Here is a 72,089-nt window from a genome sequence, read left to right on the forward strand (position 1 = left end):
TGTATCTCTTTACCTCTCTACTAAATTACTAATGGCAAAATCTCATCCCCTTCCCTCTCTTTACCATTTCAGAATTAATTTATATTATACGTTTATGGACTCTGTTACTTTCCTGTCGTGCTGTAATACCAGTTTTGTAGTCTGTACTTTATTTTAATTTCCCTGGCTAAATATGTAAAATGGCCCAAACAGACCAGTGTTCTACCCCAGATAACAAACTGAAATAAATAAATAAAATACAATACGGGTAGATATCTAAACGTATATAATGTCATTTTCATTAGTGATACATGATACCACAAAATATTAAACATTACAGACCAGAACTGAGGACAGTCATCAACAGCCTCCCAAAACACACAGACCACATGAATCTGGCTGACTCTGCCAGTGTATTAAAAAAGGAAAATAAACAGTCCCCAAAACACACTGCCTCCCTAGTATCTGGTTAAACCCTGACAGCTTATAACATATTAAAAAAAAAGTCAACGCCACAGCCCTTAAAAATTTCACACATAGAGTAGGTTGATCCTACCAGGTGAAAAAAAAAGTATCTGGTTGGCCCTGCCTATCAACAGCCCTAAAAAAACACACAGACAGACCACATGAATCATCTGGACAGACTTGGTTCCTTCCATTGACAGTTCATTGACCTTGCCCTGCTGCCAGTCAGTGTATTACAAAAAAAGAAAATCAACAGTCCCCCCCCCCCACACACACACACACTGCCTCCCTAGTATCTGGTTAAACCCTGCCAGCTTAAAGAAAAAAGTTAACACCATGGCCATTAAGTTTCACAGAGTAGTATTATGCCAGGAATTGGAAAAAATAAAGTATCTGGTTGGCATGGCCCTCTCAACATCCCCCCAAAAATAGACAAATCTAATATCACACACACACCATAGCCTGTCTCTCCTTTCACCATCTTCTCACTAGAGTTGCCACCCCTATGTTTTTTTTCCGGACTATCCAGAAATCAAACTGATTCTCCGGTAGTCCGGAAAACACTGTGCAAACTCCAGTATTCTGTTTCAAAAAGGAAACAAGACTATCAGAGTTTGTAAATCGGCTGATTTACTATGCTTTTTTTACAGAAAAGCATAGTAAATCAGCCGAAAGCAGGCAGCAGGAACAAAAAAGAAGGGCGTTCCCCGCCGAGTGATGTTATCGCAACATCACAAAATGGGCGGAATGTGGGCGGGAGAGGGAGTGAGGTGAGCGGGGTTACTGGTGACGTGAGGGGTGTGACTTTACTCCGGTTTTAGCCACGAAGGAAGGTAGCAACCCTACCTCTCCAACTAAAGTGCGGGAAGAGAATGCGAGAGTAAAAGGGCTAAGTAGCAGCCCACGTCATGATTATGCAGTCCCGTCAACCGCCGCAGCCCACAATCCTATGATACACACATGAGTGAGTCCACTTACGTGTGCAATTTAAACTTCTGATGTGTGCAAATGTAATACACACATCAGAAGTTTAAATTCCGCATGTAAGTGGACTCGCTCTGTCTGGCGCTTTTGCAGCAGAGGTCCCGGTATGCCATACCTGTGCATACTGTCTCAAAAAAAGCTTGCCTATTAAAGATGAAATAATTAATTTAGTGCAATGAATAAAGTAAAACAAGTAAAGACAACATAGGTAAGTACAAGACTAGCTGTCACTGTGGGCCTTTTTAATTGTTGCCAATTTCCCTTAATGATGAGAATCAAACCCTGTATCTTGTATCTGTGAGGAAAACAGGTCTACTTCAGAAGACTGATAAACTAAAAGAATGAATCCCAAAAGACTGTAAATTCAAAATACCGAACACATTTTAATGCAGGGGCAAGCCCCCTTGAACCTCTGTGGGGGACTGCACCTCCTACACCCCCTGCTAAGTATATATACCAACTCCAAGATCGCACAACAGTGGGGAAGGGGCAAATTCCATCATTCAGTATTTTGAATTTTCAGTCTTTTTGGATTCAGTCTTTTGGGTTTTCAGTCTTCTGAAGTAGACCCAAAGAAAACACCTTAATCATTATATCAAATCCCTATAAATGGTCCAAGAGCTTTTATTCAACCCACAAGTCATACAAAAGTCAGAAACATTGCTGCAAACAACATTTTGGGGGTGGGGATTTATATGCTTGCAGGAGACCTCCATCTCATATATCACTTCCCTTTGTCTTTTCTGTCATCAAGAACAGCTGTTCTTATTTGAATGCTATTTGAATACAAGTGTTTTATATTACATGGATGTATATAGTAGTATGAACAGTTTTAAAAAAAAAAAAAAAAAAAAAAAGGTTTAAAATCCCATAAGAGATCTAATAAAGTAGCTATATTTAAAAGGAAACAAAGGAGGAGATGTAGCATTACTTATCTTGTTAAAGAACAGCTGTTCTAACCTATCCGAGTGGCAAGTAATACTGTATTATTGCAGCATACACCTTCAAATTCAAGAGAGCAAGATCAGTGACAAATGGGCCCTATGCATGGTATGCCAATGTCCCATTACGTGATTGTGTCTCCCTAGTTACCATAAACATATTTTAAACTTGTCAGTGTAGATTCTGTTTCCTTCTTCATTTTTAAAATTATCACAGATATTTGGATTTTGTTTAAAATGTTTATTTTAAATTTTTCATAAAAAAACACTGATAGCCATTTTTTTTAAACAAACCACTCTAACATTGAGAATAGACTTAGCATGTGCAATAGTAACGTTCTCTTTCCATGAAACTCACATTTAGTGAAAATGCACTTGGCAGCCTGTCATGCTACAAGACATGTCTTGTAATTCATACTAATTAATAATGATACCTATTTGTTAACCAGGTAGGTCAAGTGGACAGGCAGCCCTTTTCAGGAAGGATGTCTGGTTAAGTGGCTTGTTCAAGGTCAACAGTAGACAAACAAGGACTGAGACAATCAAACTAGGCACCATACAATTCCATCTCACAACCCTGACCTCTACACCAACTGCCAGAGCTACAGCAGTTGCCCAAAATAGCCTATATGTGAAATGTGTAGGAATTCAAAAGACAAACATGTAATGCATTTGCTAACAGCTTGAAACTGCCTATTGGACCCAAGTGTCCCTTTTCAGGAGCAACCCAGGAGTACTGTTTGATGAAGTAAATTGGTAGAGTCAAACAGAAGACAAAGGAAGGCTGAGAGAATCAAACCCCAGTACAACAGAAAGCAGTTCCTTAACAGTTCATAGCCTTACTCAATTATACCAACTGCCTGCAAAAAATAAGCTAAATGAAATTCATAGTTAAAATAAAGGAAGCTTGGCAGTTTATGTGGAGCATTAAGACTCTTGCTCCCATATATAAGGTACAGAGTTTTAGGCACTTAAGTAGACAGTCCCTTAAGTGGATTTTATATATATATATACACACACACACACACACACATTGATGGTGTGGGGTGTAGCCCCCCCACCTAGTTCAGTTTTACCAAATTATGGAAAACAAAACCAGACAACAGAAAACCAAATTAAGTGGGGGCTATGTCCCCTACACCCCACCCCCTAACTGTATATGAAACAAATGAACTTTCAGTGAAATGAACTTTAGGTGACTTGGTCTCAGTGAAGTAGGTTTCAGTGAAATGGTCTTTCAGTGAAGTGATACGAATCCATACATACGTATATATATATATATATATATATATATATATATCTTTTTTTAATATATAAATATATATATATATATATATATATATATATACATATATATATATATATATATATATATATATATATATATATATACACACACACACACACACACACACACACACACACACACACACACACACACTGGTCCAGCCCTTCATGAATTTGCTCCATCTTTGCTTGTTGGTGTTTAAGCAAGCAGCATATTCTAGTTTTTCCTAAAACAATGCATGCTCCAGTCCTTGATCAAAACAATGGTTACTCAAGTAATTTGCTGAGCTGTTCCATTCACTTTCTAATTAGGTGTGCATGTTCCCAAATGGAGTCAGTCTTATGAGTCAATGAGGGCTGGGAGAGCAACCTAGCAAATCTTTTAAAGCAGAATTGCATAATTTAAAAAAACTTATTGAGTGGATGTGGCTTGGCCCTTCAGCCAGCAGCAGACCCTAAGCAGCTGCCCTAGGTCACCTGATCATTCCATTTATAAATGTAGCCATGTGGACCTCTAGATTAGAACATAAATAATGTGTTTTAAATAACTAAATACCTCTTATAACCTCTTCAACTTTTATCTCCTTTTGGGTCCATAAAGGTGAATTAAAGTCTGCACTCCAAGTAATCATCTCTTTAAAATTCAGCCAAAGTCCCACACAGTCCCACAACTGTTTTATTTTACTTAGACTAACACATGCATAAACATTTATTATTGTCCATGTCATTGATAAGTAACATCCAATATTACTACCCAGCCTAGATCTATCACATGTAATAGTTTAATTTCTCTGTTCAAAAATGAAAGTCGCTAGGCCTGAATAGAGATCTGTACCACAAAGCCAATATTCTGTGCTACGTAAATATGATAGTACGGTCTGTCAAAAAATCCTTCAAACATCTGTAATCAACAAATATCAAAATTTTTCAGCCATTGGGCTATGTCCTATTTTCTAAAAGAGTTAATCCAGCCATTTGCATTATATGTTCAAATGATCATGTTTGGGGACTATCCCTCCATTTAAACTGCCTTCTCCTTGTTGGTCACTCCGCTTTTCTAAACACTGTTGGTTGAGAGACTATTCCTCTTTATTATTATCACTTCCTCTTCAGAATGCACATCTCTGTTTAGCTTTGACACAGATTTCATAACAGATTTCTCAACATGACCTTCCTCCACTTCAGGCAAAGAGGTATCATGCTGAAAAACAATCTTCCTTTGAAGGGCCTAAATTTTAAGTTTCACTTGCACTTATACTTTCTATTATATCATTCGTAGGAGAATCAACCTCAAAATGTTCAGTGCTACCACATCATGTACAGTTTTTTGCAAGTCTCAACTTCCAACATAAAAAGCAATATTGAAGTTCCCCAGCATATCGAGCAATGCATCTACTGTTATTCACATAAACTCAATTGTTAACAAGTTATAATGTCCATTAGCTGCTAGTAAATCTGCAATGCCTTCCCAACCCCTAGTCCACAATCCCACTGCATCCTTAATTTTTAATAGAAGTTTCTAAACATCACTGTACTGATTTAATTCCTTTCTCACATTGTTTTACAAAAAAGAGTCTCTGAACTAAATTTGTATTTTCCTTCTCTTCTTGTTAGATATATTATAAAAATAGAAAACTTCCACAGTTGAAGACAACCGACCCAAAAAAGTAATGAAACTGTCTTTAATGGATGTAACAAGGATGTAAAAACCACAGCAATCAAATTGACTAGCGCTTTTCGGTTAATACCAGGCTTTATCAAGATGTATACTAAAAAAACACAATGCTTTATATAGTCATTTACTGGTCACATGACCTGTAATTAATTGTAGCTACCAGTTCAATCAATTGCCTTTAAAGACGCCTTGACATAGCATTTTATATAAACCTTAAAACCTTGTGTTAAAAACCAATGTTTATAAACCAATATTTGTAACACATATGATGTTTTAAAAACCTGCCTATGCATAAAATTGAAAAATACATTACCATACTAGTGAAATGTTGTAAAAAAATTTTTGTTATTTCATATTCAAGTAAAACATCTTAAAAATCAACATATTCAAAATAAAACATGCTGAACACCCTGCAGTGAAAATGCAAAGTTAATAGAATTTGTAACAATCAAAATAAAAAATCTGTGAATAAATACATGAACGAAATATACACTGCAGTACAATATAATATTATTCACTATGTGTGAAAAAAAAAAAAAAAAAAATTTGGCTACTGCCCAGGCATTTATAAGCCTAGCCAATTTTTAATTTTAATTTAATCCAATACTGTGTGAATAAAAATATACTAATGAAAACCGGGAATAATCCTAACCTGGACTGGGCCAAGGAAAGCTCTTTAGAATCTGTCCCCCAATTTTATATATTCAAGTCTGAGGCTCAACTATAGTGTGTGAATTTATACATCCTACAGAGCCACAAGATTTCGCCTCTGAACAGGTTCTAGTTGTAATTTTTAATACCAATAAATGTTTTTACTATGGAGGAGAGACTTACAATTATTAAAATGATAATATTCCCCAAGATTTTATACTTAATACAATCAATAATACTTCCACCTACAAAAATAATTATCAAGAAACTGAACACACTAATGTTAAATTTCTTATGGGCACCTAATAGACCTAGGATTGCATTAAAGAAACATACTAATAGCTGGTCTCAAGGGAGTATTTCTTTTCCAGACTTTAATTTATATACTATCTCTTCTATTGTAAAAGTTATTACTTTATTAATAGATCAGTCATATGTCACAAAATGGAAAGATTATTGGGAGCTATATAAATCTCCTTAACACATAAAAATATGATTGTAAATAACTCCATGTTATGGTTACTAAAGGAATTTTGTACTTCACCTATTACACCTAAACATATGGTTTGTTACCCATTAAATATTATTATTAGTTATCGTAACTTTATATTCATGCACCCTAAGTATAGGGAATGGAATTTATTGTATTTCCTATAATGTATACTCAGGGTATGCTTTTGTCATCTACTTCTGAAGGAACTCATTTAGCTATAGATAATGATCTAAAGTACTGGTATCAGTTGATACTGAAATAAAGTTAAAAATCTAGATTTCTTAAAACAAGAATTTGATCTAAGAGAAACTTGCTGGTTAGAGGTTCAGACCTTTAGACAACATCTCATTAATAAAATAGATTTAATGTCTATAACAGTTAAAGAATCTATTCCAACACTGATTGATTACTTGATATTAAATTTACAACATAAAGTTTCTGATAAAGGTAAACTTTCATACATACATAAAATTATCAGACAAGAAACTTTTACAGTGTAGATTCATACTGGAATTATTTCACTTCTATTAATGGGGACCCACCAAATCAACAAGATAAACAATATATATTGGAATCTGCTTATAGAACTACTCTTCCATTGTCTGGAGACTTTATACATGGAAATTTTTACATAGATCTTTTATACACCTTTGATGATGAATAAAATAAATAATAAAGATAATCTATGTAAGAGATGTAATGTAGAAATTAATGCTGACTGGGCTCATATGTTTTATGACTGTATAAATTTGAAAGAATACTGGAAGTCAATTAATGAATTTTTACAGGCTCTTTTACAGATAATTTCATTATTTCTAAATCTCTTATATTATTCAACACACCTGTACCTCAAAGTGTTAAAAAGGTTAAGCTTCCCTTGTTATGGTCTATTCTAGCAGTGGCTAGGAAAATAATAACTAGAAATTGGATTTCAGATACACCTCCTTCGTTCAATGAATTTAAAAATGTTATGAATATAGTGTGCCATATGGAAATAAACACAATTAGGACTAGAACAAATAGAAAAACATCTTATTTTATTGTATGGGATAATTTACAAAATTTGTTAAAAAAATTTTAATTTCAATAGCATGGTATTTTAGTTTAATTAATTGATCTGATTGTAGTGGATGTCTTTGTAAATACTTTAGTTGTTTTGTTGAATATTATAATAATACCTATTTTTAATTACTTGTATAAAATTGTTATGATATTTCTCTTATATGTTAAAACAATAAACCTGTTTTGAAAAAAAAAAGAACAGCTGTTCTAACCTATCCGAGTGGCAAGTAACACTGTATTATTGCAGCATACACCTTCAAATTCAAGAGAGCAAGATCAGTGACAAATGGGCCCTATGCATGGTATGCCAATGTCCCATTACGTGATTGTCTCTCCCTAGTTACCATAAACATATTTTAAACTTGTCAGCATAGATTCTGTTTCATTCTTCATTTTTAAAATTATCACAGACATTTGGATTTTGTTTAAAATGTTTATTTTAAATTTTTCATAAAAAAACACTGATAGCCATTTTTTTAAACAAACCACTCTGACATTGAGAATAGACTTAGCATGTGCAATAGTAACGTTCTCTTTCCATGAAACTCACATTTAGTGAAAATGCACTTGGCAGCCTGTCATGCTACAAGACATTCTTGAATTCACTAATTAAAATATACTATTTTTAACCAGTAAGTAAAAAAAAAAAAAAAAAAAAAAAAAAAAAAAAAAAAAAAAAAAAAAAAAAAAAAAAAAAAAAAAAAAAAAAAAAAAAAAAAAAAAAAAAAAAAAAAAAAAAAAAAAAAAAAAAAAAAAAAAAAAAAAAAAAAAAAAATTTTTTTTTTTTTTTTTTTTTTTTTTTTTTTTTTTTTTTTTTTTTTTTTTTTTTTTTTTTTTTTTTTTTTTTTTTTTTTTTTTTTTTTTTTTTTTTTTTTTTTTTTTTTTTTTTTTTTTTTTAAAGACGCCTTGACATAGCATTTATATAAACCTTAAAACCTTGTGTTAAAACCAATGTTTATAAACCAATATTTGTAACACATATGATGTTTTAAAAACCTGCCTATGCATAAAATTGAAAAATACATTACCATACTAGTGAAATGTTGTAAAAAAATTTTTGTTATTTCATATTCAAGTAAAACATCTTAAAAATCAACATATTCAAAATAAAACATGCTGAACATAATCGCCGCTCGCAGTGAAAATGCAAAGTTAATAGAATTTGTAACAATCAAAATAAAAAATCTGTGAATAAATACATGAACGAAATATACACTGCAGTACAATATAATATTATTCACTATGTGTGTGATTAAAACATTATTATTATAATCTTGCCCTTCTCATTTTTAGTACACTACTAATGCTAACATTGTCATTAAGTCCTGGGGGTCTTGTGGCATTTAACTTCAATTGCCACAACAATTCTTTGTATTCATAGGTTCATAGGTTCATACTAGGCTATCTGCCCTAGGGCATTTATAAGCCTAGCCAGAATGTGTTTGGCTTTCGCCACCCATTTTAAATTTATTTTGCTATGTCCTTTTTGAGGTTAGTATACTGTGCCTCTGTCTAACAGTGACACAGAAGTGATACCTGGGTAAACCTAAGATCTCCCATCCACTCATTAAGATTCCTGTTGAAGAGAGTCAATGAGGGACTCTGCCTAACCTGACTGGGATTTTATTCCAGAGAGAAGGAGCCTCTGTTATGAATCTGTCCCTCCAGCATGTCCTATTTATTTCAGTGCTGAGGTTCAAGTCTCTCGAGCCGTAGCTCGATGGGATTTGGATTTTCTAAGGTGCAGCATGTCCATTAATTCTGGGTTGGACATGGCTTTATACATCAGGCACAGATCGCCTCTAACAGGCGGTATGCCACTGAGTAGAGCTGGAGTTTCTTTAACCGGCAGCATATGGCATCTGTTTGAACCCTTTGATCCTCTTGGTGAGGTACTTTGGGGTCTTTCCAGTTGCTGCAGGTGTCTGGTAAGGTACATCCCAAAAGGGGCATTGTACTCATTACGGGCCGGATGAGGGATGAGTAAAGAGGCACCATGACCTCCCCTGATCTAGATGTGAATCCCTTCATGATTAGGTGGGCTATATAAAATGTTTTTCTAACCACTTTGGCCACGTGGTTGTCAAATGAGAGATTACATCAACTTGGGTCCCCAGGTCCCTAATTACTTCTTCTGTACTTAATGGATTACCACCTATGTGGTAATTTGTGGGAATTTGTTTTTGCCAAAGGGGATGACTATACACTTTGGCATTTAGCTTGAGGCCATGGCTCTGGCACCAGTTGTCTGTTTCTATGAGGCCCTTTTGGAGGATGCTTGTGTCGGCTGGAGAGTTGATTATGGTGCCCAGTTTGCAGTCATCTGCAAACTTGGTCAGCCACAGTCCTTCCGTGTTGGTCTGTACCTCCGAGAAATATATACCGAACAAGAGAGGTCCCAGGACTGAGCCTTGTGGGACACCACTTGTAACTGGTTTGGAGTCTGACATGGCTCCAGCAATTCTAACCATGTGGGTTCTGTCCTTGAGCCAGTTTGCAATTCATCTAGTGACATAGGGGTTTATATTTAAGCTGGTGAGCTTATCTATAATGCCCGAAAGTGGTATTGTATCCAGGCTTTTGCGAGGTCCAGGTAGGCTGTGTGGACCACCTTCCCTCCAATGGCCTTGGTGACTGTTTCAAAGAAATCAACCAGGTTTAAGAGGCAGGATCTGCCCTTAACAAAGCCAAACTGGGTAGGATCCAGTGTCTGTAGGTCCCCAATATCTTTATTTATGAGGTCCATGATGATCCTTTCCATAGCTTTGCAGACCAAGCTAGTCAGGCTTATGGGGCGATAGTTTCCAGGATCTGTTGAGGCACCACCTTTATGGAGAGGGACCACTGTTGCTTTTCCCCCACTCTTTGGGCACATATCCTGTAGTAAGGCTGAGATTGAACAGTAGTTTTATGTTTGGGTTTAGCTCTTCTTGGAGTTCATGTAGGACGCAGCCCGGGACACCGTCTGGTCCCATTGATGCTGTGTTTTTTGCTTTGGAGAGGGCGGCTCTTACCTGAGCATCTGAGATGTCAGGGGGGCAGCACTCTGCTGGGATTGATATTTGCCCTTTTGGTGGGGAGGGGGTGGGAGTTTGCGCTGAACCTGTCAGCTAGGATGTTGGCAATGTCTGTGGGTTCAGTGTATTTTTCGCCATTTTGGACTAATTCTGAGCATATCTGGGAATTACCACCCAGGTTCCTAACAAAACTAAAGCCTTGTGATTATCCTTAGTGTCCTGTGCAATTTTTCTCTCGAAGCTGGCCTTAGACAATTTTATGAGTGCCCATAGTTTTTTGCTAATACTGATCAGTGATGCCTTCCCTTTTTGGGATTTTGCTCTATCATTTAGTAGCTTCTTCCTTCTATTGTATAGTTTGTCTATGGCTGGGGTCCACCAGACAGGACGTCTGCCTTTGGAGGATTGGGTCTTGGTTTTATTTGGGATCGCATGATCCATGCATTCCTGAAGGTGTTCATAGAATGCGCTATAAAGGATTCTGTGGTCTGGGCTGTATTTTCCACAGGCCCGGGCTTTGAAGGATTCCACCTCAGTTTTGAGGAGTGTGAAATTTGCTTTAGAGAAGTTTTTCACTCTGGTTTTCTGGGCAGGGGTGGGGTCAGGATGTGAATATCCAGTGAGATTAGTTTATGGTCTGATCTTACCAGTGAGGGATACACTTCTGGTCTGGAGCATAGAGTCCCCATGTTGGTGATGATCAGGTCCAGTATGTTTTCCCTCTTGTGGAGTGGTAACAAGTTGTTCCATAGCATTTGAGTTTATAAATTCTAGGAACCTTTGGGCTAGGTGTTGGAGCTAGAGTAATGTTCCCAGTCTATGTTTGGGTAGTTGAAGTCGCCCAATATAATGGTGTTTGGAGAGACATTCATATTTTCCAGTGTTCTCAGAAAGGCTGAGTGGGGTTACTGGGTTTGGGAGGGTGGTCTGTAGCAGGCTATACACTGGAAGGCAGTTTTACCCACTGTTAGTTGCACATGGATAGTCTCTGATGCTTCGTGCTTTACCACCAACCTGGAGGTGTGGGTATCTTTGATGAATATCGATACTCCCCTCCTTGTGGTTCGTCCAAGTTTTGCGGCCGGAAAGCATGGTATGAGGTATAACCTGGTAGTGCTGGGGTGCTCGGAGCCCTGAACCAGGTTTCTGTTACTGCACAGATATCGATGTTCTCCATGCTAAGGAGAGTTTCGAAAGTGCATGCATCTTGAGGTTTAGACTTCATGCTGAGTAGCATTACTCTTAGTTTCTTATCCATTGTGATACCTATGGAGGTGGGGTTGTCTTTTGAGCCTTGCCTAAAAAAGGCACTATGGGGGTAGCAAGAGCCTTTGCCAATATCTGAAAGCCAGGGGTGACAGGTGCAAGCCGTCCCTAGCGAAGCATCGTGGCTTGTCGAGCATATCATCCCAAGCTGACAGGCAGATGTTTCCCAATCGACCCCTCTCGGGTTCTGTGTAACCTGTTCTAAGACAATAAATTTCAACTGCATATTGGGACATTTCAAACAATGCTTGTAAAAGGCATTTTTGTCTTTCTCCTTTGAAACATTGTACAGATGTTCGTAAATTCTTTTCCTCAAAGATCTCTCGGTCTTACCAATGTAGAAACTGAGACATTGGGTATATGTTCCAAGATACACTACGCCTTTGGTCCCACAGTTGTAATATCCCATTGATTTAAATCTATATTTTCTTGAAACAATGTGCAAGCTACTGTCATTAATAATATATGGACATTGCTTGCATGCACCGCACTTATATGTACCTAATCTAGAGCTGGATTGTGTATGACTCATGCAGAATTGCCTCTCAAATAACCCCTTAAGGTTAACATTTATCCTATTCACAAATTTAGGTTTTTCGGATACTAGTTTGTTTATATCTTCCTGCAGTGTTAGCACTGGCCAGTACCTTGACACTATCTTTTCAACTTGTAAAGTTTTTGGTAAAAGTTTGAATAAACACATTGTGTGTATCAAATTGAACATCTTGTTCTACATATCTGTCCATCTCTACACCTATACCCAACAGAGGAAAATATTTGTGTTACAAATATTGGTTTATAAACATTGTTTTTTAACACAAGGTTTTAAGGTTTATATAAAATGCTATGTCAAGACGTCTTTAAGAGCACAATTAATTGAACTGGTAGCTACAATTAATTACAGGTCATGTGACCAGTAAATGACTATATAAAGCATTGTGTTTTTTTTAGTATACATCTTGATAAAGCCTGGTATTAACCAGGTGAAAGCGCTTGATTCAATTTTGATTGCTGTATGGTTTTACATCCTTGTTATGTCCATTAAAGACAGTTTCATTACTTTTTTGGGTCTGTTGTCTTCAACTGTGGAAGTTTTGTATTACTTGGACTTTGTAGTAACTTTGACTTTGTTTTTGGTCTTTGGCCATGGCTGAAGGCGCTGACCAAGTTGATTTCAGAAATACACCAAATATACTGCGTGATGAACCTGGCGATGCTCCAGTGACCAGAGGGGAGTTTAGACAAGTGATATGTTTATTAATGCAACTAAGTAGTATTTTAATGTCGGACACTACTGATTCAATTACCCTGTTACCAGGGAACCAACAACAAGGGCTAAGGAGAAAACCCATGTCACCATTAACATCGAAGCTGAATGGTGCTCCACAAGTAGAACTTCCTGGCGAGATTTCATTGGCCAATGCCGATCTACAGGAACAGCCCACGAAACAGCAAACTAGTCGTGCGAATGGAGTTAATGGAGTTGCGAGAGATTTTACCTTCAACGTTTGAACTAAACAACAATTTTCTTTCAAACAAGGTACTTCTTCTGCATATAGTAATGACAATAACAGTGCTGAACATAATTTTTCCAGCTTAAGTGACAAGCTGTATGCGTACAAATCTACATAGCTTGAGATTGACTATTTGGCAGAATGCGTGCGAGTGCAACGCATTCCCAAGGGTCTGCATCGTTTTAAATTTCCGAACAATGCTCTACCTGGCTCTAATCTACATAATGAATTAATCGATTTGTTTAACAGAACAGGACTGGAAATGCTTAAATTAATGATTAAGGACTATGAAGTAAAAGCGGATGTGCTTTTAAATGAACTTAATGTGTTAAATGATTCTATTGTTAAGGACAAAAGTTTTTCCAGTATTAAAAGAAATTATGACAACGTTTTTCATGAAGCAGATCAACATTGTTGTAAAATAGTTAACCGGAAGATAAGGAAATTGGAGCGGGACCTTTTAGAATATAGAGATGGTTTGGCTTATCCTACTCCAGGTAAAGGCAGGTGGAACAACCAGCAGGTTTTTGACAGGGTTACTGATAACATTGATAATGTCGCCTCACCAACAGAGGATATACCTAGAAGAAGTGAGCGCCTAGCACAAAAAATGAACAAGAATTCACACCAGGTTTTTTATTACCCCCAGGGCAGATCGGGGGTCAGGGGAACAACGTATCAACAACAGGGTTGGGGCAAACCTCGCAGATAGACACAATGGACAAGTCAAGCTTTAGGGATGCTGGGGAAATAATACCAGATTCCACTGTAAGTAATTGTTTAGTTATGAAGAAGGACAACTTTTTCATATATAATTTTACTGATATTGTACTAACATCTGAATATTTTGAGCTTTTTACCAGAGGCTTCCAATTTGTTCCTTTGCGTTCATTAGATTTAACTAAGACATTATTAGATTTAAAGCTTTTTATTAGACGTTTAAACTTGACTATCCAATTTAAAGGACAAACATATTTAAATGAAGGTTTCACAAGATCTAGCACATTAAACCCTCCTACCCACCCAGCTCTTAAGATATTTGAAGAACTAGTCAAAATGGATTTAAGAAAACAATATTCTAGTAACATGTCTTTTCAGCCTACTAATTTAGACTTTGAGTTATATCAGCTGATTAATTTTCTCAAGAAAGAAGATGTCTGAGTTATGAAACCGGACAAGGGGGGAGGGGTGGTTCTGATGTACAATTGGGCCTATGACACACACATGCATAATATGTTGCAAGATACTGAACAGTATGGGGTGGTCTCAATCAATGAGACTAACATAGCTTATTCTAAAATTAAATACTTATTATATGACCACCTGATGCAAGGAGCTATTAATGAGAAGTTATTTAATTTTTTGCATGTTAATAAACCCATTACGCCGGTGATTTTTGGGATCCCTAAAGTTCACAAAGGCTTGGATCCCCTAAAATTTAGGCCGATTGTTGCAGGTACAGGTAGTATTGTGGAACCACTTGGTAAATTTATCGACCAAACTGTTAATTTTATCTCTGGAACATATCTATAAAGACTCTTGGGAGTTTCTTAAAGGTATTGAAACGAATTTTTACAGTTCAACTAACCTTATGATTACCATTGACATTGTGGAGTTGTTTCCTAGCATCCCCCATACTATTGGGTTAGAATGGTTCAATGAGGTCTTGTGTTCACTTTCTGGATTTAGCCCGAACACCATTAGACTGTTAGTTGAATTCATGGAAATTATCCTTGAAAACAATTTCATTTATTTTAATGGACAATTGTTCAGGCAAAAGAAAGGGGTGGCCATGGGTGCTCCTTGTGCCTCGTCTTACACCAACATTGTACTCCATTATTGGGAGAACAAATTTATATTTTCAACCCCCTGGTCAAAATTTATTACCCATTACAAGCGCTACTTGGACGATATATGTGTGTTATGGAAGGGAAGTCTTAATGATTTTATGGACTTCATGACTCACATTAATTCTTCTAAACATTTTTTAGCCTTCACACATAATGCTAGTGTGGATGCCCTGAATTATTTGGATGTTTCCCTGTTTAAAAATCAAAACAGTGGTACCTTTCAATCAAAAATTCATAGAAAAGTCACTTTTTCTAACTCCTACCTCCATTTTGATAGTGGGCACCCCTTTCATCAGAAAAAGGGTATATTAAAGGGGCAGTTCATCAGGGCTTCCAGGATGTGCAGCACAGAAGAACTATTTATGGAAGAAGTGTATTTTCTAAAAAAAAATTATTTTTTTCAAAGGGGTTATCCAATTCATCTGGTTAACAATTTAGCGCAGGAGGTTATAACCAACAGAGAAAACAAATATTTTCCTCTGTTGGGTATAGGTGTAGAGATGGACAGATATGTAGAACAAGATGTTCAATTTGATACACACAATGTGTTTATTCAAACTTTTACCAAAGACTCTTTACAAGTTGAAAAGATAGTGTCAAGGTACTGGCCAGTGCTAACACTGCAGGAAGATATAAACAAACTAGTATCTGAAAAACCTAAATTTGTGAATAGGAGAAATGTTAACCTTAAGGGGTTATTTAAGAGGCAATTTTACATGAGTCACACACAATCCAGCTCTAGATTAGGCACATATAAGTGCGGTGCACGCAAGCAATGTCCATATATTATTAATGACAGTAGCTTGCACATTGCTTCAAGAAAATATAAATTTAAATCAATGGGATTTTACAACTGTGGGACCAAAGGCGTAGTGTATCTTGGAACATGTACCCAATGTCTCAGTTTCTACATTGGTAAGACCGAGAGATCTTTGAGGAAAAGAATTTACGAACATCTGTACGATGTTTCAAAGGAGAAAGACACAAATCCCTTTTACAAGCATTCTTTGAAATGTCCCAATATGCAGTTGAAATTTATTGTCTTAGAACAGGTCACACAGAACCCGAGAGGGGGCGTTTGGGAAATATCGCTGGAATACAAAGAATTGTTGTGGCAATTGAAGTTAAACGCCACAAGACCCCCAGGACTTAATGACAATGTTAGCATTAGTAGTGTACTAAAAATGAGAAGGGCAAGATTATAATAATAATGTTTTAATCACACACATAGTGAATAATATTATATTGTACTGTGTATATTTCGTTCATGTATTTATTCACAGATTTTTTATTTTGATTGTTACAAATTCTATTAACTTTGCATTTTCACTGCACGGCAGGTGCAGGTGTTCAGCATGTTTTAATTTGAATATGTTGATTTTTAAGATGTTTTACTTGAATATGAAATTACTAAAATTTTTTAAAAACATTTCACTAGTATGGTAATGTATTTTTCAATTTTATGCATAGGCAGGTTTTTAAAACATCATATGTGTTACAAATATTGGTTTATAAACATTGGTTTTTAACACAAGGTTTTAAGGTTTATATAAAATGCTATGTCAAGACGTCTTTAAGAGCAGAATTGATTGAACTGGTAGCTACAATTAATTACAGGTCATGTGACCAGTAAATGACTATATAAAGCATTGTGCTTTTTTAGTATACATCTTGATAAAGCCTGGTATTAACCAGGCAAAAGCTCTTGATCCAATTTTGATTGCTGTATGGTTTTACATCCTTGTTATGTCCATTAAAGACAGTTTCATTACTTTTTTGGGTCGGTTGTCTTCAACTGTGGAAGTTTTTTATTACTTGGACTTTGTAGTAACTTTGATTATAAAAATAGAACTTTGACCAAAGAAGAGTACTTAATCACTTTTCAAACATAATTAATGTGACCTGGAGAGCAGATTCAGATTTGAAATTTAAATTGTGATGCCCCAACACTGGCCCAGTAATCAAGGAGCCTCAGTCCTCACCACTGGCAACATTGGGGGATGTATACACTGGGAGGATGACAAGTACTCACACAGTATAGTACAATTTCCCTTTATGAGCACACAGAGATCACAGTAAGTCTGGGGCTGGTTTCTTCCTCTTTCTCCAGATCCCCAATAAGACTCCCCCACTGACACAGCTATAGGGATGAGATCTCAGCTAAGTCACCAAACAAAGATGCCCAGTGCCCTCTCTGTCCAACCAGAGCTTTGTGTTCCTGCCCAAGTAGCTGACACACAAACACTTTAAGATTTGATTTATATACAAACACACACAAACACACACACACACACACACACACACACACACACACACACACACACACACACACACACACACACACTCACTCCTGGGAAAGGCTGGAACAGGTTTACTAGCTATGCCCCCATCTGCCCAGACTATAAGGTAGTTTCTACTGCCACCAGCCACTACTTATCAGCTACTTTAAGGCCATTAACAAAGGGTGTCTAATCCTACTGTGTAATGTTACTATTAATCCAAATGGTAGTCTGACCAAGAGCAAGGCTCTTTAGGAATGGCCTGTACCATGTCACCAAATAGATATGCAAGTATTCTAAGAGCTTAAATATCTGAAAACAGACCAGCCACAATTAAAAGGTTTAAATATATTTAATAATAAATAATAAAAGAAGATAATACTCAGTAAGTAATCAATTACATCAGAGTTCAAAATCACAGGAAATATCTAAAACAACATTGCAGGACAGTCTCAACTAAATAAACATCTAAGCAACACTTTACCATGTTCCTGTCTGAATCTAAAAAAGTTACTATGCCCTAAAAACTTACTTACAGCAAGGCAAGTACAGAATTGAGTGGATGTTCTTGTTAGATCAAAGACAAAATACAAATTGCCCAGTCTCACTCTGAGGGAGTTCTTAAATTAATATCAAATATTACTGCTGGGTTAGCTTGGAGGATATCACTTTTTGTCACCTGAATTCAGTTCCCAAGCTAAACACCTTTTGTCAGAAACTAACAGAATTTTAGCACCTCCCTGTAAAAAATAAATGTCTCTCAGATGTTTGCAGATCCTGGCTGTAGTAAAACAATAAAACACTTCTACATCTTAAACCTAGTAATTACTTTTCTTTCAAGACAATACAAAAAACTTTTAGCTCTAGACATTGCATTTGCTACTGCACTGAAACTGAGAGATAACATCTATTTTATTACATGGTTATGAAATAATTTAATTTCAACTATTTTCTCTGAGTTTTTTCAAGTTGACCTCCTGTATTCCAGTTTCTATTAAACATATAATATATATATATATATATATATATATATATATATATATATATATATGACTTTACTATATTGTAATAACTTTCTCCTTTTTTGCTAAAGTGCCTATTGTATATTGTACTTTCTTTATTGTCTCTAGATATTTCTGTTAAATTTTATGTAAAACCAACACTGTACCTGTCAAGGTTGTGCTTATTTTATTGGAGCTTTTCTCCCCGGGCCTCCGCTGAAAATGGGCTCACACCCAGACTGACTATCACGGCCAACAAATGTAAAATAATAAATAAATATAAATCTAAACAGTCACAATAGTGCAAGTACATTCCTATTCTATTACAATAGGGCATGCTGTGCTTATGTTTTTGCTGAGTACTTTACAATAGAATTATTTGCAAAATTCCAGATAGCTGGGCTGCAGTATTTCCCTTTCTCACATAAGTCATCAATGGATTTCTCAGCAAAATATACCAAAAGCTCACACCTATAGTATATAAGTTCCAAGTGGAGCAATAACTTCTATCCAAAAATAACATATGTACATGGTGGCCCTCTCTACTGCAAAACAAAAATAAAGTCAAAATAATAGGGAAACAAAGGCCCAAAGATTGGGGAAGTGTTTCAATAGTGCTCTTATAAAATTGCAAAGTTGCTAGAATAATAGGTATTGCATTAGCATGCATTTCTGAAAGATACGAAGTCTGTAACTCAAACATGTAACTTCACTCCTCAATGATTTTCCAGAAAAACACACATTGTATGAAAAACAGACCAAAATATAAGGCAAAAATATAGGTAGTCTATAAAATCTGAACAGTAGAGAGGTATGCTCAGACTCTATATCAGTGCATCAGTTCTGGACAATTTCAGCAAAATATCTGTTTCCAGTGTCCCTTAACTTTAGCACTTTCTGTTGCCAAGAAGAGAGAAAAAATGCCTCTGCTGGTATTTCTTTATTCTTCTATACTTTTCCCAATATTATCAAGCACAGAAGTTAGAGGTATCACAGAATCAACATCTTCAATTTTTTCAGCAATCTCTGGGTACAATTTTTTTCTATTATCTATATCTGTGGTTGAAAATTAATAATCATAACTTGCTGAATACTTAATTCACTTGATTGTAATATTGTTATCATAAAATCAGCTATCTGTTCCACATATCCATCTCTTTCAGATCTACCATCTCTCCTTATTGTCACCATGACTCATCACAATGCAACCTACAGAGTAGAAGTTCCTGCAAATTCCCCCCCAGTTAGTATAAATGCCACCTTGGGTCTCTTTTGAGAAATGGTCATGGCCCAGTACAACTAACTTGGTCAACAAAGTGTAAAAATTAAAATAAAATAAAAATAAAATCCCTGTTAGGCACCTAAGACAGCTTCCACATAGATGCTTAGGATGTTGCAGGGACAGCAAGCTGAGGAGTTCTTGTTGTCAGCGTGCATGGTGGGTTATGTCCAGAGTCAGATGTACTGTTAGATTGGAACAGGCGTGTAGAATAGTTAAGAGTTAGGTAAGATATAGTCTCTAATAGCATGCAAACTTAATGCAATTGAAACATATGCTGCCGATATTATGCACAATGTATAAAATTATAGCTGTATTGTAGCATAAGGTGATAGTTTGCACCCTAGGATGCTTCAAACGTGATGCTGTGTAAATAACTTTGGTCATAGCCTTACAATAGGATGTGCCAGAAATTATGTGGTTGCATGGGTGCACTTCAGATTATCGAGTTACCAAAACCTCGAAACCCATATAGTCTAGACCATATGATCGAGTTTTTGGCAACTCGAAAATCTAAAGTGAGTAAAACTAAAACTCAGAAAACATTAAAATAATGTTTCTGCAGGGGGGCAAGCCCCTCCTGCACCCCCACACCATCTCCTACTTACATATACGATCTCCAAGATTGCACTATAGTGAGGACATGGGAAACCTCCCATTCTGTGCTTTTGCATACAGCACAGAATGGGAGATTTCCCTTTTCTTTGCTGTAGTGCGATCTCAGAGTTGATATATTTAAGTAGGGGATGTGGGGGTGCAGGGGAGCTTGCCCCTCTGCACAAATGTTATTTTAATGTTTTCTGTGTTTTGTCTTTACTCACTTTAGATTTTCGAGTTTCCAAAACCTCGATCATATGGTCTCGACCATATGGGTTTCGAGTTTTTGGTAATTCGATCATTTAAAGTGAATCCGGTTGCATATATTACTATGAATATTAAATGTTGCATTCTTTAGAAAAAAAATATCTTTGTATTAGAGAGTTCCATTTGACAAGCACTTACTTGATTAAAATTATGTATAAAAAAGATGTCGATGTCCTTGAAGTTCAGAGAAGTTGGTCTGTCACTGCAAGGGGGAGGTATGCATATCAACTGTCCAGATTTTTGAAGAATGTCTAGATTTTTGCCTCATATTTTTGGTCTGTTCCTTATAAGATTTGTGGTTTTCTGGCAATTTGTTGAGGATTGAACTCATTAAATAATGCCATACATCTGAGCTTCAGACTTCATATCCTTCAGTAAATGCGTGCTAATGCAAAACTTGTCAATCTAGCAACATTCTAAGTTTATAAGAGCAATATTTAAAAGTTGTCCCTGATTTTGGGCCTTTGTTCACCCACTATTTCTAGCATTGTCCAGACTTCTTATGCTTAGAGGTTGAAAGGTATGGGTGGGAGGTGTTGTATCTGGAATGAAGGTTATCAGTGGGGGACAGAGAAAGAGAAAATATAACATTAAAGAGCTTTAGACTGGATGTATTTTTCTATTGAAGAATACAGCCAGAAAGAAGCTACAAAGGTATTTTGGGGATAATCCTACTGTAGTATGAGAGACTGCAGAGTTGTCTGTTATTTTTGTTCACATTCCAAAGAAGGGTTTGCACTGGAAATTTCACTTTGCATGTTTTATTAAATGTATGCTATTTTATTTTCAAAATGTCTATACTGCCTTGTTTTAATTCTGCACTATGCACAATCCAGTTGCTAGGCTTTGCAATAAAACATTCAAAACCAGTAACTCAGAAATTATTGAGCCAAGACTCCAGCAGTATTCATTATTATTTATATTGTGTTTTAGTAAATTATTTGGCGTTTTACTAGTTACTGAATTTTTAACTGGACAAACTCTAGGTTTATACTAAATCAAATAATTTTTCTTTATTATGTCTAAAAGGATTGGAGAAGCTACTACAAAAGGAAGATGAAAGAGTTAAAGACAAAGCATATGAGATAATGGATGCTGCCAGAAGACAGATAAAGCTGAACAGCAGTAAGCGTTCATGGATAGGCATGTGGAGCTATATAATAGATAGGAAGGGTAATGCAGTGAGATAGGACACATCCTTTTATTGTAACAGATGATAGAATGATAGATTGTCAAAATGAGGGAGGGGTAGCATTCATGTGAGGAAGCCTCATGTGAAAGGCTCAAAAGTGCTCTGTAGTCTGCATGTCACAAAATAATAAAAGTGTCTAACTCCACTAGTTACAGCTTGATGTTAACCTTGTCAGATGTCAAGTGTACTTATTCAGAGGGATAAACAGAGGCTGAGTAGAGGTTCAGAAGGACAAGTGAGTCTGATGCAATGCATGTTTGCTACAAATGAGCAACTGTGCTGATTATGTTTTCTGTGTTAATTTAATTCTCAATGCATGTAATGTCCGGTCCTAGCACCATACAGCGAAGGCTTCAATATCTGTAATGCTCTGGTTATTGAGACAGGACTACATCAATAATAGTTTTCAGCTTAAGTCTAACAGAAACCAGAATACACTGTAGGAACAATTCTTACCTTCTGTTTGAAGAGCTGGATTAATCCATTATGAAGTTGCTGTATATAACTCTTTGAAACAGACACTGGTCATGCAGTGGACTAGCAAAACCAGAGTTCAGTGAGGCAGATAGTTAAAGCAATTAAAAATATATTCACACAGAGTCACTTCACTCTCATGTTATTAAAAGTAACTGTTAGCCATGATAAATAGCCACTGTAATGAAAGGTAATTAAATGTCTTGTGGTCTGAGTAGTGGTGTTCACTGAGAAGACTGAATTTATGCTGATGTTTTTCATTGATTTTACTGTTGGTAGCAATATAGCAAATGTTTCTGGAATTAATATGTAAACAAAATACTGAAAATTATTAATCTGTATTTTTTTTGCTAAGCTGTTACTGTTGTAAAATTGAATTTGTTATGGGAAAACTAGGTGATACTTTATTTCCCCAAAGTGCAATGTCGTACCAACCTTTCCTTATCAAGAGAGGCATCCCCTTTAAGGCTAAAAAATCAATATAGTCTTGCATCCCCTGTTAAAATGAGAGATAGTAATGCTTTTAGCAATGCAATAATAACAGATGGTGTCTGCCTAAACTGAAACTTTACTTTTGTTATCTTCTTTTCCTCCCTTGCCTCTGTAAACTATTGCATCTGTTTTTATACCTACTGTTTTCTTTTCCCAAAGTCTGACACACCCAAAATATTCATAAACATTGCTTGTTGCCAAAGGATCAGGTACATGTTCCTTAAATTATTTTATCTGCACTGTTTCTTTAGAAATTACTGTTCTAATTCACACAAATTAATGTGCACCTTCTCTTTTCAAAGTATCAACATCTTACTGTATATAACAAGAGTCATTGTTTATTGCATTAATAATATAGTGTAAAAATATCCTAGTAAAATGTTTGTGGGAAATAAGCTACACATTGGAAGTTTCCTTATGGATAAGCAACCACAGTACACTGCACCATCCTCACAAATTTTATAGAAAAACAGCACCTGACCTAAGCATTAACATCTGGTACTGCAACAGAATTTTGTAAAACCTTTAACCCACAAGCAGGGAAATGTGCACATTAGAGATTATGGGCTGGATTCATTAACAGCTACAGGATGAAGTGCAATTTGGTATTCATTAAATGGTTCTACACAATGTGTAGACCTGCCACACAAAGGTAAATGGCAGAATATGCTAATGGCAGCATAAAGACTTGAAGTACGTATTAATTGAACAATCCAATATGGTGGAGCTATTCAGGAAGTGATAAAGCAATCATGTACAAACAGATGCAGGCTTTTGCCATGTACACCAAAACCTTATGGAATTCAGGCATGATTACACTTAGAAAAAAAAGCATGTTAGGGGTAGTCGCTACTATTATTGTGCTGTATGTGCAACAGGCTTTAAATCAGGGGGATGCTGCTGCCAGACGTTGGGCAAGATGGAGAAGGGTGTTTAGACCCAGGTTTGACTTATCATGGACTGCATGACACTGAAATTGCTGTGAGATACATGTTGGGCAGGGAAACACCAGAGGAATTATGCAACCTCTGCCACTTACACCTCAGGCCTCTGAGAAATCGTGGTGAATAAATCCCAGTAGAAACAAAGGTATGTGTAGCATTATGTATACAAGTTACTGGCATTGTCCAGAGACCCACAGGAGAGACATTAGGGATGCCACAGGCATCAAACTCAAGAATATTACATATTTTTTTTAAATAAAATGCTACTACATGCAAGAGATCACATCTGCTTTCCACACACATACCATGGAGAACAATAACCATAAAGGAATTCTATGCAGTCGCACACTTCCCTGAAGTGTTGGGGAACATAGATTTCATGCACATAAAAATAAAACCATCACATGGGAAAAGGGAAGGAGGTACATCAGCAGAAAAGGTCTCCACTCTATAAACTGTCAGGCTGTCCATATTGCCCAAGGAATCATCTACAGTATCTGTGCAGGTAACCCAGGCAGTTTCCATGACTCATCCATATTGCAACCGTGCAAGCTGCACACCATGTTTGCTACAGGTGACATTTCTCAAGGGTATCTAGTAGGGGATACAGGTTATACATATACTTTTGAGCCCTGGCTCATGACATCCATGAGAAACCCACACAATTCTACTGAACAAGGTTACAATGAGGCCTACACTCACACAAGGGACATCAAAGAAAATGTATTTGGATTGCTTAAATCAAGGTTCCAGTGTCTAGACACATCAGGAGATGCACTGCAGTACAACCCAGGCGTCTCTGCAGAAATGCTTGCAGTCTTTGGCATGTTACGCAATATATTTCTCAGGAAACAGCTTCACCAAGGACAGCAAGCAGCAAGGACACAGTTTTAAGGACCACAGGCAAGGCAAGCAGCAGCAAATACAGATGAAGAGCCTGAGGGAGAACCACCAACTGCAGATGGTGCTGGTAGATGGAGGCGTGCGCAGCATGCCCTGGCTCTGGGTAAGAGCAAAGGATAGCACACACAATCACTACCTAGGTCAAAGCCTAAGATCCCATGCACATGCAAATAAAAAAACTGATGCCTCTCAAAGTCCATAACGTTTACCTAACCATGTAATGGCTCTGTTCTGATAGCATCAGACAAGGACAACCCCCAAGAAAGCAATTGTTACTGGCAGTAATGGCAAGATAATTGTCGAACCTGCAAAGAAAAAATAATTATATAACTGATTACCCTCATATGGAAATATATGTATGCCCCTAAGCAGAGCACGTCTGAGATGTACAGTCATGTCAGTAATATCTCCTATCTAAGATTTTTACAATATACGGCTACATATTAGCACGATATCAAGTGTCAAGCATTTCAATTGCCCACAGTCTATACCCTAATTTGCATAACTATACCAACAATGAAGACTGAAGTAGATAATGCTTCCACTGCTTTACTTACAATACTAAATGAAATATAGTGAGGTTCAACAATTATGTAAGCCACGGGTTCCCAAACTGTGTACCACGGCACCCTAGGGAGCCGCGGCTTCCTCACAGGGGAGCTGCGAAGCTTAGCAACTGATTTGTCAGGTAAGTGAGTGCCAATATTAGTGTGTGTGTGTCTGTTTGCGTGTGTGAGTGAATGCATTCATGAAAGCAAAATATTCTGTGTGTGTGTGTGTGTGTGTGTGTGTGTGTGTGTGTGTGTGTGTGTGTGTGTGTGTGTGTGAGACTGGGAGAGTGAGAGCGATGTGTGAGTGAATGTAGGAATGAATGAAGAAGTTGCTGTGTGTTTGTATGTATGTGTGAGATAAGGAGAGTGAGAGCAAAGTGTGAATGAATGCAAGTATGAATGAGAAAGTGACTGTGTGTGTGTATGTGTGAGATTGGAAGAGTGAGAGGGATGTATGAATGAATGTGTAAGTGGGTGTGTGGCATGTGGGTGTGACAGAAAGTGAGAGCGATATGTGAATGAATGCAGGTATGAATGAGGAAGTGACTGTGTGTGTGTATGTGTGTGTGTGTGTGTGTGTGTGTGTGTGTGTGTGTGTGTGTGTGTGTGTGTGTGTGTGTGTGTGTGAGATTGAATGCCCAGATTTTTGCCTCATATTTTTGGTGTGTTCCTCCTAAAATCTGCACTTTTCTGGCAAATAGTTGAGGATTGAAGTCATTAAATAATGACAAATCTGGACAAAACCTAAAATGATGAAAGGACAAATAAGGACAGATTTTAAATATTGCTCTTACAAACTTAGAAAGTTGATAGAATAATAGGTTTTGCATTAAATCTAAACAAAGCCTAAAATGATGGGGGGACAAATTGGGACAGATTTTAAATATTGCTCTTACAAACTTAGAAAGTTGATAGGATAATAGGTTTTGCATTAGCATGAATTATCTGAAGGATGTGGAGTCTTAAACTCAAACGTTTGTCATTATTTAATGACTTCAATCCTCAACTATTTGCCAGAAAAGTATAGATTGTAGGAGGAACACACCAAAAATATGAGGCAAAAATCTGGACATTCTGCAAAAATCTGTACAGTTGAGAGGTCTGAATCACACACACACACACACACACACACACACACACACACACACACACACACACACACACACACACACACACACACACACACACACACACACACACAGTCACTTCATACCTGCATTCATTCACACATCGCTTTCACTCTACCGACCTCACACCCACATGCCACATACCCACTTATGCATTCATTCATACATCCCTCTCACTCTTCCTATCCCACATATACACACACGGCAATCACTTCCTCATTCATACCTGCATTCATTCACACATAAGTTCTTAGGTTAGTACTAAGCTAACTGCTCTTGTCAGTCATTTTAAGCCTAGCCAGTTATCCCTTATGAGACTCAAATCCTACACCTTGTGTTTGCAAGGCAAACAACTTAAACATTAGGCCACCCTCCCAACCCTTTGCTCTCACTCTCCCGATCTCAAACATACACACATGCAGCCACTTCCTCATTCATTCACACACACACACACATACACACACACAGCCACTTCTTCATTCATTCCTGCATTCACTCACACTCACCTTGAACTAATAAGCTTAACTGCAAAATAAACTGCGAACTGTTCACGGTTTATTTTGCAGCTAAGCTTATTAGTTCACAGCACCCCTGTGAGGAAGCCAAGGCTCCCCAGGGTGCCACAGCACACACTTTGGGAACCCCTAAAATATGTACTTCATGCGCACTGCGGGGGGGTGACTTGGGAAAACCTGGATTCAGCAAGGGAGCCAAGAACTGAAAAAGTTTGGGAACCACTGATGTAAGCGATCATTTAGAAATGAGTAGGAACAAGAAATCAAAACCTTTCTTCTGCAATGCACACTGATAAATGCAACCTCGTTAGTAAGCGAGCATTAGCTATCCACTGTATGCATAAGAAAAATATGCAACCTTAAGTCACAAAGACATGTGCAAAGGTCAGGGAACAGTCATAATTATCATTTGCACAGGTTGGTGGGGGGTAGGAGGGCAAGGCTGACACCAAAAAAGTGAGTGTGTGTGAGTAAGAAACACATCTTTATTAGAGTATTGTGTTCAGGGCCAGTAACAATGACTATATAGGAGTCAGACGTACTGCTCAGATAGTTAACATATCTGTGAGATGGTATGGGCAAGTGATTTTTTTCTTTGTATGCATGTCTGTATGAACACAGTCAAGCTCTTTGCTAGCACTGTGTCCTGGCATCTTGGAAAGGTGTAAGCCATGCATGGTAGACTAGTCAGTTCAGCATTGTCACCCCCGGCCATGAGAATCACCACTGCCAGGAGAGGCACTGCTACTTCTATGGCACTGGCAAGACATTGGAGTGCTACCCGAATGTAAATGATGTCTGCTGGATGAGCTCTCCTCATGAATATGTCCAGGACCATGAATCCATAGCCTACCAAGCCTGGGCATGGATACAGCAATCACTGATGGAGCAGTGGAAGTAGTGCCACTATGGGAGCAAGATCTTGTGCTGTACCATCTGCTAATACCAGAAGCTGTAGTAGCTGCTTAGCTATATGGACGCCCACCCTCCCCCAACAGATGTTCCATCACAGACACTCCTCGATCCAGTGTGTCATTTATCCTGTCCAAGGACTTGGTTACATGATTCAGGGAGTCACACATATCATAATGCATGATGTTTACTTCTTGCACTATCTTTTCTGAATCCCTGATGGAATGTGCCTGCACCTCACTACAACCCTACACATACACCTTGTGGCTTCTAATGACACACTAATATGAGGAAGATGGTGGACGGTAAGACTTCTCTGAGCACCTCTACCAGCCCTGCTGTATGGCACCTCACCCTCACAATGAATAGAGGGGAGACATTACAAGCTGTGAAACTGGAGTAACCACATAACCTTGATCAACTGTGCCACACTTAAGCTGTCCAATATCAGAAGTCTTCATGTCATAGGTATGCGTAAGTATACTGACATTGTCCAAAATATGGGCAGGGGTTGTGGGATCCACAACCTCAATATCAGACTGACCCTCTGCACCCTCAGATGATGTCTCTTCCTCCCCATCATCATCATCATCATCAGTAGTTAGAGTACTCTGACATCAGGCAGAAGGAGCTCCACAATGCCACTCTCAAGATCTTCTATGATAACAAGCAATAAACACCCCAAACAGAGAAAAAGAGACTAAAACCGATCACTTATTTTTCCTATATGAAAGGTTTGTTAAATCTATTAGATGTTAAATTGATATAAATGTTACTCTTATTTAGACCTAAATCTACCTTATATACAGTAATAACAATAACCAAATTGTGCTTACCATGTGCAGGTGGGCTTTCAGTCTGTAATCCAGATGTCCCTATATGTGAGGAAGGGAAAGAAAAGAAGGCTGACAAGTATTACACTGCAAATAAAACAAGAAAAAGAGAGCTACCCCCTTCACATGTACAGATTAAGAAAGATTGCATACAAAAATGTAGTGAACAGTTGAATTCCCCCTGCCCAAACACCCTCCTCTATGTGTCTAGTACTGTGTTGTCTAACACTTATCACTGTCTCTCTCATTCTTTATATATATATATATATATATATATATATATATATATATATATATATACACACACACACACACACACACACACACACACACACACACACACACACACAGCAAACATCTAAGATATGACACTGACACTTGCATTTCGTAAAATGAAAGTTCTGTTTGAGACACTCTGGGTGTGTCTTCCATATCAGCACCAATATCAGGGATTATGTGTGAACCCTCTGTCAAGCTATCTGGATCTCTGACAGTGGACAGGAACACCTCAGTTTCAATTAGTGGTAGTTTGACCACCTCCCATAGCCACCTGTTCCTGCAGAGATTATCATATCCCTTGCCTGATGTCATATCTGGGAGTAACTTCTCCCATGCCTTCTGACAGCAGTGATGTCATCAACCACCTGTTGCCATATCCTGTCTTGGCAGATGGGTCATTTCTACCTCTCCCTAAGAGAAAAGCTCCATACCAGTGTAAGACCTGGATAATTACTTCATTTTCTGCATCAGCATATGGTGGCTTACAGGATACAGATTTCTTCTTGCATGCCATATTCCTGTATGGGATGAAACAGAAAATAGACACATAATTAAGTATATAATATGCAGACAGGATAGCTCTGACCTCAGTCATGTATAAATATATGCATGCATCAGGCACACAAAAATTTAAAAGGTAATGTCCCCTATGACTACATTAGGACAGACCTGCCCCAATAAAATCTTTGAAATGAAATATTAACAACTGACTACAACAGTTCTGTAATGCAGAGGGTGTAACTGTGTAATACATCACAGCATTAACAATAACAATTCACAATGTAGCAGTTGAAATGTAAGACAACTATTATAAGTGCCATTTCTACTGCTATGGAGGACAATCAGGTAGAAATCACAAACTTAACACATTTTTCTTTGTGGTAACACATGTAAAAATGACAGACCTTGCTGCAAAGTTACAATACCTCTCTGAATTGCTGACTAAAACCCAAACTGCCTTCTGAACAACTGAAAACTGGATGCGCCAAAACCACCTCTCTCTCAATGCAAATAAATCAATGATTCTACTATTCCCTCCCATAAAGTCCCTCTCCTACGATAAAAACAACTTCAAAGTCTATAGTCAAACCAACTCACCTATAGAAGTGGTCCCCTCTGCCAAACTACTTGGCATTACTGTAGATGAACACCTCAAGTTTGATATTCATATTCAACAAAATATTAAGAAAACCCACCAAAAGCTAGGTATGCTGTATAGGAATAATCACTTTTTCTCCAACTCTACCAGGCAAACTCTGGCCTCAACTTATCTTCTTCCTTCCTTATTATACAGACCCCCTCTCCTAACCAATCTGTCCTCTCCTATCACCTCTATACTAGAAAACTGCTACAACAAAAATCTCTAAATTTGCCTCTAAATCTAAAAATACCACTCATCACTGCCTAACCCTACAATCCCTGAATTGGCTTGAACTCCCAAACTACCTAGACTATCTCCAACTCACTACTGCATATATAGACTCATATTTCACCCAACAAAATGTCCCGCTCTAACTAACATCCTTCCCCCTTATACACCCAACAGAGCTCTCAGATCTGAAAATCAGAACTTAATTACTATCCATAAACCTAAACGTCCTGCTGGCCAACTTCTCTTATCTTTCTCACTAGGCAAAAAATGGAATTCCCTTCCCTCCACACCAAGAACCATACCAAACTCAGAAAACTTCAAAACCCAACTATTCACACACCTGTCCACTAAATGGAAATGTACCTGCCTTTATCCAACCTAATCAAAGTGAGTTCTCTCTCTGGTTCCCAAGCTCTACAACTCTCATAGTTATCTTCCTATGAGCCTATCTAAACTCTCAATAATTTTTATAGCTTCTCTCTAAGCTCTCAACAACTCCTACAGCTACCCTCACACAGCTCAACCTTGTAAATATTGTAAATAGCATTCTACTGTTGATGTATGTAAAGCGTATTTACATTTTCTTAAAAGGTTTGTATGTAAACTGTTTCCACACCTAACACATATCTGTTTTCCTCAAATGAAACTGTATGATCCCTACCTTCAAGCTTAATGAATTTGTTAACTATGCATGATATTGAATGCATTTATGAGCAACTATTCTACATAATATTATCTTTAATAGTAACTATCAGTTATATCTAAATTGTATAATGCATCTTGGAGCTTTTCTCCCGGGCCTCCACTGAAAATGGGTCAATTCGGCCTAGTGGACTTCCCCGGTAATCAAACTGCAAATTAAATAAATAAATAATACACTCATCTGCAATAACCATGCAAATAATTAAATACGGTCTATGAAATATAGGTCAGGCAGCATTCTGTAGCATACTTTTTGTAATGCAGACATAACTGATTTTCCCGGGCTATGCCAAAAGTAAAGGAATAATGGAAAACCATTATTTGGGGCAGGCATTGCAATTCACCATTTAGTGTTACAATAAAAGCATTATGTAAGAAATAAAAACATAACTTGAAAATAAACTGATATACTAGTAAGCCAACTGTATTTATGTGACTTTCTCTTAAACAAAGTATACTAATCAATATTTAATCCTTAAGGAACTTACACAAGGCAAACATATAATCTCCTTCATATTGTACAGACTATACTGTGTGTCATGATCGTTTATACTGAATGTCCTCAAAATGTTATCCATTTTATATACTATGCAAATTTTACTATAATTTATTTTCACTGCATAATGACATAGCACTCTGTATATTTCTATCACTAAGAAATGCTATTTATATTGGTATGGTTTCTTATTACTGTAAACCTTATCCTGTTGTATAATAATTTTTATTTAGTTGTTTGCTGTAGTAATTTTTAATTTGTTACTGGAGCTTTTCCCTCAGGGCCTCTACTGAAAATGGGCTATTCTGACAAAGTGGACTTTCCCAATCACAAATGCCAATTAATAAATAAACAAAAAAATGTAGAAAGTAGATATGTTTCCAAAGGTCGTATGTATTTAGCAGCATGAAGCTCTCTGGATCGAAACAGTCTGTCCATTATGATATAAGGGCATTAGCTACATGATTACCTTTATATAGTGCACAGTCAGCCCTGTGAGCTGTGTCAGTATGAAAATGAGGTATTAAATCTTTAGCATTCCTTTAGCATTCCTGAATACCACAATATGCACTAAGGTGTAGAGTAGGTAAACATGGTTTAAGCAGTTACACAATTACATACAAATATCCTAGTACTGCAAATATGAGTACTGGAAAGTGTTACCTGCTAATGGCTTGCACATGTCTGTTATTAGTCTGACAGCAGGAACAATCAGGGTTTCACAGTCTCCCCTCTTTAATGTACACATAATGAGGGTGTGTCAGGGAAAAGAGACTTACCAAAAAGATTGAAAGTACATTGACTGAGTTAGGAGAGCAATATTCCTAATATTCAAATGCTGGTTTTTAATAACCACAGTTACTGTTCCTTATTAAGAACTGTATATATTCAAAGGAGTACATTAAGCATTGATACAGATAACTTATGCAATAAAAATGAAATAGAATTGCTCTTGAGAAGGCATAGTTAAGGGAATGAGGCACCATACATGAAGAGATGAATACATCTGCAGTGTTTGCAGCCTTTGATTAACATTGTTTGAGTACATGGTATCCTGACTGTTGATGACATCACAATCATCTAAACATTAAATGTCAAATAACAAAGGTCAACTTTTAGAACTTGTTTCAGTTGTACTTTCAATGTGACTTGATGCAGTGTCACATTTTTAGTGCATCTAAACACTTTTGCTCCTAGCAAATATATGTCTTTGAATGTGGCAGATATAGGAAATACACTTCAGTGATTGTTTTTAATATCCTGTTTTGATAGTTCAACTTCATGCAGGCTCCTGTTGCAAAATAACAAAGTTGATTAATTATTAGAAATGTACATTTAAATTACTTGTTTCAAAAGCTTTTTCCCTTCATCATTTCACACTGTTTTGCCTTGCACTCCATTGGCTTGCAGTGGTCAGTAGTGCTGCAGTTTACTACCTGAGTTAAAAGCTGGCAATTTTTTTTGCACTGCCATCAATAGTGCAATTAAGACTAGCATTCTTGTGCTTTCATCAGTAATCTGGACTGTGGCGATTGGAGAGAGATGGGCGAAGGTTGCCGGCCTGGTCAAATAGAATTTGATATATAATTCTGGCATTTGTAAATAAATGTAAAAATACAGGCATGTTTTCTTGAGTGTAAAGGAATACTGTGAAATGTGGAACTGCAAAATATGTGACAACATTGCACTCTACTGGCCCAGTGAAGCATGTTGTGACCTTTTCATGTTATAATTCGGCTCCAGTGAGTCTGGATTAAGGTTTCATGCCCATTGTTTAAAGGCTAAGGTTTATGACTAGAATTTACATGTAGAAGGTGCTTTATTGCTCTGGTTTCTGCTAGAGTGTATATGTGAAATGCTTTGCATTGTTGTAAGTTTCTGAGCAGGTGTTAGATTGCTAAATAATGCTGTTTTTTTGCCTGGGAAAAGCTAAGTGTCAACATGATGTAATTTGGGAGGGATCCAGCAGACATGTTTGTTAGTAATGTTTAAATACTGTTTCTCACAAGAGACTTGGAGCATTTTGATCTTGATATCCAACTTATCAGCACTCTGCTTTATGCTTACATGTAAGTTTTAGCACTATGATTTCTTGTAGGAATAGTTAAAGGTATTAAAGATTAATTAGGTATTTTTCTTTGAAATCACAACTGTCCTACTGTATTACTTTAAGTTTCTGTGTGATCTCTGAACTTTTAGATATCTCTGTGGTTTAGTAGTTTTGTCTTGTGTTTTAATTATTTATTATTAAATATTTTCAAAACCTTCTATCTGTGGCTGGTTTATGTAGAGATCAATTATGCTTTAGATTACATTATATATTTATAGAGTTTATTATCTAAGCCCTTCCAATAAGCCTAGGCTGAATAGTCATATTACCTTTGGATAATAATATTGCACAGTAATAATTGGACACCCTTTTAAGGGCATTTTAGTAGTAGATATTATTAGCTGGGTGGTGGCAGGGATTACTACCATATGGTCTGGGTAAAGGGGCACAGCTGGAGAATCTGTGCCAGCCATTCCCAGGAGTGTCTGTGAAGTTGTATAAATACTTATCTCAAAGTGTGTGTGTGTGCTGTGTCAGCTACCTGGGAAGGGACACAAAGCGCTGGTTGGACAGTGAGGGTACTGGAGGTTCGAGCTTGCCCAGCTAGGCTGAGACTGGACCCTATAGCTATGCCAGTGGGAAGTCTTATTGGGGACCTGGTGAGCAAGGGAGCAACTAGCCCCAGACTGACTGTGATCTCTGTGTGCACTTATGGGAAATTGTACTTTACTGTGTGTATTAGTTATCCTTTCCTCTTCTCGAAGACAACCTCCCTGGTGATAGTGGTGAGGATTGAGGCTCTTTGATTGCTGGACTAGGGCACGGTTGCCACATGTGGTTTCCAATGGTGGTATCTACTTCACATACTAATTGGCTTGTAGTGGTGTGGATAGAGTGAATTCCTGTAGCTTATGTACAGTGATCTCTAAAAGTGTTTTGTACTCTAAAACAGCCATGCAGTGTATACTCAGAATTCAGATCACAATTGTTTTATTTCTTTTGCTAGCGTAGTGTTAGTCAGGGTGAGCAGGCACCATGTCAGTGGAAGAGTATGGAAAGCTGACAAGGAGCCAGCTAGCGGAGATGTGCCAGGCTAGGGGACTGGTGCATGGAAACCTGACTAAGGCAGACCTGATTGCAGCCTTGGTTACAGCTGCATCCGAAAACAGCAGCCTGGAGGACAATCAGACTGACAGTGGAGATACAATATCCTCAGAGAATGGACAGCTCATCCTTTCTGTAGTGGACTTAAAAATCCAGCTGGAGCTAAAGAGACTTGAGTTGAAGGCCAGGCATATGGAACTAGAAGCAGCCGAGAAAATGAGGAGTCTACAAGCTGAAGAAAATGAACGGCAGAGGAGGCATGAGAGGGAAATGCTGACTCTTCATCAGAGTCATGGAGGTAATGTGGAAGGGAGTAACTGGACCCCAGAAGCACAAAAGTTCAGTAAATTTTGTCCACAGTTTAAAGAAGGGGATAATTTTGATAGCTTCATTCATATATTTGAGCTGGTATGTAAACAGTACGAAGTTGAACAAAGGCTCTGGGTACGGTACCTGACCCCCTTACTCCACGGTAAAGCTGTAACTTCTTTAGCAAAAATTCATGACACTGACTGTTTTGATTATACTGCTGTAAAAAGACACTTGGAATGTTTTAAGCTAACACCTGAAATGTATAGGAAAAAGTTTTGTGAGCATAGATGCAAGGCAGATGAAAATGTATGTGAATATGTTATTGAAGTGAGCACTTATTTTCATAGTTGGGTGAGTGGATGTCAGGTCACCACTTTTGAAGGGCTGGCAGACCTTTTGGTAAGGAAACAAGCCCTTAGCACTCTGCCTGAGGACATGAGGTTCTGGTTAGCTGATAGACAGTGTGCTACTTCAGAGGAGTTGGGGAAGAAGGGAGAGCTATATCTAGCAAGCAGGGCAGCCCTGCACAGGAAAGGGAGCCTCAGTACTGCTCATGGGACTAAAGGAACCCATAGTGGGCAGCACAGACTGCCCCAACAGAATCCACCAGTAGCAGGGAAATCGACTAGTCCAGGTATATGTCCAGGAGATAGGGTTAAATGTTTTGAATGCAACCAGTGGGGCCATGTGGCATACAGGTGTCCATGGAGGCAAGGTGGGGAACAAAAGGTGAAAGAGCCAGTAAGTGGGAAAGACAAAATGCCAATAGTAAGTTGTCTTGAGACAACAGGGGTATGGAACTACTATCCTGCAGATGTCCTGAGAGGGAAGGATTTGGATGAGGCAGTACCATGTACTTATGCAGTTAAAAGCAGTCAGGCTAGGAGACAAGCATGTGAGTCTGGTAGCCTAGGGGAGACCCAGACAGACTGCATACTTGCAGCAAGGACTGCTGAGGTGGTTACTTCAGGGAGTGAGCTATGCTGTAGCAGTGAGACTGAATGTGAGCCACAGCTGTTTGCAGGTACTGATGTTCCCTTGGACAGGGTAACTGCAAAGGTAGAGGTGAGTAGTAGCACCCAGGCTGACAGTGAGGCACCGCTGTCAGAGGATGCCAGACTTCCTGTGGAAGGGGAGCTGGGAAGGGTTACAAGGAGAGAGCTGAGACAGGCTCAGCTCTCAGACCCTGCATTGCAAGGCCAGAGGCAAGCAGCCAGGGAGGCACCTGATTCTCAAGGGAAGGGAGAATCTGTATACTGGAACAAAGGGTTACTGTGCAGAGAGTGGACCCCTGAGGGAGGGCTAGAAGGTGAGAGAGTACAACAGTTGATAGTGCATAGAGCTTACCATCTGGCGCTTCTAGCCATACTCCACGATATTCCCTTTGCATGTCATATGGGCATAAAACATACAAAGAGGTGTATTATGCAAAACTTCTATTGGCCTGGATTTTCCAGAGATGTAACAGGGTACTGCAGGACCTGTGAACAGTGCCAAAAGTTAGGCAAGGCAGGAGACAAAGTGAGAGCTCCTTTGATGCCTTTGCCTGTGATTAAGGAGCCATTTCAGGGAATAGCTATGAATATTGTGGGTCCTCTAAGTACCCCAAGTTCCACAAGGAAAAAGTATATCCTAGTGATTGTAGATTATGCTACACGATACCCTGAGGCAGTGGCTTTGTCCTCCATTGAGGCAGAAAAGGTGGCAAATGCTTTGCCAGAGAATTTCAGCAGGTTAGGTTTCCCGAAGGAAATACTGTCTGACAGAGGTGCCAATTTTATGTCAGACCTGCTGGCTTGTCTGTGGAAGTCCTGTGGGGTGAAGCACATGAAGACCATTCCCTACCATCCCCAGACTAATGGTCTTGTTGAGAGGTTAAACTCTACAATCAAGTCTATGCTACAGGCATTTGCAGATCAGTTTAAGAGGGAGTGGGACAAATATTTGCCCCATCTGTTGTTTGCTTACAGACAGTTTCCCCAGGAATCCACAGGTTTTTCACCCTTTGAGTTGCTGTATGGGCATAGGGTGAGGGGACCTCTAGATTTAATTCAAGATGAGTGGGAAGATGAGTGTGAGTCTCACACGGAGTCTGTTGTGGCACATGTCCTGAACCACAGGACAAGGCTCAGGGAACTCATGGGCCTGGCCCAGGAGAACCTGGCAGAAGCCCAACAACAGAAAAAGGTGTGGTATGACAGGAATGCTCAAGCTAGAGAGAATTCTGTAGGGCAGCAGGTGATGGTTCTCATTCCTGTCAGACACAACAAGTTGCAGGCAGCTTGGGAGGGACCCTACAAGGTGTTAAGAAAGGTAAGTGATGTTAACTACATGGTGGAAGTGCTAGGCAGATGGCAGGGGCACAATTTGTACCATGTTAACATGATGAAACCATACCATGATAGGAAGGCCCTTGTGCTGAGCAGTTGCAGTGGATTGCAGGAGGAGTCTGAGAGAGAACTTGTGACTGATCTTCTCAGTGAAGCTTGGGCTGACACCTTGGTGGAAAGGGTAACAATGTCCCAGCAGCTATCTCCTACCCAAGTTCAAGAAATCTGAGCAGTGTTGCAGGAGTTTGGGGGCATGTTCACCAGGAAACAGGAGAGCACCCACCTGGTGCAGCACCAGGTAGATACAGGACCTCAAAGGCCTATCAGGCAGGCCACTTACAGGGTGTCTGAGAGAGTCAAAAAGACTCTGAGGGAGGAGGTACAGGAGATGTTGGAACTAGGGGAGATTCAAGAGTCCAACAGTTCCTGGGTCTCACCAGTGGTATTGGTGCCAAAGAAGGATGGCAGCAACATGTTCTGTGTGGATTACAGGAAATTAAATATTCACAGAGTCATATGCTTACCCCATGCCTAGGGCAGATGAGGCCCTAGAGCAGCTGGGTGGGGCTAAGTATCTTACAGCCATTGATCTTACCAATGATTACTGGCAGGTGCTCTTGACTCCTAGTGCTAGAGAGAAGTCAGCCTTTGTGACTCCTTTTGCCTTGTATGAGATCACAAATATGCCCTTTGGGATGAAGAATGCTGCAGCAACTTTCCAGAGGCTGGTGGATAATATCCTAGCAGGAGGGTTTGCCTTTGTTTACATGGATGATATTGCTATCTACAGCCATTCCTGGCAAGAGCACATTCAGCATGTCACGGAGGTGCTGGGCAGACTACAGAGGGAAGGGTTGACCATTAAGCTGAGCAAATGTCAGGTGGGTATGGCAGAGGTCTCCTACCTAGGACATAGAGTGGGGAGTGGTAAGATAAGGCCAGAACCTGCCAAAGTGGAAGCCATTCAGGAATGGCCTGCACCTGTTACCAAAAAGCAGGTGAGGGCGTGCTTGGGGACAGCAGGGTACTACAGAATTTTCGTTCCCAATTATGGTACCATAGCTGCTCCCCTCACAGACCTGACAAGGAAGAACAGGCCAGATAAGGTAGTGTGGACCCCAGCATGTGAGCAGGCATTTCAGAAGCTTAAGAAAGCTTTGGGAGGACCCCCTGTGTTAGCCAGTCCAGACTATAGCAAAGAATTTGTTGTGTAGGTGGATGCTTCAAACTATGGGGTGGGGGCTGTACTTAGCCAGATTTCTTCAGAGGGAGAAGAGCACCCAGTGGTTTATCTCAGTCATAGGCTCCAACCCAGGGAGGAATGCTATGCAGCAGTAGAAAAGGAATGTCTAGCCATAGTGTGGGCACTACAAAAACTTCAGCCTTATGTGTATGGAAGAAAATTCACTGTGATGACAGATCACAACCCTCCAACCCAGGGAGGAATGCTATACAGCAGTAGAAAAGGAATGTCTAGCCATAGTGTGGGCACTACAAAAACTTCAGCCTTATGTGTATGGAAGAAAATTCACTGTGATGACAGATCACAACCCTCTAACATGGTTAATCAGAGCCAGTCAGCAAAATGCCAAGTTGCTAAGATGGAGCCTGAGGTTGCAAGCATATGATATGTCAGTGCAGCACCGCAGTGGGAGTAGCAATGCCAATGCAGATGGGTTTTCAAGACAAGGAATGGGGTGAGGTACACCCAGATAGACCTGACACTCTCAAGCGATGTTTCTCAAGGGGCACTTGAAAAAACGTGCTTGAGTTTCCCAGAGGGGAAGAGATGTGACGATTGGGGAGAGATGGATGAAGGCTGCCAGCCTAGTCAAATATAAATTGATATATAATTCTGGCATTTATAAATAAATGTAAAAATACAGGCATGTTTTCTTGAGTGTAAAAGAATAGTGTGAAATGTGGAGCTGCAAAATATGTGACAACATTGCACTCTACTGGCCCAGTAAAGCATGCTGTGACCCTTTCATGTTAGAAGTCAGCTCCAGTGAGTCTGGATGAAGGTTTCATGTCCATTGTTTTAAGGCTAAAGTTTATGACCAGAATTTACATATGGAAGGTGCTTTATTGATCTGGTTTCTGCTAGAGTGTATATATGAAATGCCTTGTATTGTAAGTTTCTGAGCAGGTGTTGGATTGATAAATAATGCATTTTTTTGCCTGGGAAAACCTAAGTGTCAACATGATGTAATTTGGGAGGGACCCAGTAGACATGTTTGTTAGTAATGTTTAAATACTATTTCTCACAAGAGACTTGGAGCATTTTGATCTTGATATCCAACTTATCAGCACTCTGCCTTATGCTCACATGTAAGTTTTAGCACTACTTCTTGTAGGAATAGTTAAAGCTAGTAAAGATTAATTAGGTATTTTTCTTTGAAATCAGACCTGTCCTACTGTATTATTATAAGTTTCTGTGTGATCTCTGAACTCTTAGATATCTCAGTGGTGTAGTAGTTTTGTCTTGTGTTTTAATTATTTATTATGAAATATTTTAAAACCTTCTACCTGTGGCTGGTTTATGTAGAGATAAATTATGCTTTAGAGTACATTATATATTTATAGAGTTTACTGTCTAAGCCCTTCCAATAAGCCTAGACTGAATAGTAACATTACCATTGGATAATAATAGTGCACAGTAATAATTGGGCACCCTTTTAAGGGCCTTTTAGTAGCTGATATTATTAGCTGGGCAGTTGCAGGGATTCCTACCATATGGTCTGGGTAAAGGGGTACAGCTGGAGAATATGTATCAGCCTTTCCCAGGAGTGTCTGTGAAGTTGAATAAATACTTATCTCAGAGTGTGTATGTGTGTCGTGTCAGCTACTTGGGCAGGGACATATATCACTGGTTGGACAGAGAGGATACTGGAGGTTTTAGTTTGCCCAGCTAGGCTGAGACTTGGACCCTATAGCTGTGCCAGTGGGGAGTCTTATTGGGGACCTGGTGAGCAAGAGAGCAACCAGCCCCAGACTGACTGTGATCTCTGTGTGCACTTAAGGGAAATTGTACTTTACTGTGTGTATTAGTTATCCGTTCCTCTTCTCGAAGAAGACCTCCCTGGTGTTAGTGGTGAGGATTGAGGCTCCTTGATTTCTGGGCCAGGGCACTGCCGTCACATGGACATTACTGAGTAAAGAAATGAAAGCTGTCACATGCACATAGCATTATGTGTAAATGTATTGAGCTTAGAGAAACAGTACAGATGATGCAGGGTTCAAAACCAGTTCTCAGATCATTTTACTAAGGGAGATCATAATAAATCTGGATACTCATTTTGGTGTATGAATGTGTTGATGTGGGAAACTCAAGTAAGGTCAGTATTAACAAAAACTGATAGACAAGTCACTTGAAATGATGTCAATATTAATTGTGTGTGCTGTTCGAAAAATGAAAGCATTTCTACTGTCCCTTGTAACCTTCTCCATTCACATGGTATTAGCTTAAGTCTTGATATTATGAGGCATACATGATAGCATTGATGCAGCAAGGACATGTGAGAAGGTTGAATGTATCAGTGTAATCCAGTAGTATCTGTGCTCATTGCTACACATATGCTGTGATTCATCTCATGTTCCTTCAAATTATCCCAAAAAAGTTTAGTGAATGCTTCTGATAAATACTGCTTTTTACATTTGCCCTCTCCTTTGGTAGCATGAAATTCACTTTTTTAGCTTAAGAAAAACAGTAAAAAAATGTTGCTTTGGCTTCATTATGTAACACATACCAGCCTGGCAGCATTATGCAGCTATCTCCACTCTGGTTAAATAGCGTAGCTAGGGCAGGGTAAAAGGGGCAATCACCTTAGGTACTGTCTTGCTGAGGGTGCACTTCACAAAAGTAAAACTAAATATATATATATATATATATATATATATATATATATATATATATATATATATATATATAAGTGTGTGTGTGTGTGTGTGTGTGTGTATTTTTTTAATTAAATATTTTTCTTTTCCATTTAAGGGAACAGCAATGTATATGTGCTAAATGGATGTCTGAGACTCTCCTGTGAGCCTCCTGCTCCACCATATCTCATCTTGCTTAGGCACTGCCCCCAAAAGACCTGTGACTGGCTGAGCATGTACAGGGGTAGTGCTACTGCAAGAAAATGGCAGTCTGTTTACTTAAATCTTTGGCACCCACAGCAAGTTGAGGGATAACATGTTTTAGGTTTCAACATCACTCGCTGTGGGTATATTTGGTGTGTGGGGATAAATAAAATCTCTGAGGTAAGTAGGGTAAGTGTTTTCTTCTGGTGCTTGTGCATACTTGCACAAACTACTGAAGGGATCATTGGGGAAATGTTTCAATTTTGTGCTTCTGCATACTGGAACATATTACTGAAGGGGTCATGGGGGAATGTTTCATTTTGGAGTCAGTAACATACTTGTGTAAACATGAACAAACTACCGAAGGGGTCATTACTGGGGGGAATGTGTCATTTTCAAGCCTTTGACATGTTTGTGCATGCATGGCTAGACTTCTGAAGGGGTCATTATTTGAAGGAAATGTGTTTCATTTGGTGCTTGTGAGTACATCCTTGGCCAGACTCCTGAATGGGTCATTAGTTGAATAAATATGTTTCATTTTAATGCCATTTGAGTGCTTGCATGGATTTAAACAGTCTACTGAAGGGGTTGCTTGGGGAAATGTTTCTTTTAGATGCTTGTGGATACTTGGATAGACTGCTGAAGGTTTCACTTGTGGAAATGTTTCATTTTGGTGATTGTGCATAGATGGACAGACTACTGAATGGGTCACAAGGAAAACCATTTAATTTTGGTGTCATTTAATTGCTTGTGTATAAATGGACAGACAGACTACTAAAGGGTTTGCTTGGAGAAATACTTCATCTTGATGCTTGTGCATACTTGGACATTGTATTAAAGGGGTCACTTGGGAAAATGTTTCATTTTGGAGTCAGTCAAATGCTTGCACAGACATAAACAAACTACTGAAGGGATGCAGGATATTTCCAGAAAGAAAGCAACAATGCAACCTGCATTATTTGATAGGAAGCAGTGCAGCAAAGCCAAGTATAATTTTAATGTACATTATTATTGATTTTAAAACAAGGATATAGTAAGTCCTTCCACTATGACTCATGGAAGGTTAAACCCCTTGATGACCAGAGTCACTGAAATTTCAATGTTTATATGAGGGAGCAGGCTCCTCTGCCTCCCCATGTGGGTGTGACCCACCCACACCCTTCAAATTTATACTACTAGACTCTTCTTGGTCATTGAAAAAAGGTAGCATATGCCTCTGTCTCTCATGAAAGCAGTGTCAGTGCCATATCTTTCAATGTTTTAGCACAAGAAACCTACAAAAAGCCTAAAATAATGGAGTCAAAGGCTCCAAAATAGGGACAGGTTTTAAACATTGCTTAGTTGTTAGAATACCAGGGTTTGTATTTGTGTGCATTTTCTGAAGGAAATGAAAGCTGAAACACAGATGTATGTTATTATTTAATGAGTTCAGTCCTCACTGATATGCCAGAAAACCTCAAGTTTTATAAGGTGAAAATCTGGACATTTGAGAGGCATGGTCAGGGGCCATGTTGTTTAATACTCTGAAATTCTGTTTGCTGCCTAGATGAACTAAGAAGAAAAATCAATCAAATGTGGCTTTGTCCAATCAAAAATGAGGCCTCACTGTACTCTGTTTTCTTAGCAGGCTTCTTGAAGTCTCCATTAGAGTACCTTGAAATAATCATAACTGTAAATTTGCAGAATAACAAATTGTGCTGTCCAAAGTATTATACTATATGTCTGTTCCAAAACTGGTGTAAAGCTTTAGAAACCTTTCTTCGTTTGGTGTTTAAGCCATTGAAGAATATCATCAAATAGGACAGGTATATATAAAGCAGCATACAAATAGTTATTGGACTTGATATTTAGTATTATTGCTGGGTTTTTAAAAAATGTGTTTTTATAATTAAAATGATGCTAACTTTACCTTTGACATTTTGTTTATTGAGGACTAACATGCAAATATATACATATATGTATACACACACACACACACACACACACACACACACACACACACACACACACATATGTATTTATATACATCTATCATGGTTTGTTTTGTGCTATAACAAAAGGATTATATGTGCACGCATGTGTCCTTGTGGGCCATTTTAAGCCTAGCCATATTTCTCATTCCAAAGGTGGAATGAAACCCTGTATTTTATGCATATGAGGAAAAACCCTTTGACCTACATTGTCAGGAGCAACTTAATCCAAGAGGCTATTCTTTTTTTTCAGTTTTTGTTTTTATTCTGTTGCTTACATGCTTACACTTTGCATTTATCCTTATCTGTTATGTTTGGAGGTCATTTTTAAACTGAAATAAGTCACTCGGAAGTACAGACTATTCTGTCTAGTACAGAACACCCCTGTTGCTAAACAGTAAATACACTCAGTGTAAGTGTCTGGTATCTTAATATTATGCTACTGTGGTATGCTGTGAGCAGACAGTAAACCACACACTGATGTGTAGATGACCCATTGTTCCCTGAGCTAATAGTAACTTACAGGGAGTTATCAATATGATGTAAACTTCAGTTACAAATAGTGTAATGCACAACTAAACTTTTTTGTGCAGTATGCATACATATATGAAATCTATTGAGGGGTCAGGATATATATTTTAGCGATTTTTATTTATTAACTGGGAAAGTCTGACCTGGAATGAAGCCAATTTTCGGCAGAGGCCTGGGGAGAAACACTCCAGACACATGTCTTTGTGATGTGGGAGGAAACTGGAGAACCCGGAAGAAACCCACATGAACACAGGGAGGACATGCAGACTCCACATAGAGAGCACCCCAGCTGAGAATCAAACTGAAGAACTTCTTATTGTGAGGTAACAATGCTACCACTGCACCACTGTGCCATCTTGTGTCTATGAGCTAGTCATGGTCAATTTATATTTTTCTGTGTTGCAGTCCTTCTTTACTAAGCTATTGATAATATTTTTGTTATGCTGCTGTTGGCATTTGGACTGTACCCACAAAGAGATGTGGATTATGCTGAATTCTGTCATATTTTTAATATCAGTGTGATTTCTTTAAATTGCTAAAACTGTGCTGTGTTTGGTTATGCATCACATGACAATTAAATGATAAACTCTGAAAATCCATTACATTTTCAATAAAACTTCCTGTTTGGACATGCTTTTCAGCCTCTTGATCTCTTATGTTTTTGTGAGAAGTTGTTGCGAGGGCATTTTTCCCACCCCACTTAAAAAAAATGGTGTGTGTGTGTTGGGGGGGGGGTACAAAATGAGGGTCTCAGTCTTTGCTCCAAGTGACCTATCTACTCCTCTTCTGTGGATGATACTCAGTGAAGAAAATGCACCTGTCAGGCAAATTTCTCTGTGGCACAAAGTGTAACTGCAGTGAGATTATAGAAAAAGAATAGCTGACATGTTTCAAATCCATTTAGCTAATACTATTATAGAGGGTGGTCTGAATACATATTTAATCACATTTTGTGATACCATTGTGTTAGGTAAAAGCAACTCTTGCAATTGTTGCTAACAACACGTGAACTTGTCCACTTTCACATTATTTGTCTTTAACTACAAGTCTGATAATGTGTTCCACAAAATACATTTCTAAAGCTTGACTAAGATAGGAGAAGGATGAACATGCCACTTGAATGCACTTCTTGCTGTGGTCATTACTGTATATACCCATTGACTGCATTTAATTTACATTCAGCTTTTTTCTCCATAATGTATTTTTTCTAATGCCTTTTCATTTGTTCTCTGGTCGGCAGCTCCACAAATATGGTTCACTGCCTAAAGAAAAAAGTGACACATTTAGTTTACGCTGCCTTATGTCAAGCAAATATGCCTGATATTAGTGCACAGCCCAAAGCACCATGAATAGCAAGTACTGCAGAGAATGCACCTGACAGATGTCCAAATCTGTGGCACAAGGTGCAAATGAAGTTAACTGAGTGAAATAAGGCATATGTTGTATTGTTTGGATCTTGTTTAGAAGAAAACTTGCAATTATTCACAGTTTTGTTTTTCATTATAATTTGCATTTGGTCTCCTCTAGGCAGAATGCATGGTTGGGGTATCGTGGTAACTGTCACCAACTCTTTCGATTCAGTGCCACACTCCTGCCTTCTTCAACACTCATGCCTGACTGTGACAGATCTTCTCTCACACAATCCATCCACCTCTTTGCTGGACATCCTCACTTCCTCTTACCTTCTTCTTGTCTGTCCCAAATCTTCCTCACCAGATTGTCTTCTGCTTTTCTACACATGTCCAAACCACTGTAATCTGTTCTCTTTGATCTTTTCTGCAATTGGAGCTACCTTGGCTTCTGCTCTTATGTCCTCATTTCTTTGTCTGTCCCACAGTGTACATCCTATCACCCTTCTCAGGTGCTTCATTTCCATCACCTCAAGCTTCTTCAACTGTTCTGCCTTTACTGCCCTGGCTTCTGTACCATACAGTAGTACTGGTCACACCACTGTCTTGTACACATTACTTTTTAGCTTCTTTGGCATTCTTCTGTCATAGACTACACCAGACACACTGTGCCAGTTGGCTGCAGCCCCTCTGATTCTAGCTTTGACCTCTTCATTCAGACTTCCATTCTCCTGAACCACCCCTCTCAGATACTTGCAGGTGTTTACCTGTTTCACTATCTTCCCTTCTATCTCTATTCTCAGCTTCTTCAGATTTCCCCAATTTGCTGTCATTACCGCTGTCTTATTTGTGCTTAGTTTCATCCCATGTGATCCAGTTTTGCATTCCATTCTCCTATCCTTTGCTGAAGTTCTAGCTCAGTCTGCCTGTAATGCCACATTGTCTACATACAGCAACTTTGTTGATCTGCCCCCTCTGACCTATTTGCTAATGTAGTCCATCACCAGTATGAACAGCAGTGGGCTCAGAGCTAAACCCTGATGTGCACCCACTCCCACTGGCTTAACACTCTTCATACTTGAGTCAACGGGTCCTTGTACATAGACTGCACTAATTCTAACAATGTTTCTGGGACTTCAAACCACCACAGTACTACCCAGATCAGCTTTCTTGGGACCTTGTCATATGCTTTCCCAAGTCTAGGAATGCCCAGTTGTATTGTCTCCTCATCTCAAGCTTCTTCTCAAGTATCTGCATATCCGATATTATCAATCACCCTCTCCAGAACTTTCATGCAATATAACAGGAGTTTGATGTCTCTGTACTGCCTACAGTTGTGGATGTCCCCTTTGTTCTTGTACACTGGTACAAGTATGCTTATTCTCCAGTCATCTGGGATACACCTTTCTCTCCACACTGCTATGAGTACCCTCAGGAGCCATTTGTCCCCTACCTCACTCAGCATCTTTATCATATCTGCTGTGACCTCATCTGAGCCTGCTACTTTCCCTGACTTCATTTTCCTTAGTGCTGTTCTTACTTTTTCTAGGGTGGGCTTCTCTTCCTCTCTCATCATAGGCTGTTTCTGGGGTAGTACAGCTTCTGTGGGGTTTTCTTCAGAAGCTGCTGTAAATACTCCTTCCATCTGCCTTTGATGCCTTGTGGACTGGTGTGCATGTTGTTGCTGGCATCCCTTATGAAGGGTGTCTGACTATCTGCTTTATCTTTCTGTCTTTGCCTTGCAACCTGATATTGTTTCTTTGTGCCACTTATTGAGTCATTTTCCAGAAGTTGGTAGAATGCCTCCGATGCCCTATTCTTTGCTGTTGCAATGTTTTTCTTAGCTTCTTTGTTAGCCAACCAGTAATCCTTACTAGCCTGGTCAGTTTTTTTTCTATCTCCCACTTCTTCCTGCACTCCTTCTTTCTTTTGATGACTTCCTGGACTTCTATATTCCACTACCAGTTTTCCTTATGTACTTTATTTCCATACCTGGCTTGGCCACATATCTGTTCTGTAGTTCTAACAAATGCTGTTTTAGACGCTGCCATTCTTGTTCAACTCCACCTATTTCCTCCTCTTTTTGGGGTGCTAGAGCCCTGAGTAATTCCTTGAACTGTTGTACTTTCTCTCCAGTCAACGTCCAGGTGTTCAGCCTGGTCTCTGTTGACTTTAAAGCCTTCTCTGACCACTGCTTGCAGCTGATTGTGGCAACTAGTGGTTTATGCTATGACTGTTTCACTGGGGATGACTTTGCAATCATGGATTCTACCCCAGTGACTTTTCCTTACTAGGAAATATATGTTGGCTACTCTTGTATGTGATCTTGTGACTGTCTCTCTTTCTGAACCATGTGTTGGTTACTATCAAGCCGTTTGCCAAACAGAAGTCTAGGATGGCTTTTCCATCTTTATTCCTGTTGTCCCACCCATCTGGACCTAGGCAGTCATCATATCCTGTTCTGTCTGTCCCAATATGTACATTGAAGTCACCCATTATCAACACCAGTTCATGTTGGCCTGCTTTATCTAGTAGGTCCTGCAACTGCTGTCTGAATGCACTCACATGACAATGATGATATTTAATATAAAATTCACTTGCTTATGTATGATGGGCACAATTATTTCTTATAATCATTATGTTTCATCACATATAATAACTATGCGTTTAGGACTGTTATGTCTTATGAAGTATGTACTTAACATACCCCAACCTGTATTACCCAGCTCATTCAACTGCACCCATCTGAAATACATTTACAAACAGAAATACTTTTACATAGAAATGCATTCCCAGGACTAATTAAAGTCACACACACACACATACAGAGCCCTTGGAAGTATATCTCCATTCATTCTAAAATTAGTATTTCTCTATTTCCCATGCTTAAAAGGTAGTTCTCCTGTAGCAATGTCAATTAATAAGCTTAGGTTCAGTTTTTGCATACTTTTTCCTATGGGCTCAATTCTCAGTTGGTACAACAAAATGTTAGCATTGTGTAGCACCCAACATCACAATATGTCACAATTCATCCTCTTTCTCCTTCCTAACAATGCAAAGATTAAAAGCCACATCTTTAAGCATTCCATTGCTGACCGCTGGAACCTGTGTCAGTAAGCTGAGCATCACACAAGGCAAAGTTCAATACCATGTTTCAAACCTTTACTGCTGTGTGATGTAAATAATGCCAATGTGTTTGCCAAGGAACCCATCTGCTTTCAAGTGTGCACATGCAGCAGGCAAGGCTGTGCAACTTTGAGCATGATCAGTTACCTGTGACATCTGAACTGGGTGCCAGTTCAGACATATTTTGTTAGCAGGACTTTTGCAAACATGAGTGTTGAGGGAAAGAATGGGCTAAATTTAGATTACAAATGTGGTATGTTGAGGAGTGCAGGACATTTGTTGCTTTCCACATCAAGTACTACAGCTGTAGGCAGTTGTAGAGGGATTAAACCAGGTTTGAGTATAAGGCTGTGGCTTGAAATAGTTTAGCCAAGGCTGTCTTCAGTCCAACTGGCCTTCCTTGCACTAGGCAATGATGTCATCACCACTATAGTGACCATAAGAGCCGTAAGAGGGACTGCCTAAGACAATGGGAAGCTGAACTAAGGACTGTGAGCAGCCCCGCGGTTCTGCAAGTATACTGACCCTTAACCTATCTATGATTTGGCATTAATGATTTAGCCAGCCAACTTGGGTACTCTGTATGGTTTCATATATATGTCTTTTCTTTTTGTATTGTACAGCTGCACAGAAAATAGTTGCAAACCATGAGGCATACCAGGAGAGATTAACTCACCTCAGAGAGACATGGTGGTAGGTGTGACTCAGGTCCAAATTCAAGACAGAAAGTGTTTTTCATTCCCTCAATCTCTAGCATCTTGAGCAGGCATACCTCAACCTTGAATCAAGCAAGTGTACCTCCTCCAATCACTTTTGCTGCTTGCATTAGGTAATGAGAACACCAGATTAAATGCACAGGAGGGGGTGCAATACCCAGAATCAGCAATTACTTATTTATTATTGGTAATTATTTATAAAATATTAACAACAATAAAATGTCAGGAACAATTCAGTTATGGCAATTACAATTATTACATTTGAATGCATATATCCTTGCCATCATAGGGAAATAAAAGCTGTTCTTTGTTATATTATAGCAGTGAGTTTTATTTATTTTATGAGACATTAATACCTTACCATCACATATGGATGTGACAAAGGTGTACAATAGTAAATTATCATAATTATGTATTGCCAAAGTCTACTGAAAAAAATAAATTAATATAACAAGCCATGTATCTTAATTATCTCTTTCATTTTGACCCCCCCCCAAGATGAGCTCTCTTTTTATTTATTTATTTTGTTTGGTGTTTTATAATTTATTAACATTCTGCTGTTTGCATACCTTGCTGCTAAAAAAATAAATTGCCAACAGCACAGGGAGGTAGACCAAACACTGCAGCTTGGCAAGCCTTACCTCCAATGTTGTCAGCATAGACAGTCAGCACTTCAGGTTCAGTACCTGTCATTGTTGCCCCTGGCAGAAGCTGACAGTGCTGGTGGAGGATATCATGGAAAGCGGTATCACTGCATGCAATAGAAGGGCTGAAAAAGTCCTGCATCAGATTATAAAGACAATGCCACATCTAGAACTTACCCAGAAAGCTGCTACAGGAGACAATGATGACAGTTCTGAGGTGGAGGACTAGATTATCACTGTTCTCAAGCTGGGTGTGGGTGCATCTGCAATGTCCCGTGCCTACCCCAATCATGGTGTCCTCCAACCTTTTTGTCTCCATCACCATCCCTGCCTGTCTTGTATGTCCTATATATCTGCAAATGCTCCTAACCTATCTTACCTACCTGACCCTCTCATTCCTAAGTACCTTTCCTAACATTCTTCTCTCTCTCCAAAAAAAAAAAATACAAAATGGGTACCTGTCTCACAAAAAAGTCTATACCTCTCCACTTCATCTATGTATCATCTTGACACACTTGATTTGGTCCAATTGGCCATACACAATTATTTCATTATTGTCTTCCATCACTGGTGCGGTGACTATCCTAAGTCATGAAACTGTGTGTACAACTGTACATTTATGGTGTGTTAAAGTGTTAGCTATGGTTGTCTCCCACGAATGTCCTGCACATTCCTGTATTCTTTTCCCGGTGTCCTACCTTCTGCTTGCCAACCCCATTTTACCACTGTCCTAGCCACCCCTTTTCACACATTTAACGTAGTCAAAAAATAGATTCATCTACAACATACATGGTCAGAAATGGCCCTTGGAAAACCCTTCACTTTATGTCCTCAGCATTTGCGCAGAGGTTGGTATAGTACAACAATGCCAAGTGATGTTGAGCAATGTTAAAATTCTTGTTGAAAAGCTGATGATTTCAGTGTAACACACAGTAATTGGGTTACTTTCAAGCAAATGTGCTTAAATAAGTTGTGCTATGGGAATACAGAATAAAAGTAAACTAGACAATACTGTTAAACAGTTAATGTAACAGTTCTTAGGCTGCTGGATGTAATAAAGAATGAGTTCTTATGTGGTGTATTGAAATAATAATCTTGTTTATAGACTGTTTTTGCATAGTGTCATGGATTTACAGCTGTAGGTCAATTTATTATATCATGACATCTCATATTCCTATCATATTTAACTTCAAACATCTGTATTTCTCTCCATTATAACGTTTCAGTAATATGACATTTGCATAGTGCAGTAGGACATAATTTGCATTGTATTGTACAGAGAATGACATAATACTGATGATTAAATAAGTAAGACTAAAACGCCCTACAGATGTTCCTACATGTCCCACACAACATATCGTGTTGTTATTCCTCTCTTCTCTCTATGTTAACCACTCCTGCTTCAGTAAGTTGTCAATGTTCTTCAATTGTGCTGTTTAAATGATGTGAAGCAGTAATTTATTTGTGGCATTATGACATGATGCTCACATGTATAGAAATATTTATGATTTCATTGAAGGGTTCTAATCCAGCCATTAGCTAACTGTTACTGACAGGTTTCAGTACACTATTTTATGAGCATCTTCTGGTTGCGTATTGTTATGAGCAAAAATTATCCTTCTTCTGTCACAAGCTACTTTTTCCCTGCCTCCATCTCACCTTCTCAATGTATCTTCTCCCTTCTGCGTTATTCTGTCATGCTTCATGCCACTGTGCTTAACTATGTTTATTCAGTTTAATGTACTTTAAAAAAGTTGGAGATTTGTATGCACAAATTACAGTGGTCAATAGGGTAATGAAGATGAATAAATGCATTCATGTTTGCTGAAATCTGTTGTCAAATGTGAACTATCAGAAGTATACTTCCTATGTGATGTGCTTAGAAAATACTCAGGTATATTTTTTTTTCTTGCAATGCTCTAAAGGTTTGAATCCAGATGGATAAAACAATGTTTCAGGGTGTTTTGTCTTCCTCCTGTAAATGTAGGTTACACTGTACCTTAGCACATCATTATTTTGCTGCTTCGTTAATGTATCTGCTCCTCATTGTGAAGCTTGTCTTATAGTAGCCTTTGTGAGAAAGTCAAAACACAGCAACATAGAATACTGTTAATCCCCATTCTAAGTTCAACACTTCAAGATATGTTTACATGGGATCACTATGAAATATCAAAATTCCACAATCCTGAGACTCAAAATCCTGAGGACCAGAATCTCAAGATTGTGGAATCTCTAACATTAAAAAAAAAAAAAGTAAAACATCCAACAAACTATTCTAACCTGTATGCAGCTCCTCTGCACCCCCACACCCCCTGCAACTTAAATTACCAACTCCGAGATTGCACTACAGTGGAGTGAATGGCAAAGTTCCTGTTCCACACTGTACTGCAATTCCCATTCACTACTTTCAAGATTCCGCAATCTTGAGATTCTGGTCCTCGGTATTTAGAGTCTCGGGATTGTGGAATTTCAATATTTCATAGTGATCCCATTTACACATGTGCTATTATTTGGCCATGAGCAGTGCAATTCAGCTTGGCAGTGTTGCACTCAAAGTAACATAAAAAAAAGAAAACCAAACAATTATTGTTTTATGTTGCACATTTGTATATCTGTATTAATTTTGTCAACAGATTATCTTAATTTCAAAATGATGGTCATTTAATGTATGTCTGCTCTACAATGTTTACACTTCGAACTGTGTTACAAGTTTGGCTAACCTATTCTCATATAATCCATCACTGTTATTCTGCAATTGCCTATGCATGACTTTTATGTTTATCTTGTCAATTGACATAGTGCAAGTATGAAACAATACAAGTGTGTAATCATGGTGGCATGAAGTGGCAGGAAGGTTTGATAATCCACTGATTTACAACAGTGAATTTCTATGATATCTCACGTGAAACGTCAGTGTCCCTCACAGTAACACAATTTACATGGATGACAGTTTCTAAATGTTAGTAGAGACTTATGTAATTACATAAGACAATGATGTCACATTGTCCTGTGCACACATATGTATTTGTTGCACAAGCCATGATGCACAGTACCATCTGTTCCAAACAGTGGATTTTCAAGAAATGCAAATGATCTCTTTTGCATCATTAAAGTCAATATCTTCCTGTAGTACTTGCAAATAATACTGTGCTCTCTAGATCGTGTAATTAGGTAGGTAGGAGGTGTGATGCTCAACATGGGAAACGTTTATGTGTGTGTGTTTGTAGCATTTGGTGCTATATCCACTTCCCCAGAAGAGAATACATTAACTCTTCACACAGCTCCCTTATCCCACTTTTTACAGAAACATCCTCTCCGCAGCCAAGTGATGAGGTAATTCTGACTAAAGTGCACTCTCTCCCCTTAAGAGTCAGACTTCTCATGGTGCTTACTGCTAATACTGTGATCTCTTGACTGCATAACCAGATAGGTAGGAGGTTCAATGTTCACCATGGCAAGCATGGAAGTGTGTGTAACATTTGTCCCTGTAGCCACTTTCCATGAGATGAATGCATTTTATTTTGCATACAGCTCCCTTATCCCACTTACAGAAACATCCTCTCTGAAACATACTGATGAGGTAATCCTGACAAAATTGTCTTCCATTAAGAGTCAGACATCTCCTGGGGCTCTTGCAAATAATACAGTGCTCTCTGCATTGTGTAACTGGATAGGTAGAAGGCTCAATGTGGGGAACTTGTGCATGTGTGTGTGTGTGGGGGGGGGGGGTATTTACAGTTAGGTGAACATGTCTTCCAACACAGCTGTGCTCAATCAACTTCTACTCTGGAGAAACATTTTAAACTGCTAGAAGAGTCCACCATCCCTTACCCACCTTTCACACCCACAACTTCTTTGTAACACAATGGTGTAGCTAGGCATACTCTTTGTACTCTACTGAGTACAGTTTTCTATACATTACTTAGAGAAACCATGACTTGTTTAGGCCATCCTATGTCCACAACTGTCTAAATTAATGTCTCCAATAAGAGTTTCATAGATTGAAAACAAATCTATTTAATGGTTTTGAAGGGAAACATTTGTTAATGGGGAAATGTGTCAATTTTTTTTAAATGACAGGTGGGTTGGGAGCAGCAATAACAGCAAACAATTACAAAATTATGTCCTCTGGCTACAACCCCGGTACAACAAATGATGAGGTCATCCTTTCAGTCTTCTCCAGTGGCACTTGCTTTTCTTACACTATTCTCTAGAACGTGTAAATAGATAACTAGAAGCTTCAAATACAGCAATGCCAAACATCTACAAGTGTGTGCATGACTGTAAATGAATTCCAGACTGGTTTACACATATTTGCAGTGGCAATTTGTACAACCCCAGATGGCTGTAAAAGTCATTTTACCAGATATATCTCCTTGGCAATACATTGCCAATGTTATTTTTATTTTTTATTTTATTTTATTTTACATTTGTTTAATGGGAAAGTCCGAATGGACACAGGTCCATTTTCAGCGGAGGTCCAGGGAGAAAAGCTCCACAATATAGTGTACATATAGCATTGATACACAATATGTTAGAGATTAACAATTCTTACTGTTAACAGTTAACAATTCTTACAGCATTTGTCTATGTATTTTTTTTCTGTTTTTTTTTTTTTTTTTTTACAGTTTTAAGTTTTGTCAGGTAAATAACAGGTTCATAAGCATTCTGGGGAATACTGTTTATACTTAGCTGTACCCTGAAACATCATACACTTGGTATGGATTAGCCTGGTGAATGGCATGAGCATAGCCAATTTCTTAAGTAGCGAGTTTTCAGGAGTTTTTTGAAAAGAATAAAGGAGGTGGTAGAAGTTATTTGACTTGGTAGTGAGTTCCATTTAGCAATGATGCTGGCAAAAAGGGATTTACCGGCATCATTTTTATGTTGGATAACAGTTATGAGGTTCTGGTTGCTAGATCTTAAGGTTCTAGTGGGAATCTAGGGTTGGATTAGATGCTGAAGTGCTGGGGTTTTCTCAGGAAGGTAGTAGAGCTTGTGTGCTGTAGAGAGTTGATTGAATAGATTCTCACCACTGGGAAGAGCTTTACAGATTGAAGGTATATACGTTACGCATGGATGGGAAATCGCAAATTCACCCCTGGAATCTCTTCTGTGTCCCTGCTAGACAGAGGCACAGTAAACTAATCTTAAAAGGATACCTTCTGTGACCTACTTTACAGAGGCACAGTAGGATAATCTAATAGGGAGGTGGAAGCCAAATACACTCTGGCTAGGCTTATAAATGCCCTAGGGCAGATAGCCTAGTATCTACCTATGAACCTACCTAAGAAGTATATGGGACAACTCAAGCCAGTTGAGCTGCTTAAGGGATAGACAGTGGTGTGATCTGTATGAGGCTTCAGTAGCAGACTTGACTATATTGTTGTAGCAAGATTCCATTTTATTTAGATCAGTTTGGCAGAGATTGGTTAAGATGGGAGAGGCATAGAGGAGGGTGGATAGAAGATGAGTCCTTGCAATTGTTGCTTTGGTGTGTTTAGTCATATACTGTTTGTTCCTGTAGAAGAGTCCAAGTTTTTTATTAACTTTCTTGATGGTTTGTGCTATGTGGATGTTGAATTTCAAGTTATTGTCTATTTCTACATCTAACAGTTTAGTGTGTGTGAATGGACTGATTTGAATGTTTTCTTTGGAGGTGATGGTGAAGTAACTATTTAGGGGAGGAGATCTGCCTGGGCTGAAAATAATTAGTTTGCTCTTTTTGGGATTTAGAAGTTTGATGTTAGTGAACCAGGTTTCTGCTAGGGTGACGTTATTGTGGGTTAGGGTTTGCAGTTCACTTAGGGTGCGGGCGGCACATATAAGGGTGGTGTCATCTGCATATTGTACTACTGAGGCAGTGGATGAGGATGAAGAGATCTGGCTAGTAAACAGAGAGAACAGCAAAGGGCCAAGGATGTATCCTTGAGGGAATCCTATGTTTACTGGCAATAGGGGGGACAATTGGTCATGCCATAGGACTGCCTGCTGCCGGCCTGATAAGTAGCTGTTGAACCATGATATAGAGGAGGGATTTATATTTATGGAAGATAGTGTTTCAAGAAGCATAGTGTGGTTTACCATGTCAAAGGCTTTTGATAAGTCTAAGAATATGGAAGAAACAAATAGACCCTTGTTTCTATGGTGGTTAACTATATTGGTGAATGATAGTAGTGTGGTGGAAGTGCTATGGGAAGGTCTAAAGCCATGCTGGGATGTGGAGAGTAGGTTGTTATTTTGGAGGTACTGCATTAGTTGAGTATGAACCACTCTTTCTAATATGTTGGATAAAGGTGATAGGATTGCTATTGGGCAATAATTGGTGAGCTCTAGGGAGTTACCTCCTTTGTGTAGTGGAATAATATGTGATGTTTTCCATGAGGTGGAAACTTTGCATTTTGATAGTGACCTATTTATGAGAATAGAGACAGGATAGGCTATAATTTCAGCTGATATCTGAAGGAAGTCGAGAGGCAGGTTATCAACTGCTAGAGTGGTTGGTTTAAGTTTCATAAGGAGTTTAGAAATTGCCTTGGTGGACATGGAGTGAAGGTGAAAACTGGGGGTATTGTTTTGTATATTGGGGTGGATTGGGGTAGTTGTTGGTGTTGGGCTACTAGTACTATTTTGGGCATTGGCAAGTGTCTGAACTGTTCGGTAAAGAAGTTGTTAAATTGAGTGGGAATGTTTTCTTGGTTGTTTGGTAGCACATGGGTTGGAGTAGTGGACTTTCCTGGGTGCAGTACATCATTTATTGTGGCCCAAAATCTTTGGGGTTATGAGCATATTTGTCTTGCATGTTTTTGTAGTAGCTAGATTTATCTAGTTTGATTTGTTTTTTGGCTTTGTTACAGAGCTCTAGGTAGTTTTGTTTCAAAGTAGCTGTGTTGTTTTTTTTATATTGAATCCAGGCCTTTCTTTAATTATAGTTTTAGTACCTTTTCTTAGCCATCGGGTGTATTTAGTTTTTATTCCAGTGGTTCTGGGGGAGCATTATGGTTTAAGATTTTTATAAAGGTTGTGTTAAAGTATTCGACGGCTTTGTCTAAAGATAGTTGTTTTAGAGACCAGTTACAGTTTTTTTACTGCATTGATGAAGCCAGTAGCTATAAAGTCCTTTGTTTTTCAAACTAATCTGCAGACGGGTTGGCTGCTGGTTTGGGATCTGTTCCTAATTAGGTAGGTTGGATGATAGTCACTTAGGGTATCTGGAAAACAGCCAAATTGCTGTGCAAGAGTGGGGTCAGATATCAAGATCCAGTCTAATATGTACTGGTGTTTGGATGTTTTGTCAATTCTAGTTAGGGTGGTTATAGTTTGGGTAAACCTGTGAAGATTAATAAAAACCATGGGATTATGGCTGGAGCAGTTAAGCCAGTCAATATTGAAGTCCCCTAATAGTATGGTTTCATGTGGAAGGGAGTTGGAGATCCAATTAAGTAGGCTTTCCATTACAGTGATGTTGTTGCCTAGTGGGATATAGCCACCTGCAATAATTATGTGTTTGTTGGAATTTATTTTTAATTTGGCAAGGATTAGTTCAACATCTTTGACTTCTTGGGTATTGTAGTTTAGTTGTTCTCTGGTGAGATGATTTTGGAATAATACTGGAACTCCTCCGCCCTTTTTCTCTAATCTGTCTCTTTGGATAATATTCTAAGCAGGGGCAATAATCTCATTATTGTGATGTTATGGTTTGAGGCTTGTTTACACAGCGATATCTGGTTTGTATAGGGCTAGTAGGGCATGAAGGTCCTGAATTTTGTTAAGTATACTTCTTGCATTAATGTTTAAGAAGAGGAGAGATTATTTAGGTCTGTGGTATAGGGAATTTAGCTGATTTAAGTTTGGGTTGGCTGATGTTTTAGGTCCTGGATTGGGGCGGATGTCTTCACTACAAGTGAGCTTTTGGAGTAGGTGTAAATAGAGTTTGGTTAATTTGTGAATGATTTTAATTTGTTTTGGGGATGAATGGGGATTGGTTTTGATTACTGGTTTATTCCACAAGTAAGAGAAGGGCTGGGAGGAGGTAAGGTTGCATGGCGATATAGGAAAATTTTTAGTTTGGTGGGATTGCCTGTGGGTTCTGTTTGACAAGGGGATGGGGTGTGGTTATGAAGTTGAGTGTGGTAGGAGGACAGGATGGAAAGTAGGAGTAGGGTAAAGATGAAAAGTGGGTAAAAAGAAGTTTTTAGTAGTTGGTATGGATGTGTGTAACACGTTATTTTATTTTTGAAAGAATGGGGTGTATATGAGGGCAATCAATATTTTTTTTATTTATAATATAATAAAAAATATAATAAAAAAATGTTACGGGCGTAGGAGCTATTATAAACTTCAGGTAATGTTGGGTATGTAGCTACTGTAAAGTGATGGAGAGTATGGCCAGTACCAGGGTTGTCTGTTACGTGTTAGGGACTTCCTGTATGGCCTGGACATGTAGGTCAAGTAAATGGTGTTGTCTAGATAAGAGGGATAACAGGGATAGTGAGTTAATAAATATGGGTGTTATTTGATACTTATCTATAATGTGATGCTTGAGCATGGGTAAAGGTGATGAAAAGTATAGATTGTCAATCTATTTCTATTATGTTTATATATACATATAGTCTAATTAAATATCAAATATATGTAATAATTATTGGTTATAGGATAGTGTGTGAGAGAGGTAGTGGAGGAAGTAGGGATTCTGTGATGGAGGCAGGAAGTAAGGTGGAGTGTTGGTGATGAAACAGGAAGGGCAGGGTTGTTGGGTAGGTGGAAAGAGGTGGTTAGGTATAAAGAAAATGATATGGGGTGGAAACAGGTGGTTAGATGGTTAGGCATAAAGGAAATGATATGTGGGGTTGGGTGGGAATGGGGGTGGGAGGAGAGTGAAGTGAGCCCAAGCTAAGCGAGGGTGAATGGAGCGTGGCTGCACCTGAGCGACTGCAAAATTCCCCAGTGTGGCTGCACCCAAGTGACTGCAAGATTCCCCAAGAAAAACAATCAGTTAGCTTTTTGGGTAAGTCTGGATACACAAAGGCAGGAGAGTATGGAAAATAAGACAGTGGGAGCAATCTAAGGAATAGAAAGGTATTAAGGCCAGCAGGTTAGGGTAGCGTAGGAGGGCAGGCTAGATAAAAAATACCCAGTGGTGGGAAGCACAGAAAGTAGGGACTGGAAGAGTACAGATTATCAATAGAAGGCAGGAGAGAGGAAGAACAGAGTAGCTAGACACTGAGGGACTAGGCAGCGGTCTAGCGGGTGTGTAAGAAGCAGCGACCAGGGGTAAGACACAAACATGTTAAGGTATATATCAAGTAGGCATATCAGGACATACTTTCAATTACACCCAGAACACAAGGATGCAGAGTGGTAGTCCACAGAGGATCTTTGTCCTCAGGTAGGTTCCAGTAGTGGTGGGTCTGTGGACTTGCTTATGGAGTCCTTAAATACTTTCAATTACACCCAGAACATAACGATGCAGAGTGGTATTCCATGGAGGGTCTTTGGCCTCAGGTAGGTTCCAGTAGTGGTGGGTCTGTGGCCTTGCTTAGGGAGTCCTTAATAACCTGCAAAAAAGAAGAGGAGAGAGGAGAGGGGTTAGATAATGGATGGTTCAGGTAAGAGTGAAAGGCTGGAAGGGGTGATATAGTGTCTATGGAAGGGGGGTATGTTAAGTGAGGGGGAGAGAGGTGACCTAATGGGTGCTATAAGGCATAAGAGACGTTGCAGGAGTAGGAGCTAGTTTGTACTGATATGGGACAGTGGTCAGTAATGGTAGAGGACAGCCTCAGGAAGGTGAGAAAGGCTGGAGAGGGGTGCTGGTGATTGTGGAGTCGGAGCTTACAGTTTGGGCTTGGTACAGCAGTGGGATCAGATATAATGAAGAGAAGGACATAGGAGCAACAGTACATGTATCACAATGCAATCAATGAGACAGCAATTACAATAATAAAAATGAAGGAGTCAGTGCAAACATACCTATAATAGCCAGTGTATGGCAATTTCAAACTCAAAATAGACATCAAATATGAAAAGCTTAGCAGCAATGTCTCAGTTCTGATAGAACACTTTTACTGCTAATACATATCATGGGTTGCGAGCAAGCAGTTCAAAAGGCAGAGGTTGAACAGTCTGTTGAGCATTGTGGACTAACACAGTGCAAGCTCTATAAAAAGATATTTGGTATGTGGCAGTCTGAATAGGTGCTATGGCCACCTGAATGGATGCTAATATATTCAAGCAAAATAAGCTCAACAACGTTATCCTACTAAAAACTTGAGGAATATTACAGTATTCATGTGGGAAAGGACGCTTTCTATAACAGTCGGAAAATGACTGCTAAGTATCCCAATTCAACTATAGACTGAGTAATCTACACCTAAAATACCGTATACCTATGTGAAAAGACACTAGCATTAAGCTGTGGAAACCAGCAGTTGTACATTCAATTAAATGTGAGCAAATCACCAGCATAGGCGACTAAAAGAGAGCAATAAGCACTGGAAATAGGCTACAAACTCATTTGCAATCTTGATTTTCTAATATCATAACCACACTTATGAATGAAACTCAAAATGAACTAAAAGCCAAACACGAATGCCAGCTCTTATACTTATTGCAGTATCCAGGAGGCAACAATATGACTCTGATGAGTTTAGATGGAGATGTACATAGTATTAGTTACAAAAATAAAACAGTAAATAGCGTACCCAGATCAGTGACTGCACACCATGGGCCTGCTTTCAGGAGTAGGGGAAAGAGAATAAATATGGCACAGAGATAGCTTGGGAAGCATTTTAGAAGCCGCAATGCATTATGGGAACTGCATTGGAGACGGCAACAAGAAGGAGGGGTAAGACAGCACGGGCAAGGCTGAATAGCAAGTGAAGAGCACTAATAGGAGAAAGAGGAGGTCTAGGGAGGTTTAGGCAGAGAAAACTGAGAGGAAGGAGCAAGAAGGTAGTGATATCAAAGGGAAAAATGGGGTAAAACAGCTGATATTTAGAATGAACAGCAGCAGCTACAGGGAAGCATTATAATAGAGTGGACCGAACAAGCTTAGGAGAGGTGGAAGATATGGAAGAAAAACAGTATAAGGAGTGGGGAGGTGATGCAGCAGAAGATAGAGATACTAAGCACAGTAGTGATCACTGCCTACAGTTGCCAGCCTGCAGACTATCAGGGGAGATGGTAGGACAAAAATCACATAGGTAGAGTGAAATAGGTTTAGACAAAGTGTAGAAACAACATCCAAGCGACTGCAAGATTCCCCAAGAAAAACAATCAGTTAGCTTTGCGGGTAAATCTGGATACAGAAAGGCAGGAGAGAATGGAAAATAAGACAGTGGGAGCAATCTAAGGAAAAGAAAGGTATTAAGGCCAGGAGGTTAGGGTAGTGTAGGAGGGCAGGCTAGAGAAAAACTACCCAGTGGTGGGAAGCACAGAAAATAGGGACTGAAAGAGTACTGATTATGAGTAGAAGCCAGGATAGAGGGAGAACAGAGTTGCTAGACACTGGAGAACTAGGCAGCAGCCCAGGGGGTGTGCAAGAAGCAGCAACCAGGGGTAAGACACAAACTTGGTAAGGTATATATCAAGTAGGCATATCAGGACATACTTTCAATTACACCCAGAACACAAGGATGCAGAGTGGTAGTCCATGGAGGGTCTTTGGCCTCAGGTAGGTTCCATTAGTGGTGGGTCTGTGGCCTTGCTTAGGGAATCCTTAATAACTTTCAATTACACCCAAACACAAGGATGCAGAATGGTAGTCCACAGTGGGTCTTTGACCTCGAGTAGGTTCCATTAGTGGTGGATCAGCGGCCTTGCTTAGGGAGTCCTTAATAACTTTCAATTACACCCAGAACACAAGGATGTAGAGTGGTAGTTCACGTAGGGTCTTTGGCCTCAGGTAAGTTTCAGTAGTGGTGGGTCTGTGGCCTTGCTTATGGTGTCCTTAATAACTTTCAATTACACCTAGAACACAAGGATGCAGAGTGGTAGTCCACGGAGGGTTGATTCATAGATGCTGTATGCCTCACTTGTACTCAGTCTTATCCTGTGGTGCTGGCTGATAATAATTTGCTGTACAGATGGTGTAACTAGATAGGTTGGTGGTTTGAGTCCATCTCTGCCTAAATAGTGTGCCTGCAGTTACTGTGATATACTGTTAGGCACCTCACAATCACCTTTATGCACACTTATACTTATGAGATGGATTTACACTGACACAGTGTTACACTAACAAATCCTAGCATCTCTAGTGAAAATGACTTTTTTCCCCACACAGTGATTACATAATGCTAACCTAACTGCAGTATCTCACAATTGGAGTGCAAATTCTCTGAGGTGTGTGACTTTGATACTGTGCTTTGTACATTGTATAACTACATATGTAGGATGTTTGAAGCCAGCTGTGAGTGCATCTTTCACCCTCATACCTTATATACTACACTTCAAATACATCTATGATATGTTGCTGTACAGTTAGTGTGCACTTCAGTGACTTTTTAGCATGAATATCCAGCTAATAAACAGTGCTGATGTCATCATTTAAAGGTGCACTGTCCCAGCTGTACCTCAACATGTTGTGTGGTGCTTGTGATTCAGGCATCAATATGTAGCTTGTGATCTTAGGTATTTAGGTCAAATGCAGCCATTATTGCTCAGACTACATTGTGTCAGTGTTGTTGTGACTGTACATGTCACTAACACTGTTGTCAAATACATCTGCTGTGTATTTATGTATTTAATTTAATTTATTTAAAATTTGTTTACTGGGAAAGTCCGACTTGGAATTAAGCCAATTTTCAGCAGTGGGCAGGGGAGAAATGCTCCAGACGCATGTCTTTATAATGTGGGAGGAAATCGGAGTACACGGAGAAAACCCACACTGACGCAGGGAAGACATGCAGACTCTGCACAGAAGGCACTCCAACCGAGAATTGAACCGGAGAACCTCTTGCTGTGAGGTGACAAAGCTACCACTGCACAACTGCACCATCCACACACACATATCTGTACACGTATAGATGTTGATTCCTCTTACAAAAAGCTATGATAATTTCTCACATAACAATTTTTTTATTCAGAGTAATGATGACATATGATTACATTTTCCTCATATAAGATATGTAGGAGGCATTATTCTCTGGCATGAGAATGCCATTACCTTAGTACAGCAATTACAGGTACACATATCCCTTGCAGCAATAACATCATATAATGCCTTGACATATGGAAATATTTCACAATTGTAGTGACACTTGTAGCATGGTATATTCATCCTCTACAACATCATGTATTTTCTATTGTCAAATGCTCAGTTATTCAACATCCACATTCAGTGCCTGTTAGCATTGCTTAGCCTTATACTGTAATGCATGAATGGCATCCACCATGGTCATGATGTGTACATTTACAGTGTCAAGACCTCCCCCATCCCTTTTATCTCAAAGAGATTGTTTTCAACACATACATATGATGTAATAAGTTAGCATAGGTGGAATGTCACACATGTTCAGACTTCCACTGTGGTGCTTATGGTTCATCCATATGTTGTTAGTAGAGTCACAAGACTTGCTGTTGAATTCCTGAAAGAACTGCATTATATGAATGTACTGATGTTACATAAACACCGCTGTATCTAGTAACTATTATTCATTGCTATGTTAGACAATGCTATATCATTGCAAGTTGTGATTGCATAGCAGTGAAATAGTTATTCAGGGCACATCGTGGTGTGAGTGCTCCTGTGGCACATGCATAAACACCTTAGTATCTAGTTACAGTTATCCAATGTTATGTTGGACAATGATATATTATCACAGGGTGTGATTGCATGGCAGTGAAATGGTTATTCAGGGCATGCCATTCTGTGAGTGATCCTGTGGCACATGCATTAAGTACTGGCTTGTATAGCATACCTACACAAGTAGACTGTGGTTCAGTTCTGGGACAGTGTGTGCACTACAGAATGGAAGCAGCTTCCTTGTCAAAGAAGCATTGATGTTGTGCTGCACAGTGTTGCTTGGACAATAACATTGTTTGTATTATAGTCATAACTTCTTTCTTAATACACACATAGATTTCAGTTATTTGTTACAGCCTCTACTGCTATCTGATTTAGCACATGCAGTCAATAACAGCGGTCTGGAGAGAGCCTAGTATAGTAGGCAGGGGTGTGAATCTGGTAACATCTGTCAGTCAGATTAATATATCAGACAACAGTGGCTTACCCACAGGCAATCGTTACAACACAGTCAGAGGGCCACATTTTTCAGGCCTTGTCCTGAATAGGGCATCCATGCCCCTTATGATAGGAAAGTACTGTAATCCTTTCAAGGGTGTTCTTCATGACATAACTTGACACATATATTTCTTTGGCATCCATAATTGGTATGCAGCTCTCTGAGATCTGTCATGGCATGTGTTTGAAAATGACATGATGCAAATGTTTATTATGTCATTCATTGTTCATAAGTATTACCTATTCCCAAAATAATTACGCTCTGTATAGCATGCCTTCATCTGGACATTTCTTTATTACTGCAATTGTTTTCATTACACTACACATCGTAATGGCAGATGAGGGCTTATATAAATGTTTCTAACTGTATGGCATACTGCCAGACTATCAGAAACTGTGATTCATACTATGTTACAACACTTTATTGTGTGTTGGTGCTGTTGAATTTCTGTTATGTTACTTTTCCCTGTAATTCCATGTCAGCATGTCCAGTATAATGATGTCTGAAATATTTGCAAATCAGCAATGAAAAACTTGAAATCATGACATGTCATCTGATCTATGTTGTCATCTCTCACTTATGTATGCTGCGTGCTATTAGATTACCATTTAGTATTTACATGACTATACGACACTTGCTTGTCTATTACATATTCATAGGTGATAAATTCCTTTCCTATGGATGCCCCTGACATTTCTTTGCAAAAACATGTCCATTTCTGATGTACCTGACATTACAGCTTTAAGGTCCATTTGTTATTGTGTACACATGCTGAGATGGAGAATACAGCAGCAATGTCGGCTTGCATACATAAATTCCCTGTATACACATCTTATATGCAATAACAGCAGTCTATGCATTCATCCCAAGATCTATCTTCTGTCCTTGATGTTATCTTAACTCAGCATTTTATTAACTTAATATGTATCAAATCTTAACTCCTATTTGTTATATGGCAGCTTTACATCCCTATCACATCATTTGTAAACATGTTCATTTTCATTTATGTACACAACTCATATATTGTCATTGACATTAATTATCATTGCAGTAATATTGCAGCATTTATGTTAGAAATGTTACTTTGACACTTCAGCACATTTGCCAGCAGTATATGAGTACACTTTACCCATTTCCCTATCCATATTAATTAATTATGCAGTGCAAACCATTATTATTCGTGTACAATTCCCCTAATTCCTTTCTCTTCCTTCATAATTCTTGCACTGTACTTGCCATTAATATTTCTAGACTCTAGCACATGCTTATATCTCAGCTTTGCCTATAAGCAAGCTATTTTTTTACATTCTATGTTTGTGCTTGCAAACACTTTTCCATGGCCGCAAACAATATTGCCGGCCATGAAAAGGTGCTTGCAAACATGTAGAATTGATGAGCAGCATGCATATTCGATTAGCACTATTTCTCATTGCATTAGCACGCTTAAATCGTGTGGGCTTAACACAAAGCCTACACGATTGTTAGAATATCATCATTTTTTATAGCCAACGCAAATATGTGTGGTTTGCTTTCATGCTCTGCATTACATAACACATCATTTATTGATTTATATTCTCATCATAAATGTAAGAAAAATGTGAAAACCTTACAACAAAAAAGACTTTTCATGTTGAGTATCACAGAGCATAAGGTATTATTTGCCAGTACAGGCACTTATAAATCAGAAATGTTAACCTGTTTTTCATAATCTGTGCACAGCTATGGGATATAATCAAGTAATCACTTCATCTTAACTTGTTTCATATCCACTTGATTAATTTGATTTCCTATAAAAAGACCAAATTTATCTGTATTCAATCCAATCTCTTATATCTTTCAAAGTTTTATGTTCCCAGACCACACGTACACCTTATAAGTAAGATATTTAATGGTTTCCTACACTGACTGCTCATTGTTAAAGACCCACTGGTTATTGTCATTTAACATTTGTTGTAGCTTGAGGCAAGAAAAGAGATTGTGCTACAATAAAACATTCAAAGCAAACATTTATTTGACTAAGTAGCAGTTCATCATATGTACAATGGAACCAGCCTCAACCATCAAAATAGAGCCCATTGAACCTAAGAAATGAGCAATAATGGATTTGCCCCCAAAAGGCCCAGGTTATTGTTATCTTTTTAGGTCTGTTATCAACAGAGTGGTAATGGACTTGGTCTCCTTGCAGAATCCATCTTAGAGCTTTTTTCCTAAGTTCACAGGGGTGAGTTGCAATTGTATTTATTCAGTGATCTGCAGGTCAGTGAACTAACTAAATAAGCCTGGACCTTCCAATATATGGCTAAAATACAACAGCACAATAAAATTAACTAAATCTAGATATCAGTCAACATCCAGAAGCTTTAATTACACCTCCCAAATGCATCTCACTAAATGCAATGGTGCTAATACTTGAGTGCATGCAGAGTCACCCTTACCCTATTCCTGTATTACTAGAAAGAGTGGTTCTTAAACTGCACAGAAAAATTGGAACAAACAGGTATACATACATGGCAGTGATCAGTTGCTCAGATGATGCTGGTAGAATCCCAGTCCCACCATAAGGTTCATGATGGAATAAAACAAATATATAATGCATGCTCAGAGTAAATAATGCACGCATAATGCAAAAAAGCATGAGGTACTTATGTGAAGAAAGCTACTTCAAAGTATGAAGCTGATAAACAATATCCAAGCAATGTATCCTACAACCCCTCTTAGGAAACAGTTAATAAGAAAAATGCCAACACAGGGAAACTCTTTCTTTGTTCTATTCATCGTACTAATGAAGTAAATGAATGTACATTTCCAGAAGAACTCACTTAAGAAATCACATACATTCTTCAGAACTATAATTAGCAGTTCAAACAGGAGATTACCAAATTCCCTACCTCACAAAATAAAGTCTCTGAACAGCATGCTGTAAATACTCAACTGATATAAGTGCAAAATAGTAGATATTGGTCATCTACACTCCGATACAAGAAAAACTCCACTTAACTAAACTAATAACTATAGTGACTTTGATCTGATCACCATGCATGATGGCTGCAAAAAATCCTTTTTGGTAAGAGTATAATAGCTTCCCAGCAAGCATGGTAGTGTCCAAATAGTCAGAGTCTCCAATAATTCAAACCTATAATTGAAAAAAAACAGTGAAGACTTGTGTAAAATGCCACTAATCAAAAACAAAGAACAAAAGATGGGCAGAAGCATGTTGGATAAATGAAACTCTTATGATAAAATTTAATAAGAACAGTTAGTTAAAAAAAGGTCTACACCACTGACTTCATCAGAACTAATTACATAAATTAAGAAAACCTTTTATAACCATCCTAATCATAATTAATTAGGCTAAATGAATTGATCACACTTGTTTTTAACAAAGTAAAACAATACAAGATAAATACGCTATAAAAATGATATATCCATCCTCAATCCCTTTTCCCATTTTTGCATATTGGGTCGGGGTGTAACTTCAACAGTAACATTCATACAGTATATGTTAAAATAAAAATTAATCACATATGTCACATAAAATTTATAATTAAAAAGTCAAAGTTTCCTAGTTAGGAAATGACATACTAAAGGAACGAGCAAAAAACACCTCCCTCATTTCAATCATTTTACTAAGTGCCCTCCTGTATTGACCTTTTGCCTCATCTTGACAGTGAGTTCTGTAGAATGTGTTGTCATTTATAGATTCCGCTGTGACCCATGGTGCTTTATCTCCACCTTTTCACTCATTTGCTCCATTGTTTTGACTTGCTTCCTTATGCAATGGGTAAGACCTCTGCATTCTGTTTGTTTTTTCTCCTTCTCCCCCACTTGTTCTGTATTCTGCTGGATTTACTTCCTTGTCATAGTTCCCCATTTACCAGATTGATGATACTGACACTTGTCTTCCTTCAACTACACAAGATTAAGTAGCTTTCAGTCATCACTATTGGTTTTGGTAATTCTTACCTTCCAGTTTTTAGTTATTTATCCCCTTTTTGCATCATTGTTGTAATAAAAGTTTAGTGAACATGTTAAAGTCTTGCTTTGAGTCTCAGGGTGGTAGTATGCATAAAGCTTTCTGCATTCATGATACAATAAGTTACAGAGTGTAATAATCAAATTAATCTCCTTAGTTGAAAAGATGTTCAGAAGATTAACACTGAAGTCTGTAATACAGCTGATCACTGGTAATGTCTTCTAATGTGACACTACAGAAACTGACGATGAGACTTCAGATCTGATGAAGTAGGAGAAACGAAAACGTACTGTGTATTGGGAGGCGTTTATGTGAACTGTTTGTGGCTTGTGGATTAAACTTCTGTTTCCTGTGACAGCTTCAGTTCTATGCTTTATTGTTTTACCTTCTGGGTCATCATACTGTCTAATTTCAAGGTTGTTTATTGTGTTGGTGACCAGGTTACCTTATTTATTTATAATGATATACATATAAGACAGGCATTTCCAAGAAAAAGACATGGTACATGATGAGCACCACAAAGAGAAATGAGAAAAATGTAATATGTATGGCTTTTGTGAAAGGAGACAGAGGGAAACCTCAGAAAAACTGGTGCCAGGCAAAAACATGATAGAAAAGTAATCAGCACTAAAAGTGCAAACATAAAACTGATAGTGATCAGTATGTATACAAGCATAGTATATTATGATACACATCCTCTACCTACTCATGTATTGGCTGTGTACTGCTTGCATCAGACAGAGTCAACCCCAAACTGTATCCATAAGTTTGTTTTGCTCTTTATATTGTTAACTTGTCTCTGTTTGTATGTATTTGTATGTTTTGCTCGGGGCTTTTCCCCTCGGATCTCCACTGAAAATGGATAATTTCTTACCCAGTTGGACTAACCCGGTTAACAAATGTGAAATAAATAAATGAATAAATGGTTGTGTCAGCTACTGCATTTGCAAGGTAAGCCCATAAGCTTCACAGTACTCATAAGGATTATTAAGATATGGCATTGTATGTATGGATCCGGTACAGCATGCAAGTAAATATAGTGGGCTAATTGGATACAAATTACATCCACAAAGGACTACAGATACCCATTCCACTACCTTGTTTCCATGAGTATTCACTAGACCTCATGCATGGAATACACATGCAGTCCTTCTGCAACAGATTACTGGTACATCTGTCAAGGGAGATATTAGACAGTGAGATGACATGACAGACTACTGTGTATCCCAGCAGAACACGTGGTGGTGTTCCACCACCCCCAACACAGCAGTGTTCCCTTGCAACTGCTGTAATGGCATACAAGCATGTCAGGCATTCTAAGGACAGTAACATAGAAATTGATCATACATTCCATATCTTACTTGGCGCAGAAATAAAAATATATTTATTTATGTACTTCATTGTGTGATGAATGGTTCCTCTCCATTAAACAGCTTTTGTGGTTCAAATGGTTAGGGTGATTAGCTTGTGTGGTGGCATTTATGGTTCTACTCCAGACATAATCATTTATTTTGGATGTCAGGCATTATTACCGTTTGTGCTACAGACTGTCAGCATGTGTGTGGTGTAATATTATTAACCTTTGTGACATATTAAGTACGTCACACAAGCGAAGAAAGTCATAGGCAAGTACATTGATGTGCAGCAGTGTAGAAACAGGGACAGATGTAATTTTGTATGACGCACAATTCCTGGATGAAGCACAGGTAGGTGTGTGCTGCAGTCAGTTTATAATTAACAAAAGTCCCACTGGGCATGCTCATACAAGTAGTTAAGCAGAGTGCAATTCTGTTGCTCCCCACTAAGAATGACTTGTCATATATAGATATGTCTACAGATACATACATATATAGGTTCATAGGTTGGTACTAGGCTATCGGACCTAGGGCCTATAAAAGCCTAGCCATAAAAATTCCCTGGCTATTTCTTCCCACACTATGCACTTTCCTGGACCCCTGTCTAACAGGGTGATTGACGTGATCCCCGGGGTGAATTTCCTTTCTCCCATCCAATCATCAAGGTTCCTTTTGAAGAGGGCCAAGGAGATGCTCTGCTTGACATGTATGGGCAGTCTATTCCAGAGTCTGGGGAGTCTCTGGGTCAGGAACCTATCCCTCCAACATGTTTTGTTCATTGCGATGACAAGGTTCAGATCCCTGGAGCATGTGGCTCTGAGGGATTGGGATTTCTTTAAGTGTAGCATGTCCAACAGCTCTGGGTTTAACATGGCCTTGTATGTTAAGCAGAGATCGCCTCGGAGTAGACGATATGTGACAGAGTATAGCTGGAGTTTTTTAAGACGGTCAGAATAGGGCATCTGCTTTAGGCCTGTGATTCTTTTAGTGAGGTATTTCTGCAGCCTTTCCAGTTGTTGTAGATGTCTTCAAAGATACATACCAAATGGGGCGTTGTATTCTATAATGGGTCTAATGAGGGATGAGTACAGTGGGACAATGACCTTCTTTTTTCTTGATGAAAAGCCCTTAGTGATGAGGTGTGCCACATAGAAGGATTTCCTGACTGTTGTGGTGATGTGGTTATTGAAGGTGAGACCACTGTCCACCTGTGTCCCTAAGTCTCTTATCACACTTTTGGTGTTTAGTGTACTGCCACCTATGAGGTAATTCATGGGTACATGTTTTTTTCCCAAAGGGGATAACTATACATTTCTTAGCATTGAGCTTGAGCCCATGGCTCTGGCACCAAGCATCTGTTTCTGTAAGGCCCTTTTGTAGAGTATCTACATCATTTGGGGATTCAATAATGGCTCCCAGTTTGCAGTCATCTGTGAACTTTGTTAGCCAGAGTCCATTAGTTTTGGCCTGTACTTCAGAGAAGTAGATGCCAAACAAGAGAGGTCCCAGGACTGAACCCTGAAGTACTCAACTTGTCACTTGACTGGAGCTGGATTTGGAGTTAGCTACTTTTACAGAGTGGGTTCTGTCAGTAAGCCAGTTGGCAACCCATCGAGTGACGTAGGGATTAATGCCCAGCTTAGTAAGTTTATCTATGATTCCAGAGTGGGGGATGGTGCCAAAGGCCTTGGCGAGGTCCAGATAGGCTGTGTGGACTGCCTTACCCTCATCCACGGCTCTGGAGACTGATTTGATGAAGTCAGTCAGGTTCAGGAGACAAGATCGGCCCTTCACAAACCCAAACTGGGTGGGGTCCAGTGTTTTAAGGTTGTCAATGTCTTTGTTTATAAGTTCCATGGTAATACGTACCATGGCCTTGCAGATCAGGCTCATCAGACTGATGGGGAGGTAGTTCCCAGGATCCAAGGTGGATCCCACCTTGTGGAGTAGGATAACTGTAGCTGTGTACCATTCAGTGGGCACAAAGCCTGAGGTGAGGGTATGATTAAACATGACATTTAGGTGAGGTGTCAGTTCACTTTGGAGATCATGTAGTACACAGCCCGGGATGTCATCTGGTCCCATTGGATGCTGTATTCTTAGCTTTGGAGAGTGCATTTTTTACCTGTGTGGCCGTTATTACCGGAATTTGGCAATCTTCCAGTATTGAGATGGGCCATTTAAAGGGTGGGGGGGGTGAAGTTGGCACTGAATCGATCTGCCAGGATATTGGCAATATCCTTGGGATCAGTATATGTAATGCCATCCTGTTGTAGCTCAGAGCAGATCTGAGCATTGCCATTTAGATTCTTGACATAGTTATAGAATGCCTTGTGGTTGTCTTTGGAATCTTTGGCAATTTTATTTTTGTAACTAGCTTTGGAGGATTTTATGAGGGATCTCAGCTTCTTACTGAGGCTGGTAAGGGAGTTTTTTGCATCCTGGGATTTTCCTCTTTTCTGCAACAGTTTCTTCCTTTTGTTGTAAAGTTTGTTTATGGCAGGGGACCACCAGATTGGCTTCCTTTTTTGGAGGAGAGCATCTTGGTTCTATTTGGGATGGCACGATTCATGCATGAGTGGATGTGCTCGTACAGTGCCTTAGTGTAGGACTCAGCAGTCGAACTTTCAGTTCCCATCTGCATGTGAGTCATGAAGTTTGTAACTTCTGTCTTGAGTAGCATGAAGTTGGCTTTGGAGAAGTTTTTTATGGAGGTTTCCTTACTGGGGGGTGGTGGTGGGATGTGGATGTTAAGGGTGATTACCTTATGGTCTGACCTGACCAACAAGGGGGTGACCATAGGTGTGGAGCATCGATTTACCATGTTGGTAAAGACCAGGTCTAGGATATTGGAGCCCCTGGTGGGACTAAGGATTAGATGATCCAGGGCATTGGCATTTATGAATTCCA

This window comes from Protopterus annectens, chromosome 5.part0, assembly GCF_019279795.1.
Source record: "Protopterus annectens isolate FY-2018-M chromosome 5.part0, PAN1.0, whole genome shotgun sequence".
Classification (NCBI taxonomy): Eukaryota; Metazoa; Chordata; order Ceratodontiformes; family Protopteridae; genus Protopterus; species Protopterus annectens.